A 57,229-nucleotide genomic window follows, 5' to 3' on the forward strand; every position below is an offset into this window, starting at 1 on the left:
CTCTGGATTTTGACTTATGGATCTGGGAGCCTGGGCGTAACTTTTAGATTTGAAATGTGCGTTCTCTCCGCTTTCATATTGCGCATACTCACTCCTTCCACTCGCCTCTATGTAGACCTAACGGGGCTTTTGTCGTATGCATCCAATAGGTCCTGCTAGTGGCCTTCTTACCTGGTGCGCGTGCCCAGTCTAGAGGCGGGTAGGAGAGAAGGAACTTAACCTCACGCATGCTCAGACACTTTCTCAAGCTTGGCAGTTGAAGAGCGGTGTTAGTTGTGGAGAACCAGGCAAGATGCTGATGTTGATACTAGCAGCAGTGACTACCATGGTCAGGGCTCAAGATTTGAATCAAGAATTGTGCCGGTGCGACTGCCTAACTGGGATGGGATGCTGTGGGGAGGTTTGTGGCGGGGAGGAATGGGACTGGTTCTTGTTAGTATCAGCAAAAAACGCTGAAAAGACTAAAGTTATTATAACTGGCATACCCTCCAGCCCAATTGTAGGAATCAAGCTTGACATTATCTCTTCTAAGCATATCACTAAAATTCGTTTCTGGGTGTGGAACCAGGGCCAGGGACACGCGTCAAACCCAAGTTCCTTGTGCAGTCTGCAATCTGACCCACCATCTATCCCTACCTTGGTGTTGGTAGGGATAGAGGCAGCAGCTGTGCCGTGGGCTGTTGAGGCGAGCTGAGTTCATGCTGGGAAGTGTGCTGTGCACAGTGCCGTGGTTAGCAGTGTCTCTGATCGCTAACATGCAAGGATGTCTCTATGTATGTACTCCCGTCCCCACTTTTCTCCCCAGAGGCTGTTGGTCACCAGCCTGAGGGGACAAAAGAAGCGGAGGTGGAGAGCAGGGTTCAGACAGCCATGAGTGTGGACGGTATGATCTCCGGAGACTACTGCAGAGGGATGTCTGCTGTATTCTTTCAGGGATAGGAGAGTATTTAAGGGTTTGTTTCAGGGGCACAGGTGGAAAGGGCTAATGGGTCCCGCGGGTGGGAACCCAGCACAGGATGTGTATGCTGAGTTATGCAGCTGGTCACCTTTCAGAGGCCAGCCACCTGTGTTTAAAGACACTCTCCAAACAAAGACAGGAAGAGACAGGGAAGCCCTGCTGAGAAAGGAAGTCTCCCATTTTTGGTGCCCAGTTCAGAAAGCCATCCTGTCATGGAGGCTGCTAACTGTCCCCTGGGGACTTCAGTCATAAACCCTGAATTCTGGGTTGTCATCACTAGAGTTCAGCAAGGCTTTCCTTGCTGAGAGGTTTGCAGCCAGCCTATACAACAGAGCTGGATCCATGTCTGAATACAGCAATACTGTGCCTCAGCCTCCCAAGTACTGTGATGACAGGTGACATGCCACTATCTGTGTGTCCCAGGTCAACTGTAGATTTCAGTAAATGTTACATGCAAAGATACCTTGTGCAAAGAGCCATGGGACCTGGTAGGTGACTTGTCCCACCCAAAAGGAAGTTGTTTGCTGCAAAACAGAAAAAAAAAAAAAACACCAACAATAAAGTAGGGAAACTTAAATACTTGCCAAAAGTAACTGCTGCTGTGGCCTGAGTTGAAACTCGCTGGGCAGAGGGCTGACCACCTGGTGACACCAGGGCCAACTCCAGCTCCACAGAAACCTGGCAGGTGCCCATGCCTGCCATCACAGCAGGGAGGGGGTGGAGGCAAGAGGAGTGGGAATTTCAGGCCAACATGGACTATGTATTCAGCCTGTCTCTGAATAAACAATAAAAAGAGCCTGGGGAGACCCCTCAAAGAAGAGAGCCCCTCAACAGGAAGATTCTGGGTTCTATCCCCAGCACTGTGCATGGGATGGGATAGGTAAGGGTGGGTAAAAGGCAGAGAGCCCAGAATAGGAAATGGGGGTCTCCTCCACCTGGGTTTCTGAGTGATCCCAGAGCAGACAGGGAAAGCCGCCTGGCCTAGGTTTGTAAATGAGCTTCTGGTAGTGTTAGAGCCCTTTGAAGGTGTCCTTGAGTCCTTTTGTCTCTTTACGGGAACACCAATCTTTTATATATTTTTAAAACAAGATTTACTTTTATTTTATCTATGTGAGTGTTTATCTACATGCATATGCATTGCACACAGAGATCAGAAGAGGATGTCAGGTCCCTGGAACTGGAATTAGAGGTGTTTTAAACTACCATGTGGATGCTGGGAATCAAACCTGGGTCCTCTAGAAAAGCAACAAGTGCCCTTAACCACAGATCCATCTCTCCAGCTCCTGAATTTTTGTTGTTATTTATTATTTTGAGAGAGGGTCTCACAATGTAGACCAGGCTGGCCTCGGTCTCACAGAGATGCACCTGCCTCTGCCTCACAAGTGCTGGGAATAAAGGCATGCTACCACACCTGGCTAATATTTTATATTCTCTCTCTCTCTCTCTTTTTCGCTCTCTCTGTCTCTTTCGCATGTGCATGCATTTGTTTGTGTGTGCATGCATGTAACAAGTCAGAAGACAACTCTCAGGAGTCATTTCTCTTCACTAGGGCCAAACTCAGGATGCCGGGCTTTGCAGCAGGGCCCTTTATGTAGTGAGCCATCTCACTGGCCCAGAATTTTGTATATGTTAGTCTGAGCCCACATGTTATATGTTTGTCTATGTCCGAGAACAACCTTGGGCACTAAACCTTTCCTATGACCTTGCTTAAATCAGGGTACTGCTAAATGCTCTGCTTCTGCTAAATACACCAGTCCAGTGCCCTTAAGCCTCTGTGGATTCTCCTGTTTGTGCCTCCTGCCTCTGTGGTAGGTGTGCTGGCTTGACATACCCAGAGCATCCTGCCTGTCCCTTACACATGTTCTGGGAATTGGAGCAACAGCCATCTCCCACCACTACCCAATGCTTTAGGACCCCAGAGCCCTCAAGGTATCAAGACTTCATTCTGTGCACTATGTCTAAAGGCAGCACGGCAGGAGAGACCATGATGAATATTGTATAAAAGTTAAGGAGCTGAGAGATGGCTCAGCAGTTAAATCACTAGCTGCTCTTGTAGAGAACCGTGTTCAGGTCCCAGCACCCACAGAAGGCTCACAGCCAGATGTAACTGCAGCTCAAAGAGGCCTAACGCCCTCTGATGGTCACCTCAGGCACAGCATGCATGTGTTGTGCAGCCAAATCACCCATAGACAGGAAAGTTCTTGAAAATAGAATAAATTAGAAGACAAAGCCTGACTTTTAGTTGTGTGTGTGTGTTTAAATTATTTATTGACTGTATGTTCCAATCACTCTAGGCCGTACACAGTGAGGACCGGGAAAGTGTTTGAATCCAGTATACAACTTGAAGGGGTAGGTGGTCCCTTGCATGCCCCCTGCATTTCAGTGTGACTACACAGCAGAGCATTTTCTTTTTCTTTTTGACTTTTGATTCTTTGTGATTTAACATCATGCACTCCGATCCCATTCAACTGTCCCTCCATACCCACCCACCGCCCTTGCAACTCCCCCCCACCCCACCCCACCCCCGCTGCCGCCGCCCTGCCAAGAAAACTAAAACTCAAAAAAAAAAAAAATCTCATTGTGGAAGCTGCAGTGTGTCACAGTGTAACCTTTTGCTCAGGCACCTCTGTTTGCAAATGTTCACTGCAGTGAGACACTGGTTCCAGGCCTCCTCTCGGACACCCTGTCATTGCCCAGGGTAATGGAGACCCTGCAGCTTTGGATCTGCAGGACTGGCCCCTTCAAGTGTTCCAGGCTGAAGATGGCGTAGATGTGGGCGGGGTGGGCCAAGTTGAAGCTCTGGCTCTGGGCCAGCTCTTCCACACCCATGACACCTGTCAAGCTCTCCCACACTGGCCAGGCGATGGGCGGAAGCAGATCGGTTTCTAGTATTTTCTTTATTGTTCTCCTGAGGCACAGTCTCCCGTAGCCCAGGTTGTCCTCTGTTCTTTCTGTTCTGAGGATGCCCTGAGCCCTGACCCTCTGGAGTACTGAAAGGCAGGCCGGCGCATCCTATCTGCATCTGTGCTATCTGCAGGTTCCACTGTTCTATGCCTTCCCCAATACGTTTGTGCTCAAGAACATTTGCATGGATAAAACGGCCGTGTATCTAGGGTGAGCTGACCTCCCCACCCCTCTCCTTTCCTGACCCTCTTCCCCTTCTCCTCCCCCTGCCCCTTTCTCCCCTGCCCCTTTCTCCCCCCACTTTGTTTCACCCCTTTCCTTCCCTCTCTCCCTGCTCCTCCTTTTTTAAAAAGAAACCCGAGCAGCTCTGGCCCACAAGGAATCATAGCTGGGCTGGGTAGGACACAGAGAGAAAGACACAGGCACAAGCATTGCCATTCTGGGGACAGGAGCCAAGCCTGTGGCTTCTGCCAATCAGAGATTGACAAAAAAGAAAACAAACAGGAAACCTGTGGGGGGAAAAGCGGGAGTGGTGGCAGGGCCACATAGGGGAACACTGGCCAGGCCTGCGCACCCCGCACACCGCACCTCAAGTACCTGCAGAGCAGATGCCTGGCTAGCGGGCAGGTCTTTGCCTAGAAGGCCAGGCCGTTTGCACGGCCCCACGTACATGTAGAAGCTTGACTGAGGAGAAGCTGGATCCTTTCTTAGTGGCTGGAAACGCTGAGGCCTGCTCCATGTTCTTACACGGCGGGTTTTGATAAGAAGAGACAGTTCATAGTTTCAATGCTTTATTATAGACAAGTAGGAAGAGAGGAGATGGAGAAGGAAAGAGAGAAAGAGAGGATAGAGGGATGAGAGCTGGCCATGACCACGTGGAAAGGGGGAAACAAGGGCAAAAAGGAAGGGGGAGGTGAGGGGAGGGGAGAGAAAACTGGGCAGAGGGAGGGAGGAGAGTCAAGAAGCCTTTTATAGGAGACTGGGTTACTTGGCAACAGCCAGGTAACCATGGGGCAGGGAAAGCCTGGCTGTAGCCAGGTGACTTTAGGGGTGGAGTCCAGTCAGAACGCTAGGGACCTGGGGCCTGGCCATATGTGACTGATGGCCACAGGATTACGGAGTTGAGGAGTCAGCAGTCTGGGAGCATGGCTCATGGGTTCTGTCCCTTGTAAAATATTCTACTGACCACAGACTGCCTGACATGATCCCACAGAAACCTTTCTTGGCTTAATTTTTTTTTTTTTTTTTTTTTTTTTTTTTTGGTTTTTTTGGATTTGGTTTTTGTCGAGACAGGGTTTCTCTGTGTAGTTCTGGCTGTCCTGGAACTCACTCTGTAGACCACGCTGACCTCGAACTCAGAAATCTGCCTGCCTCTGCCTCCCAGAGTGCTGGGATTACAGGTGTGCGCCACCACCGCCCGGCTGGCTTAAAATTTTTTAAACTACATTTCTTTATTTGTCTGTCTGTCTAAGTGTGCCACAGCACCTCTGTGGAGGTCAGATGCTAATCTGTGGGAGTCACTTCTCTTCTCCCATACTGTTAATTTGGGGGATAAAACTTGGATAGACAGCCAGGCTCAGTGAGAAGCATCTTAACCCACGTAGAAGTCTCAGTTCTTCAGCCTCAGCCCCTGAAGTGCCAGGCAGGCAGGCTTGAGCCACCAACACCTGCCTATTTCATTTGTGGCATTTTTGTCTCTGTGACTAGGTCATTTAAAGAAGTAAAAAACAAACCAAAGCATGCAGGCACATTAGGACATGGCAGTGTTTCTGGGTGGCTCCAGCTGCCAGGGAGCTTCTAAGGGAGACTGTCACAGGCCCGCCAGCAGACACACTTCCTAATTCTTTCTACCTTTTCTCTTGGTCACAGGCAGCACGTTTTCTTGACAACAAACAACTTTGACTTCAGCATCTTGCCGCTCACCATTCCCAATGAGATTGTGGTAGATATTTCCCCATCTGCAGCTCCAAAGGGTTACACTTAAAGGAGACCGTGGGGTTCAGGGGCAGCGGTCTGTCAGCTGTGGGTTCCTTCACTGGATCCTCTTAGAGATGCAGAGTTAAAGGAAGTTGGAGGACTGGACCTAGTTCATTCCTTCTCTGATAGAGTCCTGCCCCTCCCTGGCTCTTCTCCCCTTACTCTCCCTTGCCCTCTCCTTTTCTCCCTCTTTTATTCTTCCACACTTGTAGGTTTTGCCTTTCTCCTCTTCTTTTTCCCTTCCCTTGAATTTTTTGTTGTTTTGTTTTGTACATTTTTTGAGACAGGGTTTCTCTATAGCCCTGACTGTCCTGGAACTCACTCTGTAGACCAGGCTGGCCTCAAACTCAGAAATCTGCCTGCCTCTGCCTCCCAAGTGCTAGGATTGAAGGCATGCACCACCCACTGCCCGGCCCCTTGAAATATTTGAGATTTTGTTTATTTTTATTTTATATGTATGGTGTTTTGTCAACATGTGTGTCTATGTACCACTTGCATGCCTGGTGCCCAAAGAGACCAGAGGATGGTGCCGGCTCCCCTGGAAGTAGTCTGTAAGCTTCTGTGGGGGCTGGCAAACCTGTGTCTTCTGCAAGAGCAGCCAGTGCTCCTAACCACCGAGGTGCCTCTCCAGTCTCTCAGGAGTTTTTGTTGAAAAAGAAGGATGCACACAGGTCAACCAAGAGCTGCGTTGCCTTCCTAACATAGCAGTGTTGCCTTCCTAACGTAGCATCTGGCCAGATAACCACAGCGCCAGTGTCTGGTGAAGAAGCACCTGGCTTAGTAGCCGAGTGATCTAAGTCTGTAGCTATATGAGGACATGACTGCACCCCCCCCCCAAATCCCAAATGTGCAGAGAAGCTCGGTGTGCAGAGGGAAAAGGAGGAGGCCTGGGGCTCACTGGCAGCCAGCCAGCCAAGCAGAGAACTCCAGGTCTCAGAATATGGATCAGAGATGCTCATTCAGTGGTCAGAGCTCTGGTTTGGTCCCCAGCACCCACATGGCTCACAACCACCTGCGTGTGACTCTAACTATATATGACATGACAACCTATTCTGGCCCAAAAGGTCATACCCAAAGCCATGAGCTAGGCGCGCGCACGTGCGCATGCGCGCGCTCGCGTGCGCACACACATGAAAGGAACATATCTTTAAAAAAAAAAAGGCTGTGTTATTTTTGTATAAGAAACTCCATGTCTGTCTGTGCACCACATTTGTGCCTGAGGATGTCAGAAAGGAGTCTGATCCCTTAGAGTTGGCATTACAGATGTTGGCAAGCCACCTTGCGGGTTCTGGGAACTTAACTCTGATCCTCTGGAAGAACAGCCGGTATTCTTAATTGAGCCAAGACACATCAATAGAGTATGCTGAAGAGGCGGGAGGAACCATGAGTTCAAGGCCAGCCTGGACTATACCTTTAAAATTAATAAATTCTAATAAATAATAAGGTGGAGAGTGGTAGAGTATTAATTGCTGGCCTCCACATAAACACATGCAAACACACACCAAGCAGACACCTATTGCAAGGATTGCTGGTTCACACCTTTAATCCAAGCACCTGAGAGCCAGAGAGATAGGCAGAGAGAGAGAGGCAGAGAAGCAGAGGCAGAGGCAGAGGAAGGCAGGTCTCTGAGGAGGTTGAATCTAGCCCAGAACTACACAAAACAGCAACAAAATAAACAGTATTACTGACCCAGATTGTTTTGGGATCTGTGTCTACAATGATTGCTTCCTGAACTAATGTTCTCATTAGCTACAGCTGCTGGTGGTACAGCTTGTAATGACATCATCACTATGGTCAGGACAAGGGCTCTAGCAACACGTTGGAGAACAGCCCTGGGCATGTCTGGGAGAGAATTTCTAGATAGTATTTGTTGAGGTGGGAAGAGCCATCTTAATTAACCACAGGTGCCAACATCCAACGGGCTGACTTCCTTCACTGGATCAAAGGGAAAGCAAGCTGGGTTCTGAGACCAGCTCTCTGCTTCCTGACTGCAGCAGTGACCAAGCATCCTTACCCACCCCCAATCCCCGCTGCCGTGATGGACCATGCCCCGCTGTGAGCCAGGGCAAGCCCTGGGTCCAGCCCTTGAGGTGCGCCTGCCTGCCAGGCCCGTATCCCATGTGTGTCCTGCTCTTAGGTGGGAGAGCCATCAGTCACGAGTGCCCACTTCATCTCCAAATCGGTGATACTGTTTGTGATCAGTGGAGGAATCTACAGTTACAATTTCATTGAGAGCACCTGGCGTAAATCGGAAGGTGTGTGTGCCTTGGTTTTACTGTCGCTGAACTTAGTCTTGCTTTGTTTTTGAGACAGGGCCTCGTGTATCCCAAGCAGGCCTTGAGCTAGTAAACTCATGGACCCTCTGCCCCTACCTCCCCAGGGTTGTGACGGCAGGCATGCATCGCCATACCTGGTTCATGTGTGCTGGTGTGGAACCTGTGACCTGTGCATGCTAAGTGACAACTCTGCCCATTAAGCCACGGATCCATGGCTCAGTTTGGTGGCTATTTGTTTTCCTTTTAGTGTGTGTGTGTGTGTGTGTGTGTGTGTGTGTTTGCCTGCATGTCTGTCTGTGCACCACATGCCTGCAGCTACCATACAGGCCAGAAGAGGTCATCCGTTCCCCTAGACCTGGAGTCACATGTGGCTGAGAGCCACCATGTGCTAGAAACTGAGCCCCTGTCCTCTGGCAGATCAGCCAGTGCTCTACCCCCCTGGGCCATCTCTCCGGCCCCTGTTTTATTTATTTATTTATTTTTTGGTGTTGTTTTGAGAAAGGCATCACTGTAACACAGGCCTCAGATTCAGAATTCTCCTGCCTCAGCCTTAAGTCCTGGACAAACAGGTGTGTGCCTGGCTTAATGTTTAACTTCGGAGAATTCAAAATATTCAGCCAGGTGTGTTAGCACAAGACTTCCAGCCCAACCTTTTGGATGAAGAGGCAGGAAGAGCTTCATGAGCTGGATGCCAGCCAGGGGTGTCTAGCCAATTGTAGGCCAGTGAGATCCTGTCTCAAAACAAAAGCAAGAACATGGGACTGGAGATTCACAGTGGCCTATGGCTCTGTCTCCAAGGGTCCATCATCCTGTCCTGGCCAGTTCAGGTGCCTGCACTGTGTTCATACACACACACACACACACACACACACATACACACACGTGCACGCACGCGCACGCACTCGCACGCGAGCGCAAAAGTGAAGAGTTGATATTTATAATGTATTTGCTTTATAAACCCTATCTTCCTTTCAGGTATGTCAGAACCTGTCTCTCACATTAGTGGTGACACTTGTTGTTTTAAAGGCTCCTTTTGCCTGGTAAGTTGGAAGCTTTCGTTTTCAAAGTGCTCTAAATGCTAACACTTAGGCATGACCTAGGAAAGGAGGCTGTGTAGTGGTGACCTTTGGTGTTGTCCCTTCCCCCAGCCTCACAGGAAGGATGCTCGCAGGAGAGTAAATGGTCAGCAGGATTTGATAATCTGTAGTCTTTTATGATTTTGCGTGTGATAATTTCTTGTTTTTTGAGTCAGGATATCATATAGCCCAGGCCAAATATGACTCTGAACTCCTGATCCTCCCTGTGTTACCTACCCAGAGTCAAGATGACAGTCTCACAAGACTTACACTGGTTTACACTGGTTTCATTGTTGTTGTTTGTTTATTTTTGGAGGGGTTTTGGGGGGGGTTGGATTTGGTTTTTTTCGAGACAGGGTTTCTCTGTATAGCCCTGGCTGTCCTAGAACTCACTCTGTAGACCAGGCTGGCCTCGAACTCAGAAATCCACCTGCCTCTGCCTCCCAGAGTGCTGGGATTACAGACGTGCGCCACCATCACCCGGCCTTTGTTTATTTTTTTAATGTACATGTAAGTTCAGGAGGTGGGGGCAGGCAGATCTTCTTGAGTTCTAGGCCGGTCCCGTCTTCATAGTGAGTTCTAGGCTATTCAGGGCTGTCTAGAACCTGTCTCAAAAAGAGAAAAGAAGAGAAATGGGGGTGAGGGGAGACGGAAAGAGAGAGCAATTGTTGTGATCTTTGTACGGCCCCACAAAGACCACATGAGCCCAAATAGTTCCATGTGAGGTTTTATTGAGAGAAGGGTAAGGTAACAGAGAAAAGAGAAGGGGGAAGAGAAAGAGAGATCAGAGGGCCTTTCATTTCTGTGTGGATAGTGAAGTAGCCACAAGTAAGGTGGGAGGTGGGGCTAGTGCATTCTGGGAACGTGGTGGCTGTTGCCCTGGCAACAGGTGTGTGGGTTGCACTGTCGCCTATATGTGATGTCACAGGTTTCCAAGGCCCTGATACCAACATTCCTCCCTTCTTATTATTATAAAGAGAAGGGAAAAGGGGGAGTGGGAAAATGATGGTGAAAGGGAATGAGGGCGCCGTGTCTCTTAAGCTGCTTCGTGCTGTCTAGGGGCGTCATCAATTTTGGGATGTAGCTGAGTTTCACCATCAGGGTCCACTTGGTAAACATTCACATCAGGTTTCTCTGTAGACAGTGGCTGTTCTGTGGACAGCACCTGGTAATCCTGTAACAGGAACTGATTAATAGTTTGGTTAGAAATTTTTTGTATTTGCCATTGGAGGCATGTAGAAAGAAGAATAGTGAGGCAGGGAGCAAACAATAACACAGGAAGATGACTAGAGAAGGCAGGCGTTACAAAAGGGAGTGTCCGCTTCCATATAGGGTTTTCAGAAATCCCAGAACTGGAGGTCTCATGATCCCTGAAATTCTTTATGTCTGATTGTAGCTCCTGGATTTTATTTCTCACTATCCCGGATTGGTTGACGTAGAAACAGCATTCTTCTTGGAGGAACAGGCAAAGACCAGCTTCTTTAGCTGTCAGGACAACTAGTACTCATCAGTTCTGAAGCCCCATGGCTGCCAAAGAACAATCTGTTTCTGGATAGTAAGCACAGTTTCAGTCATTTCTTGAAGACTGCTTTTAAACTGGGAAGTGAATGTATTACATTGGTTCATGGAAGTAATTATCCCTGCAATTTCTTTACTAACACCTACATCTATTCCCATAGCAACCAAGAGTGGCAGGACCTGAACTGCCCTCTTATGTTGAGCAGCTATCATATCTACAGCTGGGATTGGCAGGGGCTCAATTTCCTGGATTACTCCCAGTTCAGGGAAAGGAGTACCAACATGCAAACTCCTGACCAGCTGGCAGGGAGGCGATGATATACTTGTGTGCCACAAAGAATTGACATGTTCTGGACTGCAGGGCATTGTGGCAGAGATGGTTCTACTGCAGTCTAGGGAGGTTAGTGTTCTAACAGAACGTGTCCCAGAGATCTTTAAGCACTTTGCCAGGCTGAAGAGGGGGACAGAGTAAAGGTACGGAGTCATGGTGACATCAGAGTCAGGGTAGCTGACAAAAGGTGAGGTAAGGTCACCTGGCAGAATCACCAGACAGGCCGTAAGTGGCAATTGTGAGTTAATTTCAGGAGGTACGCAGGACCAGTGATCTTTAAAGGGACCAGGCCTGGTGACATTAAGGAGCTGGTACGCCGAGGTCAAGGTCTGACACAAAAGGCGAAATGACAAGTTAGTGCCATTTATGAGGTGGGATGTCAGGGAGGTAAGGACCTTGAAGGAGTGTTTGATTACTTCTGCTTTTCTAATATCTAGAGGTTGGGCAATTGAGACATATTTTCTCTGGATATGGATAGTACTTACTGGGTACCTGGGTTGATATTTACGGTAGAGCTTACCAACAGCTCCTGTCTCCCACCTGGATTCCCACAGGTCTTCTATGTAGGAAAAGAGTGTCTTGCAGTGTTGATAGAAGACATGATTGGTCCATGGTCCTAGCATATGTATCTGACAAGACCAATATGGGCAGCCCTCATATTTGTCTGACCATTTTCTACAATAATCTTTTGTCTGGTCAAAGAGAAAGCAAGTATAGAGATCATAATATTTAGATGGGATAACAGATACAGGGATGGTAGCAATTTGGATGCGTTCCTGGCATCCGGCTATGGAGCAGTTTCCTGTCCCTATTTGGAAAGACTGTTATCTGTGGGGTTTTCTAGTGAAAGGATAGAAAATAATACAGTCTAACTCTAATGACCCCAAGAAATCAGAAGTTTAAAATGCTATCTTGCTTTGTTAGAAACTAGGTAAAAGGTCACATTCCAGAGCCCGCCCTTTGTTTAGACCTAGCAGAAAGGCCTTGAATAGGTGATCCTGGCCCCATAAGGTAACTGGAAATGGGCTAAGCTTATCTTGCTTCTGTAAACTTACGCCATTACCCCTATGCAGGAGTTCACACAGCTGTAGACATTCAAAAAAATAGGAAACTAATTGGTCCACTGAGCGAGGGCTGCGATAATTTAAACTGATTGGCCTAAAAAGTATGGAGTGGGGGTGTGGGGAAAAAAAACTATGGAGTGGTACAAATCAATTGGTTTGCATTTCGAGGGCTCTCCATGCTAAGAAATGATTGGCTTGTGATTCCCGGGCTTTGTCGTAAACTTATAAAAGCTGTCGCGATTCGGCACTCGTGGTCCTCAGTCCTCTACCCCTGCGTGGTGTACAGCTGTATAGAACCCAGATTTCTGGAATAAAGAAATCCTCATGCTAGTGCATGGAGACCGTTTCTCGAGAGTGATTTGGGTGTCGCCTTCCGGGGTGTGGGGTGCTGGGGCACCCTCGGTTTTGGGGGGTCTTACACTTGAACCTCAAATCTCCAAATGTAAGGGCTACCTGGATGGAAATGAGCAGCAGGAGGAGGACAAGAAACCCATGTCTAATCCAGTGAGGCTGAGCTCAGCTGCTGGAGTGGAGTCTCATTTTCTGGGATTGGGGACAAGGTGGGTGGTCTTGACGTCCTCTGGAGATTAACAGAGCACAGTCCTGTTGGGGTTGACGTGTATGAAGAAGAGTCATTTGTAGGTGGAGGATGAAAGGTTTGAGGTGAGACAGGTGGACCCAATGAGAGAGTCCCTTGAGTTTAGCAGCTGTAGGGGGCATGAGAATCCCCTTAAAAGGGCCCTGCCATTTGGGAGAGAGTGGGGAGTGCCGATGATCTGGAGGGGATAAGAGGACTTGGTCTCCAATGTTGACAGGCAGTGGACAGGAGACTGTGTGGCCACAGTAGATGGTGTCAGCAAAGTTCCATAGGAGAGAGCAGAGGTGCCAAAGTAATGGGCTGAGTAGGTGGTCTGGAAGGGGAAAGCATTTAGCTGACAGACCAGGAGTTAGGACCCGACATCCATACATGAATTCAAAGCATGAGATGAGAAGAGGTCGCTTGGAGAGAGCTCCGAGCCTGAAAAGAGCCAGAGGTGGGAGTTTTACCCAACCAAGGTGAAGCTCTTGTGACAGCTTAACCAGAGAGGTTAGTTCTTTTTACCTTACCTGAAGACTGAGGGTGGTAGTGAATGTGAAAATGCCAGGGGATGTCTAGGGTGTTAGATAGAATTTGAGAAATCTGGGAAGTAAATTCAGGACCATATCTGACTGGAGGGAGGCTGGGACACCAAACCGGGGGATGGTGGCTCAGAGGAGGCAATCAGAGACAGTCTGAGCCCTTTGGTTAGTTGTGGGAAATGCTTCCACCCACCCTGAGAAGGTGTCCACCAAGACCAGGAGGTACTTGGCATGTCTGACAGTGGGCATGTGGAGGTAGTGATGTGGGTTGCAGGGTAAGGACGTCCTGGGGATGGTAAAACAAATGCAGGCCCCTGAGGGCCGCCGCTCTCCCTGCCTCGGTGGCTCAGTTGTTTCCCTTGGAGACAATAGAGTCACCCATCTGGTAGGATCTGCTGTGGACAATCCCAGTAGCTGTGGGGAGATGGGAGGCCCTCAGCATGGCCAAAATGTGGTTTGCTTTAGTTACCGATCCTCCTTTTGTGGTAAGTAACCCACACTCCTTCCAGAAATGGGTGTGGGTATGGAAAGCATATTTGGAATCTGTGTAGATGTTGAGGGATTGTCCCTGTGCCAGCTGAAAGGCGCGGGTGAGAGCTATCAGCTCAGCCTGTTGATTAGTGGTGTGTGCAGGAAGGGCCTGGGCCTCTACCACCTAGGCGTCTGACACTATGGCATAGCCAGCTTTTCTAGTCCTTTCATATAGAAAGGAGCTTCCACCTGTGCGCCAGGTATAGATGGACTGAGGCAGTGTGCCCTCCTGTATGTGTGAAGGATGAGGTAATAGTTGCTCTAAAGTCTCAGTGCAGGAGTGAGACAGGGAGTGGTTAGTATTAGGTCAGGGAAGAAAAGTAGAAATATTAAGAGGAGGACATGATTGGAAGGTGAGCGTGAAATCCTCTATTAGCGCTACCTGGAGAGAAAGAACTCTGGAGGGAGGTAGAGTCTGCAGGCCTTTGTAAGTTAGGAGCTGTGACAGGTTATGAGAAGAGAGCATAGTTATGGGGGACCCCAAGGTTAGTTTTTTTGACTCTCAAATAAGGAGTTCAGTGGCTGCTAAGGTACAAATACAAGGTGCCCATCCCTGGATGGTTAGATCTAGTTTTTTTGACAAGTATGCTACAGGTGCAAAAGAGGGTTCCAGTTGGTGACATAAGACTCCAAGGGCAAATCTCTCCTTTTCAGTTACATAGAGGGGGAAAGCACCGGGCCAGGTCAGGGAGATGTAATGCTAGGACCTTAAGGAGAGCCTGTTGGAGCCTCAGAAAGGGCTTGGTAACAGGTCTGAGAAGCAATTCTTGGGTGGGGCCTAATGCTGGTTCATATAAGAGAAAGGAATGATAGGAATCCTAGGAATGATAGAATCTCTCTACCTTTGTAGAAGGAACTGTTAGAGACTGAATCAGATTCTTTCTATCTAAGGTAATAATAGCCTTGCAGGCTATTATTGGGGTAATTGTAAGTCCCAAATAGGTGACCTGAGGAGTAGACTTTAGAAGGTGAGACCCTATAGCCTCAACTGGAAAGAAAATTTAGAAGAGCAGAAGTGTCAGCTTGGCTAATCTCTAGAGAAGGGCCACAGAGAAGGACATCATCTATGTAAAGTACAATCTTAGATTTAGGAAGAGATAAAGAGAGTAAGTCAGGCTGGAGAGATGGCTCAGTGGTTAAGAGCACTGACTGCTCTTCTGAAGGTCCTGAGTTCAAATTCCAGCCACCACATGGTGGCTCACAACCATTCATAATGAGATCTGACGCCCTCTTCTGGTGTGTCTGAAGACAACTACTTATATATAATAAATAGATCTTTAAAAAAAAAGAGAGAGTAAGTCAGAAGACAGGACCTGGCTAAATAGGTGTGCACTGTCTCGGAATATCTGAGGTAGAACAGTCCAGGTATGTTGGGTAGAAAAGTGGGTGTTAGGATCTGTCCAGGTAAAGGCAAATATGTTCTGTGACCAGGCCTCAAAAGAGACAGAGAAAAATGCCAAGGACTGTCCCAGCCAGGGGATCACGACCGAGGGGGGGCTTTAGTACTCAGGAAAGGCACAGGTTCGGCGATGATAGAAGCAAACACTGAGGCGGTTTGATTCTAAATGTATTTAGGAGCACTCTAGTAAGGGTTCTTATACAGGAAAAGTTGGTATTACCATTTCAAAAGATGTAGCCAATGAGGCTGGCACAATTATCATAACCATTTGGCACAAGGAAATGCAAAATCAATCAGGTACAAAGTTTCTCATAGATTCAGAGGATCAATTACAGATAACATCAATCTTCCTGTTTAGAATACAGAATCACAGTCACTTGTAGTTTTTTTGCGGGGGCGGGGAGATTTTGTTTGTTTGTTTGTTTTGTTTTTTTCAAGACAGGGTTTCTCCGTGTAGCCCTGGCTGTCCTGGAACTCACTCTGTAGACCAGGCTGGCCTCGAACTCAGAAATCCGCCTGCCTCTGCCTCCCAAGTGCTGGGATTAAAGGTGTGCGCCACCACCGCTTTGGCACTTGTAGTTAACAGCAAACCTTCAAAGAGAGTTTAAAGTTTCTTAAAAACATTTGGTCACACCCCCTAGGTTTTAATGAGTTTCCCGTGAGTAATCCCTATCGAACATCTGGCTTTTACCTTGTAAAAAACTTCTTGAAATTTAATTTAAAACTGTATTTAATCAACGCTTTCTGCACCACAGTGTCAGAGCCACCCCTCATCTACACAGGCATAGCCATATACATTTACAGGTTGTTGGGAGTTTGTAATTATGTAAATGACTATGAGGCAACGCGTTGCAGTTCGTAGAGTTTGCAGCCAGTGTCTCTACTTCAAAGAACGGATTACTGGCCCCGGGGTATTAGGATCATCCTGTGAAAAAAGGAAGAGGAAATTGAGAGCAAAAAAAAAAAAAAACAAAAAAAAAAAAACAAAAAAAAACAAACAAAAAAAAAACTGCCTTGAGAACTACAGCTCAGAATTATCCTCTAGCTGGAGAGTTCCTCAGTTTCCAGGAGACCTCCTCCCTTTGGAGTCTAACACCTCAGCCTGTGGAACTTGTCACACAGAATCTACTGGAGTTGGTGTGGCAGAAAAATGCATCCTTGAGATCAAGGACTGAGAAATAAGAAGTCCCAGGGGGGATAGTGCCAAGTGTGTAGGGGTTAAGCTACAACTGGGTGGAGGGGAACCACTGCAGAATCAATGCGCCTGAGGCCTTGAACCAGGTGATAGATAGGTACCATTAGGTTTCTTAACTGCTTGTATAGTGGGAAGAAGTGAGGTGAAGGAGTTTTTTCCTTAAGAGGTCAGAAATGATAGGCTTAAGTCCCCTGAGGCCCTGGAGAGAGAGAGGGTATTGAGTGTTGGTGATGTACCTGGTAGAGTCCAGTAACTGGATGACAACAGGAGAATGGTGTTTAGCAACAGAGGAGTTCCAGACTTCCCAAACTCTGGGGTCCACCTGAAAAGCTGGTAAAGGAAACATGTCAGTGTTCGTAGGTTGACTGGCTAGAAGAAGGAGCAGAGGAACTGCGGGCAAGCTTAGGTTTAGGCGAATGGGGGGACCAAAGGAAATAGAGGCTCCCAATGTAACTAAAGATCCCTTCCCAATAAGGGGGCAGGACATGTCGGCACTACCAAAAGGAATGGGTGAGGGGTACACCCCTAAAAATGCAACTAAGTGGTGGGGTCTGATGAGGAAGATAAGGTTGTCCTTCTATCCCAACTTCTAGGTGAAGTGGGTTCCCAAAACTCCATCTGGACCGAGTAAGTGGCCCTGGTGTCCAAGAGGAAGAAGATGGGCCACCCACATACCATGACGGCTACCCAGGGCTCCCTGCTAGTGATAGGCATGGTCATGTCAGGGAGCTCCGGCCCCTTCAGTCATTTATAGCCAAGCCTAGGAGGTTGGCTGGAGGGTTACCTGGGAGCGATGTCCCTCTGGTCTGTGTGACAGACACAAGGGCAAATCGGCAGCCTAATGTCCCTCCTGATGGTACTTAGGACATGATCTTGGCACCCCCTCTTGGCTTGCTGGGGGTAGTGCAAGCCCTTGCCACATCTCTAGCAGGGGCCTGGTGGTCTCTAAGACTTAGAAGGCCAGGGTCCGGGGTGGGGGTGGAGCTGGTCGGGCAGCCTTTGCCGGCATGCAGTATTTTGTTTTCGGGCTTTCTCGTCTCTCTCATGGTGCATCTTGAAGGCTAGCGCTAGACTTCAGCCTGTGGAGTTAGGGTCCCCCTCTCCAAGCACCTAAGTTTAGCTTTTGTTGTTGGGGTTTTGTCTAAGCCAGGTATGCCCCGCCCAGAGATCTGGCCACTATAAGAGGGGTTACTTGCTCCTCCTCTCCCTCTTTGCTCTCCGCTCTCCCACACTCTCTCACCTCTCTGCCCCTGGGGCTCTTCCCCCTCCACGTGGTCATGGCCTCTACTCTCTCCATTCTCTCTATTTTCTCTCACTCTCTCTCTCTCTCTCTCTACCACTAACTCCCATCCCCTACTCTGAATAAACTCTGTTCTATACCATGTCTGTGTGTGTGTTGTCCCTCAGGGGCAGAGGTGCCCAGGCAAGGACCCGCCTGGACACCTTCCCTCACACCGCCTAGCCACACTCACCTAACCCCCTATACTCCCCCCTTTTAAGCCCTTTCATTCTTGGTGCTGAAAGTCCTTTCATTTGTGTCGGGGTAGCTCTGGGAAAAAAAGTAGGTCCTCAGAAGTTGCTTACCTTCTGGGTTTTCGGAGTCCAGATTACTGTATTGCAATAAAGCCTTTGTGAGGTATTCTGAAAACTGAGATGAGTTCTCCTGTTTGTCCTGGACAACCTCCTGGAGTTTTAAAAAAAATTATTGGCTTTAAGGCTGCCTTTCTTAGGCCAACCAGAAGGCATGTAATAAGCCTGTCCCTGGCGAAGATACCACCTGCAGAATTGTAATCCCATCAGGGATCCTGGTCAGACACTGCCTCAGATCTGATGTTATATGTCCTTTCTGTTCAGTGAATTTCGTCTGTGTGTGGTTTTTGCCATTCCCAAACTCGCCAGTGCTCACCTGGAAGTAAATTGTTAGTAAGAATCACATGACCATCATGGAAAGTCAGGCTATAAGACTGAGTGATGTACTCCTTAGTAAGCTGGAGGAGTTAGAGGTGTAGGAACCCAGCCTGCGTTCTATTCGAGAAAGTTCACTCAGTGAGAAAGGAACATGTACTCTGAGCAGACCATCAACGCCAGCCACTTCCCTTAGAGGAAGGACCAATGTTGGTCAGGTGTCCCTGGAGGAGAAGAAAAAGAAGGACTTGGGGGGAAGGGTCTGGCTGTGGTCTTAGAACCCCTGATAGGAGGGGCTAAGGCTGGGGCCAATGCAGAGCATTTGGACAGACCACAGCTGGCACAGGAGGGGAGGAGTCTGGAAAGGTCAAGGCTCTGGGGTATCCTGGTGAGAAGGAGAAACTGAGGCAGCAGTTTGGGTTTTTGATGGTGTGGAGACAGGTCTGCGGCGGAGGGGAGGCAGCTTGTTGGCTGGATCAAGCATTGTAGCTTGATCTACATCTAGTGGAGGGTGGGTAGGCTGCATGGCTAAGAGAAGTTGGGTTGGGGAACAGGAGGAGCAGAAGGACAGATGAGAGCTTGGATATATGGAACCTCTTTCCATTTACCTGACTGCTGGCAGGATGTAGGGAGAGCTCTCAAAACGATCGGGTCTAGCGTACCATTAGGTGGCCATTTGGAATTATCATCTAAAGGGTATTGAATCCAGACCTTAGTGCAGAGGTGTATCAGTTTTGAGGGCCTCAAATCAGGCATTAATTTCAGAGATTTGCGATTTTCCAGGAGGCATCCCAGTGGGGTGCCTGGAGGTACGATAGAAGACAATTGAGCACACCCTGAGTGATGGGGGCATTACTAAACTGTCCCAAGAACTCTTCAGCAACAGGTCAGTATATGGCCAAGCTAGAAATTCAGGTCATCACGTGAATAACTAGAGGCTTCTGCAGCAATTTCCCAGAAATTGCCAGAAAGCAATTCAACCTGGTACCAGAAATTTTTGAGCCATCTGCAAGAGCTTGAGGGATTTATGAACTGGTTTTGAGAAAGGGAAGTCACCCAAGGGTGTGTCTTAACTCATAGGTCAGCCAGGAGGCCGGTCATAAGGACCAAGGCATTGAAAGCCAACCCCTTAGCCCAGAAGAGGCTGGCCAGGTGCTACCTGGGCATATAGGCTCCCTCCCGCCAACTGGAGAAACCCCTTATCAATCAGTATGCCGGTGTGTGTTAGTGGCCTTCTGCAGTCGGGTAGCAGGAAGTGTGGAACCGCGTGGTCAGTGTGGCCAGAGGTCAGCTCTATGTGGTAGGTCGTGGCAGCAAAGCTCACATGGTAGAAGTCTGTGAGACTTGCAGGGGCAGCAGCAGTGATGGTCTGCAGCAGCAGTGGAAATCCACATGGCGGGTGATGGTGGGTGCAGATGGAGTCCATGTGGTGTAGCAGTGGCTGCAGGCAGTGATGGCAGTGGCATCCATGTGGTGTCACCAGCTGCATGGGTTCCACCGCTCCCCTGTGTAGTGATTCCCTAAGTCTCAGCACCAATGTTGTGACCATGGCGCAGTTCCAGAAATACCACACCAGGCCAAACTGTCCCACATGAGGTTTATTGAGAGAGGAAAGGGCAAGGTGGCGGCAGGAAGAGAAAGGGGGGAGGAGAGAGAGATCAGAGGGGCCATTCTTTATATATGGATGTTGACATAGTCACAGGTAAAGGTGGGAGGTGAGCCATGTAGATTCTGGGAATATGGTGGCTGTTGCCTTGGCAACAGGTATGCTGGTCACACTGTGGCCTGTGTGATGTCACAGGTCCTGATACCAACACGAGAGAGAGATCGGAGGGGCCTTTCTTTTATATATGGATAGTGACATAGCCACAGATAAAAGTGGGATGTGGACTAAGTGGATTCTAGGAATATGGTGGCAACAGGTGTGTGGGTCACACTGTTGCCTATATGTGATGTCATGGATTTCAGAGGTCCTGATACCAATAGAGATTGTCTTTCTCGGGATCTAGCTGATGGTCAACAGCTGGGCAGCAGTAGGTCAGCTCACGCAAGCCCTGCCCCAGCGGACCGTGGAGTGCCCAGAGAGCTCATGATAACGATGCTGAGTCTGGAAGATGGTCTTTTTTAGGCCCTTCATCTTATCTCCTGGCTTTTAGATTCCTCTGCCCTTCTCTGTGTCCCAGAAGGAGTAAGATGCTGTATTGCCCGAGTCTCCACATCCACTGCTGCTCTCTGTTTAGAAGTTTCCCATACCTGGAGCTCAGAGCAGTGTTTGGCTTTGGTGTAGACAGATGTTAGGAGATAGTTTGATGCTTTCAGTTGAGATAAACTATGGCCTTGGGTCCCACAAGCCTGTGACCCCAGAGTTCCAAGCAGGTTTAAAAGCTCAGGTTTTGATTTTTTCTTCCTGTGGAGTGGGCCTCAGATTCAGACAGAACTGTCACTTACCCCAGAACAGCGTGCCCCAAAGAGCATTGTCACTCACGGGTGCCAGGTAAGCACACTGTTGCTTGTACCCGCCCCCGTACCCCTACATCTCACACTTCCTAGCTATGAAAGCCAGGCAGCACGGAGGAAGCATCCAGCTAACTTATTCTATGTTGTGTGACCAAGGTGTGTGGATCTCCAGCAATAGGGACTCGTCAGCCAGGTCTGGTAGATGACCAAGAAGCCTGGATTGTTTGGGGTCTCGGGGCCTTCCTGACTAGAGGCCCACACGCACATCCGGCATGGGGCTTTTGCACAATAACCAATAATTCCTAGGAATGGTAGTGTCCAGGCTGCAGGCCATCTCCCATATAACTCTTCATTTGTTTGTTTGTTGTTTGTTGTTTGACTCAAGGTCTCTCTGTATAGCCTTGGCTGTCCTGGAACTCATTCTGTAGACCAGGCTGGCCAGGAACTCAAGGGGTCCTCCTGTCTCTGCCTCCTGAGTACTGGGATTAAAGTGTGCACCCAGCTCAAAACACCTTTTTTAAAAAATTAACTGAACCTAGGCTTGGTAGCCAACACATGGCATCCCAGAACTCAGAAGGCTGAAACAGGAAGATATCCATGAGTTTGAGACTAACCTTGATGAAATAGTGAGAACCTCAAACAAAATAAACAAGAAGACAAAAACAAGAATGAAACAAACAAACAAAAAGGAGTAAAGACTGGCCAAGGGGATCACTGAGTAAAGGTACCACACACACACACACACACACACACACACACACACAGATACACACACACAGACACACACACAGATACACACACACAGATACACACACACAGATACACAGATACACACACACAGATACACATACACAGATAATCACACACAGAGACACACACAGATATACACACACAGACATACACAGATACATACACAGATACACATACATACACAGATACACACACACAGATACACAAACATATACAAACACACACACAGATATAAACACACACATACATACACACAGATACACATACCTACACACACATACACAAATACACATAGATACAAACACATGCAGATACAAACACACACTGATACACATAGAGATACACATACACAGACACACCCACACACATAGATACACACACACAGATACAAACACACACACATACAAACACACAGAGATACACACACAGATACAAACACATAGACAGATACAAACACACACACAGACAGAAACACTCAGAAACACACACACACAGACATAGACACAGACACAGAGACAGAGGGACAGAGACAGACATACACAAACACACAGAGAGAGACAGAAACAGACACTCACAGACACACAAACACAGACACACACATAAACACACAGAGTATGATAGAAACACAAACAGACATACACAGACACACATACACAGAGAGACATATATTCAAACGCACAAATACAGGCACACAGAGACAGACACATAGAAACAGACAGACAGAGACAAACAGAGAAAGAGAGTGTAGACAGGCAATCACACTTGAACACAGCCCCATGAAACTGTGTGACACTAATAATAGACACCTGAGGATGGCCAATGAGAGGACAGTTTGTCCAGGTGGGAACACTGGGAAGAAATGGGATTCGGGTACAGACTGCTGGGCAGGTCTGTGGGGATTCAGTGGGGAGTGAAGGCTTTTTTATGTGAGAAGTGATGACCCTGGCTTCACGCTCGCGGCACTGGAGACTCAGAGCAGGGCAAGCAAATTGGTTGATTTTTGAACCTTGCAAAAATCTGGCATCGCCTAGAGAAGAGGCAAACATGGCCGTCCAGGTGGTGTGAGACAAGGGTTTGCACAGCTCTCCTCACCACACCAACTCCTCACTAGGTGGGCTTTTCAGAGACAGATCTTGCTTCGTCCCCCATCCCAGTGCGTCAGGGCAGAACCGTCCATCCTGGGACTGCTCAGTCCTGGGATGAACTGAAATGTCCCAGACTGGAAGAAGGTGGCTGTAGCCAGGGAAGCCCGGTGCCTCCAGGTCGCGGTGACTGGCTGAGACGTATAAAGCCTGCGCTATTTCTTACAGCTTACTTATGGATTCGACACATAATATTTCTGAACTGTAGCTTACTCAAGGAAGAGGAGTGTCGATGAACCCACCAAAAGTGAAAGCATGGATAAGGGGCGTGCGTGTCTTAGCTTGAGTTTTACTGCTGTGAAGAGACATGACTGTGGTGACTCTTGTAAAGTACAGCATTTAATTGGGGCCGGCTTACAGTTCCCAGAGGTTCAGTCCATTGTCAACAAGGCAGGAAGCATGGCAGCGTGCAGGCAGACGTGGTGCACTGCAGCGTGCAGGCAGACATGGTGCTGGAGGGGCCAAGAGCTCTACATCTTGATGCGCAGGCAGCCAGGAGGAGGGTCTTTCCCGTGCTGGGTGGAACCTGAGCATAATAAATCTCAAACCCTGTCTGTGCGGTGACACACTCCCTCCAACAAGGTCTCACCTCCTAATAGGGTCACTTGCCGTGGGCCAAGCGTATTTAAACCTCCGCAAGGTGTAGGCGAGTCACAGAGAAACCAGCGAGGTAGAGCACTTCCTGGGTGCAAACTCTCACCAGAGAGCTGAGCAGCAGCTCCGCAGGAACTCACAGTGGAGGGTCTGCGAGCCGGCCTGAGCAGGCTGTTTGAGCTAGTCGGGAGCAAGTTCCCAGGTAAGGGAAGGAATGCTTTCCTGACACGGAAACGTGCACAGAGGGATTTCAGAGGAATGCTGAGCTTAAGTTTCTGTTTATCTTGTAAGAATCTTCTCTAGGTTGGGCCCGGTATCGTCTTGGGCCATTGTCACTTGAGTGGGGAGCTGCTCTCCACCTTGTCCTTTTTCACAGAACTGTCCTTTCTCCAGTCCCTCGGCAGTCACACCCAACCTCCCTGGAGACCAAGTAACTTCACTGCTTCAAAATGATCTCTTAGTTACTGTCCTGCCGCCATCATCACACACCATGCCAAGGCAACTCACTGAAGGAAGAGTTTCTTGGGGTTGACATTTTCAGGGAGCCAGTTTGTGACCATTATGGTGGGGGCACGTGAGCAGGCAGCGGACAGCGCTTGGGTAGCCGATGAGAGCTCACATCCTTATCTGCAAGCATGCGGCAAAGAAAGAGAGAGAAAACGGGGCCTGCTGTCACCCCCAGGGACACATTTCCTCCATAAGGCTACACCTTCTGACCCTCCCCAAACAGCTCCAGCAACTGGGGACCGAGAATGCAGACGCGAGCTCATGGGCTCTGGTCTCACTCAGACCCCACGGCCTCTGAACAGACGCCTTAGAGCTCTCATCAGCAAACTTCACCAGAGACTCGAGTCTCATGTGTGCGCTCATCCCTCAGCCCTTTAGACTGCCCAGGAATTTGTTTGTTTTCCCTTTTTGATTGTCAAAGGCAGAGCCGTGGCCTCCCCTGCTGTCCCATGTGTGGGCCACAGAGGTAGGGTGTTCACTTGAGGGTTTGGAGTTGGTGGACTCTACATCAGTCAGGTACATCAGTCAGGTGCTCCTGTTAGCTATGGTATTGATAACCTAAGTGGTGAGACCATATCTCTGAGGTGGGGAGTAGGGGTGGGCGGGTGTGAGGGGAGAATGTTCCTGTGGGTAGTTATTTGTATACAGTCCCTATACTTGTATATAGGTTTCCATGTAAACACAAAGTTGTTCATGTTTTGGATTAGATGCCCAAGAATAGGTCAGTGGAACTAATCCTCATATATAGCCAAGGTCGACCTGGAATTCCTGACCCTCCACCTCTCAAGCTCCAGGGAAGCAGGCATGTGCCAGCAGCTGGGTTTCTGTGGTGCTGGGGATAAAATCCAGGGCATCCCCATGCTAGGAAAGCCGTCCACCACTGAGTGTCCTTGTGATGTCCTCTGTGTGCTCTTCCCCCAGGAGTTGACCAGTAGCCTGTTTGCATATCTCCGTGGTGGCCAGATGCCTGGGACCAACATATATTTCTCTGAAAATGGAGGATTCACATTCCGTCTCATGGATACTGACAAACTGGTACGTGTCTGGGGAAAGAGCAGAGTGGAGGCAGCTCGAGAAGGCCCCCACCTCCCTGGTCTGTCAGGCAGTTAACGTTGGAGCTCAACAGCTCTGTGAATAAGCTCTGATTCACACTCCTGCAGAGTACCCTGGTAGAACGCATTGGCCCAATTGCTGGATACTTTCACACCAGCTTGATACAATCTACAGCCATTTGTGATGAAACTACAATTGAGAAAATGCCTCTACTAGACTGGCCTGTGGAGCGTTTTCTTGACTGATGATTAATGATCGATGACAGATGTAGGGGGTCAGCCCACTGTGGGTGGTGCCACCGAGGCAGATGGTTGTGGGTATATAAGAAAACAGGCTGAGCAAACTGTGGGGCAGGCAGTAAGCAGTGTCCCCCATGGCCTCTGCTTCGTCTCCTGTCCTAAGCTCATTTAGGAGATCATTTAGGATCTCTGTGAGTTCAAGGCCAGCCTGGTCTACAGAGTGAGTTCCAGGACAGCCAGGGCTACACAGAGAAACCTTGTCTCAAAAAAACAAACTAAAACAATGCAAAACAAAAAACAAAAACTGACAGACATTGGCACGAAGCAAAGGTAGTCTTAGCCACTGAGGCATGTCTAGCAGGAGGGTGGCCTGTCTGCATGGGCCTGTGATCAGGCGAGCAATAGAGCAAGATTCCAAGGGAGAGTTTACAGGCAGGCAGGCACACGTGCATCACACACACACACACACACACACACACACACACACACACGCACACACGCACACACGCACACGCGCACACGCACACACGCACACACTCACACACACACGCACGCACTCGTTGTTCCTCCAGAAGACTCAGGTTTAATTCCCAGTAGCCACCAGTGGCTCGTATCCATTTCTAACTCTAGTCCCAGGTGATCTGTTATCCTCTTTTGATCTCCACCAGGGTCAGACGTTTGGTGCACAGACACACATGCAGACAAAACACCCATATACGTTAGGAAAGAACAAAAAAACAAAAATTATGTCCACCCAGGTCTCCAAAAAGTGCCTGTCTTAGGCTTTCTATGGTTGCTATAACAAATACCCAGGAGTGGGTGATAGGCGAGGATCGGAGACCAGTGAGGGCATAAAGGCACGTGACACGCTGAGATAGCATGTTTAAGTCCAGCCTCGTCTCTAGAGAAAGACCCTGACTCAACAAACAAAACCCCACAAAACAGAAACTCTCATAGTTCCAGAGGCTAGGAAGTCTCAGTTTAAGGTACCTGCTAACTCTACTGCCAAGATGTATGCCTCTAATTCTAAAATGGCTGATTTCAAGATGGATGCCCTCTAATCTGCCATCTAATGTCAACATGACTGATTTCAAGATGGCTGCCTTCTAATGTCAAGACGGCATCTCAAAGCTCTGTCCTGAAAAGAAGCTAATGGGAGGACATGTGGCCGAAGAACAGAAGCATGAGGAAGACCCCAAAACTTTCTGTGAAAGAAAAGCTGTGATTTGAGTCTGACGTGTCTCAGGTGCTGTATGGTGAAAGTATGGTGCTGTAAAGTGCTGTATGGTGAAGGTTTGTTCCTCACTGGACTGCTTGGACATAGGGCTTTGATTTCATCCTTGGATTTCTCCACCGATGGGCTTATAATTCAGTGGTACTCCTGGGAGGCAGTGGAAGCTAAGAGATGGGAAGAAGTGGCTGACTTGAAAGGGCCAAAAGGTGTAGTTCCCTGCCAAACTCTCTGGTGTTCTCCCCCTCGCCCGCTTTCTGTCTCAGTATTGCTTTCACTGTTATAAACACCATGACCAAAAGGTAACCTGAGCAGGAAGGAGTTTATCTCTCCTCATACCTATCAGGTCACACTTGATCACCAAGGGACATCAGGGCAGAAACCCAGGCAGGAGCCAATACAGAGGCTAGAGAGGAATACTGTTCACTAGTTTGCTCCCTGTGTCTCCTGTCTTACAGCACCTGAGGGGTGTCTGTTCAGGAGTTGCCCACAGTGGCCTTGGCCCTCCCACATCAACTATAGTGAAGAAATAAGCCATTTGCTGTGGTACAAACCAGTAGAATATGCTAAGAGGAAAACACAAGAAGATCCTGATTTGGGGGCAAGCTTGAGTTATTCATTTGGTCTGCTGTGGTGGCACTCAGCAGTCAGGAGCTATGAGATGGAGGCTGGCTTGGTCCAAAAAAGCCCCAGAGACTACTACTTTTGAGACAGGGTCACTCTATGCAGCTCTGGCTATCCCAGAATTGATCTGTAGACCAGGCTGGCCTTACCTCATAGATTTATGTTTCTCCTGAGAGCTGGGATTAAAGGTGTGTGCCCACTGCTCTGCCCACAAGAAAATTTTATGGAGGCATCTTAATTGAGATTTCCTCTTGCCTATCCGGATATCTGGATTTGTGTCGAGTTGAGAAAAACCAATTAGCACAGCGTAGTAACTAACAGGACATAAGTGTATCTCTCCACATCCCCTCCCTCCCTACATGCTAATGCCCCACCACAGACTGATACCTAGCACAGCTGGCAATCTATGAACTATAACTTCTCAGCTGATAACCAACAAGAAATCTTACGTATTATAGCTCCCTTTCTCAGATTCATTGTCATAGTGACAAGAGTATGACAAGCGTATGTGGGAATCTTGCCTAAGAGTGGCACTCAGATAGATAAGGCACATTACAGAGACACTGTATTAATTAGCTTCTGACTGCAGTCCCATGTACCACAGGACAGCTGCAGCCATGCCATGTGTCTGCCTCTGGGTGAGCCAACCCATGGAAGGTAACCTCAAAGGCACCAAAGTTCACGGTGTCCCACGGAGGAAGGAAAACACTAAAGTCCTCTTGGATTCATTTGAACAACTGCAAGCACAGATTTGAATTTTCCACTTCTCTCCCTGTATCTTTGTCAGTCTAGCCTGTGATTATTGGGCTATGTCTGTCATCCGTTGTATATGTCTGTGCTTGCTTGACTGACTGTCCCCATGTCTGTCATTTAAAAAGGGCTTTGCCCTGCATTTATTGAACACTACAGAAAGCAGAATGGGAAAGGTATGAGAGTTTCTTTTTATTTTATTTTATTTTATATTTTATTTTATTTTTTATTTTATTTGGTTTTTTGGATTTGATTTTTTTCAAGGCAGGGTTTCTCTGTGTAGCCCTGGCTGTCCTGGAACTCACTCTGTAGACCAGGCTGGCCTCGAACTCAGAAATCCGTCAGCCCTGCCTCCCAAAGTGCTGGGATTACAGGCTGTGCCACCACCGCTAACGCCACCCTGTCTCCCATTCCCACTCCCACCCTACCCCCATTGCCTCCGCAGCCACCACCACCCGACTTTATTTTATTTTTTATTTAAAGACAGGATCTCATTGTGTATCCCAGGCTGGCCTTGAACTCACAGAGTTCTGCCTGCCTCAACCTCCTAAGTGCTGGGATTAAAGGCAACCAGCCCCATGGCTAATGGAGAAGGGACTCTACAGAAATCTCTAACATGGTTTACAAGGAAGAAATCACTTTTCTGACCCCAAATGACTCTTTAGCAAATGAACATTATCAAGTGCTATGCTGTTGGGGACAAGCAAAAGAAGCCTCTTCTAGGTACTGCCATTTTGTTTTCAGACTCCATTTTAATCATGGGGAAAACTAAATCCAAGGTTCCAGTCCCTAGCGGAGCTGGGGGCTTCCCAATATCTGAATAGCTTCTGTTACTCATCTTCTGTTCCTAGCCACAACAGAACAAATGGATTTCATTGGTTAGACTGTAAAGCCTACATTCAGTATCAGCTGAACTAATTCAACCACATGATTTATGATTTAGCTCCTATCCCTAAATCCCATATGATGAAAAAAATATAACAATAACTTGGCACAGATGTTTGTGGTTTTGATATTCTGGCTTGAGGTAGCAGTTCAGCTCCTGAGTCTGTTTTGTGTCCCTGGTCAATCAGTAGCAGGCTGATTACAATAAATTTTTTAATCTGCATTAACCTGCTGTTTGAAATGTGTTGGATCCCCATAACCATGCAAAGGCTACTTGTGATATCTGTGGGCTGTTTGTTGTTAAGGTTTCTTCCAGCACCTTGACTGCTTGGAGCAAACAATCACCATAACACACACACACACACACACACACACACACACACACACACACACATACACACATACTCTCTCTCTCTCTCTCTCTCTCTCTCTCTCTCTCTCTCTCTCTCTCTCTCTCTCTCTCTACTCTGCATCCAGGGCATGGAAGAGTACATCACTTAAGATTGGTTCTAGCTGGGCGGTGGTGGGGCATGCCTGTAATCCCAGCACTCTAGGAGGCAGGGGCAGGCGGATTTCTGAGTTCGAGGCCAGCCTGGTCTACAGAGTGAGTTCCAGAACAACCAGAGCTACACAGAGAAACCCTGTCTTGAAAAAAACAAATTTAAAAAAATTGGTCTATAGCTGGATGTGGCGGTGCACTCCTTTAATACAGGCACCCTGTCAAGAAAAAGTACAGCTGTGTATTACCTTAGATTGAAAAAAAATGGTTACGTGGGAAACTGAGGGCATAGCAGTGTTGGTTATTATATCATTGTTCTCTAAAAGGTAGGCTGAACAGACAGACTGACCAAATAGTTGGATAACAGACTTAAGTCTTTTTGTTGCTCTAGATGTTTTGAGATAGGCTCTCTCTACATAGCCTGGCTGTCCTGAAACTGTGTTAGCCTTAGCTGACCTTGAACTCAAAGACCCACCTCATTTGCCTTGAGAGTGCTGGGATTAAATGTATGTGCCCACACCCATAGAGCAGGCTTAAGTTTTGCTTGTTTGTTTTGTTTTTCAAGACAGGGTTTCTCTTTGGAGTCCTGGCTGTCCTGGAACTCACTCTGCAGAATAGGCTGGCTTCAAACTCAGAGATCTGCCTGTCTCTGCCTCGTCAGTGCTGGGATTAAAGGTGTTAATCACCACCACCTGACTAAGCAGCCTTAAGTCTTAGGTGACCTCAATGTATATTTTGAATTTGCCTGTAAGGTTCAGCATAAGTTCAGGGTTTGTTTTGGGGGGGGGCAGGTCAAGAGATATTTTTATAAATTTAAATTACTACAGACTGAGAACTTTTTAAAATGTGTCTTTTTATTTTGTGTGCATTGCTGCTTTGCCTGTATGTGTATCTGTTAAAGGTGTCAAAACACCTAGAGATGGTGTTTCAGACAGGCGTGAGCTGCCATGTGGTTGCTGGGAATTGAACTCAGAACCTCTGGAATAACGGCCAGTGCCCTTAATCACTGAGCCATCTCTCCAGCCCCTAGACTACAAACTCCTGCTCCTCTTGTTCCCTGTCCCAAGTCCTGGGATGAAAGACCAGCACCACCTCCTCTCTCTGGCTTATAGGATGCGGGGCGCGGACCCCAGTGCTCTGTGCATATAAGGTTACTGTTTCACCAACTGAACCCGAGCCTCAGATGAAACCTCACTCCTAAAACCTGGGCAGAAGGGCTAGAAAGATGACTCACTGGTTAAGAGCACTGGCTTTTCTTTCAGAGGAATGAATTCAGATCCTACCACCTCCATCAGGTACCTCACAACTACCTGTAACTCCAGCCCCAAGGGATCTGATGCCCTCTTCTGGTCTCTGATGTCATCTGCACTCACCTACATGTAGACACACATGCATAAATAAAGACTAAAAAGTAAATCTTTTTTTTTTTTTAAAAAAATCTATGTCATAGCTGGGCAGTGGCAGTGCACACCTTTACTCCTAGCAATCCAGAGGCAGAGGCAGACAGATCTTGAGTTCAAGACCAGCTCGGTTACAGAGCAAGTTCTAGGACAGCCAGGGCTACATAGAAAAACCCCCTTTTGAAAAATTGTGTGTGTAGGGTGGGGGTGGGGGTGGGGTGGGGGGGTGCTGAGGAGATGCCTCAGTGGTTAAGAGCACTGGCTGCTCTTGCAGAAGTTCAATTTCCTGCAGTCACATGGTGGCTCACAACCATCTAGAATGGGATCTGATGTGCATGTCTGGTGTGCACACACATAGACACTCAAAACCTTAAGACTCATAAATAAGTAAATCTTTAAAAATATATCATATCCATATCTTAGAAAAATGTAGGGCTAATGAAGCAGGGACTACAGAGACAGAATTGGCTCATCTGTGTGACCCAAGTTGTTGGTGTCACACCCTGTGCTCCCAGAAGACCCCCTTCTGCTGTGGCTGCTGTATTCCTAAGGCAGGAAAATTGCCTTTCTGAGTCTGATGAACGGTGTAGATTATATTCAGGGCTAGATACAAGACACTGTGTTGTGTCTCATGGTAAGTTATGTTTCTGTATTTAATTTGCACGCACCGTTTCCTTTTTGTTTTGTTGTTTTCATAGAGTCACCTGAAAGGGACACTAGGAGGCATCTTCCACTTACATTCCATGTCTCAGGTGGGGATACTCATGGTTGAAAATGATGTGGTGAGTACTGCACAGCGTGTAGAGTTACATCAGAGACTTGGACTAGGTCTCGTGCTTACAGGGTCTCCATCTGTGACAGACAGCTCCTTTGGTTTTTGTTTGTTTGTTTGTTTGTTTATTACTCTCTCAGTTTGTGATAGGATGTCACATAGCCAAGATTGCCCTTAAATTCCCATCCTGCTTCCTATACTTACAAAATGATGGGATGACACAGATGTTAGGCATGTAGGCTGCTGTCTGTATCTGAGATGGTTATTTTCAATTTATCTTCGATCCATGTACCACATAACCATCAAGCCATTCAGCCAGGTAGTCAAACAACCATCCATCCACCCACCCTCCCACACACCTACCTATCCATCCACTCATCCCACCTATCCACCCACCCATCCATCAACCCAACCATCCATCTATCCACCTCTCTCTTCTCCCACCCACTCACTGGCCCACCATTGATCCATCCATCCACCCACCCACCAACCAATCCATCCATCCATGCATCCATTCATTAATCCATCCATTTACCCATCCATCCATCCATCCATCCATTTATCCATCCATCCATCCATCCATCCATCCATCCATTAATCCATCCATCCATTCACCCACCCAAAAATCCATCTACCCAACAATCTATCCACCAACACAACAATCCATCTATCCATCCTACCATCCATTCACACACCCAAAAATTTATCCACCCAACAATTTATCCAACAATCAAACAATCCATCCATCCATCCATCCATTCCTCCATTCATTCATACATACATGCATCTATCCATCTGCCCATCTGTCTATCCATTCTCCTACCCAACGGTCTACCTACCTATCCATTCATCCACTTACCATCCATTCATCTGTCCATTCATCCATCCATTTATGTGTCCATCAGCCCATTCATCCATCCATCCATCCATACATACATATACACACATTCACCCTTCCATTCACTCACCCCTTTACCCACCTACCTTTCTTTGGGGTGTCCTATGCAGGACTCAGTTGCTGATCCCCAGCCAAAGCAAAACTTTGAAGGTGATTTTCTGCCCCCTAACTCTATACCAAGTCCTTTTGTTTTCCTCACCCATGGCCAACCCTTGTTGGGTTGTTGGATAGATTGTTGGGTGGATGGATTGTTGGGTGGATGAATGGATGGATAAGTAGATGGATTCATGGATGGATGGATGGATTGGTGGGTAGGTGAGTGGATCACTAGGTAGGTTGGTGAGTGGGTGGGAGAATAGAGAGGTAAAGCTACAGGTGGGCTTTCCTTTTGGCTCCCTCCACACAGGGTGACCATTCCGGTCAACACTATTGGCCCTTTATAAGCCAAGAGCTGAGGCAGCCAAATTGGATGTGAGCATGTTTATATATTTCATGTGTGGGGTGTTTTGCCTGAGTGTATGTCAATACCCCATCAGCACTGCCTGGTGCATGTGGAGGTGGAAAGGAGCAATGGATCCCTGGGGCTGGAGTTACAGTCTTGAGCCATCACCACATGGAGCTGGGAATTGAACCCTGGTTCTCAGCAAGAACTTCTTTTTATTTAGTTTTTTAAAGCAGGGCTTCACACTGTAGTCTATACTGGCCTGAACTCACAGAGACCCTCTGTTTCCTGGTGTGTGCCAGCACTGCACTGGCCTCCAGCCTATGCAGCAGGCAGAAACTCACATGAGGTCCAGGCTGGTCTGTACGTGATCTTCCTGACCTGCTTCCCATCCCAAGCATGCTGTGTTGCCTTGCATGGCGTCACTGTCCTAGGAGAAGGACATAAGAACAGGGAGCCAATCTTCTTCTTGTGAGGAAGGTCATGCCAGCCTCCTTGTGCAGAACAGGAATCTGGGCAGCGTGAATGGCAAATGTCTCTTGAAAAAAGCTATCATGGACCCTGAGAGACTCTGTGCCACACCTGATCCCAGTCACTTGTCCTATTGCTGCCCTAGGATAGTGCCTACATTGAAAGTCGAGGCTATAGGGAGTGAGGAGGTTGGTTCCTTTCCACTTCCCTTCTATAGACGTGACAAACACTTCCACCAAAAGCTACTCTGGAGATTAAAGGCTTTATCTAGGTTTTACAAGTCATAGCCTGTCAGGAAAAAATCAAGTCAGGGACTCGGGCTGAAGCTTGAAGCAGAAGCCGTGCAGGAATGCCGCTGTTGCTGCCGCTGCGGCTGCCCCTGCCGCTGCTGCTGCCAGCTCCATCTTGCTTTCTTACAAGTCTGGAGGCTCCTGCCTAAGCAGTGGTGCCACCCCACCCGCAGTGGCTGCATCTTCCCACCTCAGTTAACAGAAGCAACACACTCCCCATCATGCATACCCAGAGACCAGAGACTCCCTGCCAGGGCTGCCTGGAGGGTTGTCTCCCGGGTAACTCTAGATTTAGTCACTGACAATTAACACTGACCATCAAGGGCTGGAGAGGTGACTCAGCAGTTAATATTGAAGAGGACCTGAATTCAGTTCCTAGTATCCATATTGGGTGGCTCACAGCCACCCACAGCTTCAGCTGCAAGGGATCCGGGGCCTCTGTGGGAACCCGCACTTATATGTACATACCCCACATAAACCTTATATGTACATACCCCACATAAACCAGGAATTTGTAAAAGTCTTTTTAAAAAAAAAAAAACACACTCTTCATTCTGTCCCACTTAGTCAGACATTAGGGAAGATCTCCCTGTAGGACATGCGCCCTGTGGTACCCTAGGAAGACCTGGAGCTAGGCAGAGCCCTGGGCCTCTCCCTGCACCGTCTCTGAAGCCCCTCAGTCTCAATGCCACTTCAGGATGCTGGAAGGATGTTGGCTGGGCCATACAGGACTGTCGCAGTGACTTCAGGCCACGGTGACTCTGTTCTCTTCTCTTATCCAGGGCATGTTTCATTACATGGAATACCCCCTGAACCATAGCATGGGCATACCCTTTTCATATAAGAATCCCCTTGAAGTCATCCTGAAACCACATCAGAGGGGGTTTCTGATCCTCTGGAATCAGACAAGTATATTGGTATCCTCCAATTCAGGTAGGCCCCACCCTGTCCAGGCCTCCTCTGGTGGGGCTGGACATAGACTGGGGACCCCAGGCTTTTCTCTATGGTCATGTGCACGTGGAGGCCAGAGGAGGCCAACAATTGCTCAATTAAAACAAAACACAATTTCACTGAACTTGGGACTTGCTGATTGGTCAGGAAGTCCCAGAGATCGTCCTGTCTGTGCCTCCTGTGCTGGAATTACAAACCAGCCTAGACTTTTACAGAGGCGCTAAAAGGCTGGAGTCAGGGCTGCACTGGGGATCCTAGGAGGAAGGCTCCACTCCCAAGCCTCCCTGGGGGATTCTAGGTGTGTGTGTGTGGGTGCTCTACCCCTAAACCACACTCTAAGCCTCTTTTAGGTAATTTGATACAGAATTACTAAGTTGACCAGGGTGTCTTTGAGGGGGTAAAAGGGTAGAGGGGTAGCACTGGGGAGGGGTCAGGGAAGAGGGCCACACAAACACATATGGAGTGCTGGACACCACCCAGCCCTGAGGCAGGCCTCTGAGGCACCCCTCCAAACACGGAGCAGTTGTTTTTTATAGGGTCCCAAGTCGTCACTTTTCAGAGCTCATTCACCAAAGAGACCCAGAGGGGTCACATTTCCTCAGAGCATGCTAGGCTCCTGTGTTCCTGAAAGCAGGTGTCTGCTGAGGTTCTCTTCTTGTTCTTTTGAATAGCAAGCCATAAAACCAAATTGGGGGTGGGGTGGGAGCAGGGCAGGGGAGTCTCTCCCAGGGCTGTGGGATACATTTATGGGCCATCACAGTCTACCCGTCCTCTCCTAGGCCAGATTGTTGAATCCGTGCGGTTGAAACAAGGCAAGAGCTTTACAAACTTAGATGTCGAAAGTGCCAACAAGACCATCTATAGCGTCGCCTCAAGTATGTGGCCAGTCTGCTCTGGGCTGCTGGCTTTTATCCGCCTCCCCTAACCCCGCCTCTCCTACTCATCCTTGTCTGTGATTGACTGAGGCTTTGCCTATTGAGGCCCAGTAATACGTATGACTGGTTGAAATGCTGCCCTGCCCGCCACATGCTTTGGAGTGTGACTGGTTAAAATTCAGCTAAAGTTGTAGTGGTGCACACCTTTAATCCCAGCACTTGTGAGGCAGAGGCAGGCGGATTTCTGAGTTCAAGGCCAGCCTGATCTACAGAGTGAGTTCTAGGACAGCCAGGGCTACACAGAGAAACCCTGTCTCGAAAGACCAAAAAAAAAAAAAAGAAAAAGATTCAGCTAAAGTTAAGACTGGCTAAAGTGTGTGTATGCTTGACTGGGGTTCCACTGCTTCTCAGCTAGGCTGGAGCTGACCTCTGACCTCCTGAGCTTCTGTCGGACCTTTGGCGTATTTGCTGATGAGAGGTGACTGATGCTTACATTTTGTTGTTTGTTTCTTACATCTGTTTATTTCTTGCAGGGGTAAGTGTGAGGATGTTTGCATGTGTGCCTGGGTTGTGTGTGCAGGTCAAAGGACAGCTTATAGAACTCCGTTATCACCTTCTACCAAATGGGTCCCAGTAAGGAAACTTAGGCCTTTTGGCCTGCCAACAATAAGCCCCACTGCCTCCCTCCCCCCTCCCCCGCCCCTGCTTACCCCCCCCCCCACCATTTGCATTGTATCTCACCTCTCCTTTTTTTTTCTTTTTTCCCAGATTCTTTTGAGATGGCTTTTTTGGTAGTAGAAAACGATCTCTACTATGGAAGTCAGAATTACATGGGAAGCTACATAATCCATGTGTGTCTGAGTGTGTGGCTAAGTGTGATGCGAACCTTCCTTCGTAAGCTTGGGCACCACGCTAGTGAAGTGTCTTTTTGTTCTGAGGCAAGGCCTCTTGTAGCTAAGGCTAGACCTATATATAGTCAAGGATGACCATGAAGTTCTAATCCCCCTGCCTCCACCCTTGAGTGCTCTGTTGGCAGGCAGGTACCACCATGCCCAGTTTTGGGGTATTGCCAGTGACAGGCAGGTGCCATCATGCCAAGTTTTGGGGTATTCTACCCACTAATACAAGGCTTTATGTATACTAGGCAAGCATTTTAGCCACTGAGACCCACCCTACACCACACAAGCCATTTAATCAGGGCCAGGCCCCAGGTTAAAACCTTAGATTCCTAAAGCAGACAGTGAAGAAAAACAGCAAAGTGTGCACGTGAAGCAGCGACGGTGTTGCTGCTCCTGAGAGGGCGTGCTGGGTGTGGCAGCACCATACTCATGCACACACCAAGCAGATCTGACCTGCGAGCTAAGGAGCTCCAGAGATCACAGCTCGTGACACCACTGAACCCATGACCTCGGTTCTCTCCCCAAGAAGCACATCCTGGAGGGAGGGCACTGGCTCTCACCAAACTGTCCTCTGGCCTCCGCCATGTGTGCACCACACGATAATGAATGCGAGCACTCAGCTAGGCATACTGTGTTGATAGTCTCAACTTCCCTCACAGTTCTCTCAGGGTTGACACAAGAGGGTTGCTGTGCTCTGTGAGGCCAGCCAGGTGGGCTACAAAGTAAGACCCTGTCCTTTTGACACGAGACAAAGAAGAAGAAAAGGAGCAAGATGATCTGACCTCAGAATTTGCTTTTCCTACAGCTGTCTGAAGAAGCTTTTTGGTCGAAAGATGTGAGCATCTATTTTGAGAACACTGGCATGCTGCAGATCCTCACCCCTATTGCTGACCCAAATTTTGCAGCATTTGACTTCAAAAAGTGTTTGGTGAATGTTCAGGATGCACTCATGAAGGAAAGCCTGCAGCTTAAACCATGTAATGTAGGTGATTCCTGCGAGCAATGTAGGTCATCCCTGTGAGCAATGTAGGTCATCCCTGTGAGCAATGTAGGTCATCCCTGTGAGCAATGTAGGTCATCCCTGTGAGCAATGTAGGTCATCCCTGTGAGCAATGTAGGTCATCCCTGTGAGCAATGTAGGTCATCCCTGTGAGCAATGTAGGTCATCCCTGCGAGCAATGTAGGTCATCCCTGTGAGCAATGTAGGTCATCCCTGCGAGCAATGTAGGTCATCCCTGTGAGCAATGTAGGTCATCCCTGCGAGCAATGTAGGTCATCCCTGCGAGCAATGTAGGTCATCCCTGTGAGCAATGTAGGTCATCCCTGCGAGCAATGTAGGTCATCCCTGTGAGCAATGTAGGTCATCCCTGTGAGCAATGTAGGTCATCCCTGCGAGCAATGTAGGTCATCCCTGTGAGCAATGTAGGTCATCCCTGTGAGCAATGTAGGTCATCCCTGCGAGCAATGTAGGTCATCCCTGTGAGCAATGTAGGTCATCCCTGTGAGCAATGTAGGTCATCCCTGTGAGCAATGTAGGTGATTCCTGCGATCCGAATCTGTGCTCTGTGAGCTTTGTGGTCCTTCGTTTCCAGGTAGCCGGGGTCACAAGGAACCTCAGGTCTCGTACAGTGGAGGAGAGTCACCTTGCAGTAAGGTGCTCCCTGGGTGCGTCTCTGCTGTTAGAATGGGGAAAGGGAAGGAGAAAATTTGAGAGATCCTAGTTCTTTGGGAGGCTGTGGTAAAAGGATTGCAAATTCTTTTCAAGCCTGGACAACTCAACAAGATTTTGTTTTAAAGAAAAAAATAACCAGGGGGCTAGGTGTGTGGCTCAAGGGTGGATCCCCTGCCAAGAAAGCCCTGGTGAGTAGCTGGAGGCGTGGCCGTGGGTGGAGAATATGTGCAGCACATGCCACTGTGCAGGCTCACTACTCAGTATAGCAGGACACACACACACACACACACACACACACACACCACTCTGCTAAGATCACAGTTTCTGGAAGAGTGTAGTGGGATGCTTGTTGCCATAAGGCACTCTGGGAACACTGGGTCTGGCTGTGGCTTCCAGCATGAGGGTAAGTAGCACACAGCAGCGCCCCTCCCCTGTCCTTAGCTTCCGGAGACTGGGCTGGGGATAGTCTTTCCTGCATCCTGCCGTCTCCCCCAGGTGGAACTTCTGGAAAGCACCATGGTAAATAATATGTTCACGATAGACATGAATAGCAAGCTAAGACTGTCTGCCCTCATGATACCCCGGATGGGCGAGAGCCCCATTCCACTGGTGAGTATGGAGCCAGCCTCCTCCTCCTCCTCCACCTCCTCCCCATCTCCATCTCCGCCTCCTCCTCCTCCATCTCCTCCTCCTCCATCTCCTCCTCCTCCATCTCCTCCTCCTCAATCTCCTCCTCCTCCATCTCTTCCTCCTCCTCCTCCTCCTCCATCTCTTCCTCCTCCATCTCCATCTCCTCCTCCTCCATCTCTTCCTCCTCCATCTCCATCTCCTCCTCCATCTCCTCCTCCTCCATCTCCTCCTCCTCTATCTCCTCCTCCTCCTCCATCTCTTCCTCCTCCATCTCCATCTCCTCCTCCTCCATCTCCTTCTCCTCCATCTCCATCTCTTCCTCCATCTCCTCCTCTCCTCCATCTCTTCCTCCTCCATCTCCACCTCCTCCTCCATCTCCTCCTCCTCCATCTCCATCTCCTCCTCCTCCATCTCTTCCTCCTCCATCTCCATCTCCTCCTCCTCCATCTCCTCCTCCTCCATCTCCATCTCTTCCTCCATCTCCTCCTCTCCTCCATCTCTTCCTCCTCCATCTCTTCCTCCTCCATCTCCACCTCCTTCTCCATCTCCATCTCCTCCTCTATATCCTCCTCCATCTCTTCCTCCATCTCCTCCTCCTCCATCTCCATCTCCTCCTCTATATCCTCCTCCATCTCTTCCTCCATCTCCTCCTCCTCCATCTCCTCCTCCTCCATCTCCACCTCCTCCTCCATTTCCTCTTCCATCTCCTCCTCCTCCTCCATCTCCTCCTCCTCCATCTCTTCCTCCTCCATCTCTACCTCCTCCTCCATCTCCATCTCCTCCTCCATCTCCTCCTCCATCTCCTCCTCCTCCATCTCTTCCTCTTCCTCCATCTCCTCCTCCATCTCCTCCTCCATCTCCTCCTCCTCCATCTCCTCCCCATCTCCCCCTCCTCCATCTACTCCATCTCCTCCTCCTCCATCTCCTCCTCCCCATCTCCTCCTCCATCTCCTCCTCCTCCTCCATCTCCTCCCCATCTCCCTCTCCTCCATCTACTCCATCTCCTCCTCCATCTCCTCTCAAATCTCCCCCTCCATCTCCATCTCCTCCTCCATCTCTTCCTCCTCCATCTTCTCCATCTCCTCCCCATCTTCTCCTCCATCCCTTCCTCTTCCATCTTCTCCTTTATCTCCTCCTTCTCTCTCTCCTCCATCATTTCCTCACCTCATCTTTTGGTCTCGTTCCTGCTGCCAGTCAGGGTTCTTCCAGCTTGCTTGCACTCCCCGTCTCTTGCCGCTGCCATTCTGCTGTGCCTCACAGCTCAGTGTCCTTGGGTTCTAAGGCTGTAACTGACAGGCAGATTCCAGGTGACGATGCTGCACCTAGGAGCTTGTGCTCAGAATCAACTTCTGTTTGCTGAGGGTATGCAGGGGTCCCCCAATGTCTGTCACCTGGGGGACAACTGTCTGTGCATTCTGTTTCAGGTCATGGTCAGCAACCCCCACGCCCTGGGGTTTAAGGCGAGACTCAATAATTATGGCAACACGTTTGATGGCAACTTTAAGTACAAACTGGTATGTGTCTGCGTCGGGTGCCTTGACAAAAACCCAAGCACACATTTTTGTTTGTTTTGTGTTAGTGAGACATGGTGTTGCTTTTTAGGCCAGGACAGCCTTGGCATTTACCATCCTGCCCTGACCTCTCAAGGACTGGATTGTAAAAATGGGCCAACATGCTCAACCCTCCGTGCCAACATTGCTGTGCACTTGGAAAAGATCAATCTCCCTTCTCCCTCTTCCTTGACTTCTCTTCCTCGAACAAGACAGGCAGCCAGCACCCAGACACGCCCTGTCACGAGGGGAAGCAGGGAGGCACCACCACAGGGAAGCTGAGAGTCATGCTGTCTGAGGAACACTCAGGGAGAACGCTGGGCATCGGCACCCATCCTGACAGGAGCGTGGACTTGCCTGTGCCACCTAGGGACACATGGCACGTCTACACGGCATCACCCTGGCAGGCAGACTCACCCAAGCCTATACTTGAAGCAACACTTTGGGATATTAAATGTCAGTGAGCAGGAAGACAGCCACAGCTCACGGGGGACATGGTGGAGCTGGACAGCTGACAGAGAAGCTCCCATGGGGCACACCAGTTACCCTTCTCTCACCAGCTCACCCCATTGGGTTGACATCTGTGTGGAACCTGCTGCAACTGGCTGTCTCTCTGTGTGTCTTGTCTATCTCCTTCCCTCCGACTGTCCCCATGTCTGCCCCTGCTCCCATTCCACAGGATATTGAACTCCAACAGCAGCACCACTGGGGCAACTCAGAGTTCAACTTCACTGCCAAGTATGTATCCCAGTCTCAGGGCCCGGGGCTGCTCCACACTGGTAACTACAGGGGTCCCCAGAGCACAGTTGGAGAAGCAGGGCTGAGGTGTAACCTCTGCTTTGGGACATTATGATGCAATTGACCTGGAGTTCTGGGCAGGGTTAGGCCTGAGGGGTCCCTTGTGGAATGCTTACCCAGGATGTATGGTCTGCAGTAGCTCTAGTTTCCAGCCTGGCACCTCAAGTCCTGAGTGTGGTAGCTCACGACGGGGACCTTAGCGCTCTAGAAGTGGGAGCAGGAAGATCAGGAGTTTGGGGTCAGCCTTGGCTATCTTACAGGGAGTTTGAAGCCAGCCTGGGTAGAAAAGTGTGTGTGTATGTGTGTGTGTGTGTGTGTGTGTGTGTGTGTGTGAGAGAGAGAGAGAGAGAGAGAGAGAGAGAGAGAGAGAGAGTCTATTGTGTTTGAGCATCTGTACGTTTGTGCCTGTGGGTGTGTCTATCTGTGAGTATGTGTGTGAGTGAGTGTGAGGGGTGTTAAAATAGTTAACAAATCCTTGCACATGGTTTCTTCCCACCTTAAACCACTTATGTTCTCAGATGAAAGACACACACAGCCTTCTATTTTCACATGCATGCCTTAGGCAGCACACTAGCTGGGCACCCGCCCATCCTCCATGCTGTTAGAATTTTCCTCCTATTGACAACACCATGATTACCTACTATGTTTCATGTGGGCTGCTCCTTAGCTCATTGAGGCAGCCCTCTGGGCCACACTCTCTTGTTCCTTAGCCCATGATGGTGCTCTTGTGGGTCTCTCTCTCTCTCTCTCTCTCTCTCTCTCTCTCTCTCTCTCTCTCTCTCTCTCTCTCTCTCTCTCTCCCCCCTGTACTTTCTTCCAAGCTATTGGCTATGGTATCTATATATGGCATCTATATTCACCAGTCAGAATTAACTTGGGAGCAGAGTTTCAGGGCTTACTTGTAGACTCTTTAGAGCAAAAAGTCTTGAGAGCCCCAAATTAGCCTTAGAATACAAACAGCACTAAGTCAACCCACTCCACGTGCGTGTGAGTATGTGCCTGTGTGTGTCTGTGTGAGTATAATGTGAATGCCTGATTGTATATGACTATGTGTCTGCGTGTGAGTGTGTGTTGTGTGTAAGTGTTTTTGGTGTGTCTGTGAGTATGTGTCTGTGTGTATGAGTATATGTCTATGTGTGATATGTGTGAATGTGTGTGTGTGTGTGTGTATGTGTGTGTCTGTGGGGGGTTGTATCCTAGTCTGTTTTCTGATGCTTTAATAAACAATGTGACCCAAAGGAACTTGGACAGGAAATGGTTTATTTGACTTACACATGCCAATCACAGTCCAGCTTTGAGGGAAGCTGAATCAGAAAATGAAGTTGAAGTGATGTAGAGGCCATGGAGGGCAGCTGCTTATTGGCTGCTCCTTATGGCTTGCTCAGATTGCTTTTTCCCTCCTCCTCCTCCTCCTCCTCCTCCTCCTCCTCCTCCTCCTCCTCCTCCTCCTCCTCCTCCTCCTCCTCCTCCCCTTCCTCTTCCTTCTCTTCCTCCTCCTCCTTCTCCTTCCTCCTCCTTTTTCTTTTCCTCCTCCTCTTCCTCCTCTTCCTCTTCCTCTTCTTCTTCCTCCTCCTCCCCCTCCTCTTCCTCTTCCTCCTCTCCTTGTCCTTTTCTTCTTTTTGGTTTTTCCAAGACTTCTTTGTGTAGTCCAGGCTGTCCCAGACCTCAGTCTGTAGACCAGGCTGACCTCAAACTCAAGAGATCTGCCTGCCTCTGCCTCCCGAGTGTTGGGATTAAAAATGTGTACCACCACTGCCAGGCACTCAGCCTGCTTTCTTATACAACCCATGACCACTCACCCAGGGATGGCTCCACCCACTGTATGCAGAGCCCTCCCATATCAGCCATTAATCAAGAGAAACACAGGCCAATCTGATAGAGATAGATTCTCAGTTGAGGTTTCCTCTCTTCATGCCTGTGTCAAGTTGACCAGCAAAAGTAGCCATGACAGATATGACGGCAGGCAGATGGATGGAGGGTATATGATTGTGGGGTGGACAGATGGTGGTGTGCGCAGATGGATGGCGTGGCAGAAGAGGTGAAGGGTTTGTCCCTGTCACATTGCAGCATCAAGCGCCAGGCCATCTCCTCCATAACCGTGGACATAGCTGACAAGGCACTTTCGTGTGTGGACCTGAAACCTGTGGTATGTGCAGACCTGCGTTGCCTAACATTGAGCCATGTGCTAAGTCATGGGAGCAGGTCCCACCACATGGGATGGGTCCTGGTTTGGAAACAAAATTACAGTGATACTGTCTGGTTGCTGGGGTCACTATTGCCCTCTGCCATTTCTCAGAATCCTCTGCAGAAATACTGTTTCTTAATGGTTATCTCTAGAATCATCTATGGACAAGTAGAGAAGATAATGCTTCTAGAACAGTGGTTCTCAATCTTCCTAATGCCATGAGCCTTCAATACAATTCCAAATGCTGTGGTGGCCCTCAACCATAAAATTATTTCCTTTGCCAGGCAGTGGTGGTATATGTCTTTGATCCCAGCACCCAGGAGGCAAAGGCGGGTGGATCTCTGAGACTAAGGCTAGCCTGGTCTACAGAGAAAGCTCCAGAACAGCCTTGGCTACACAGAGAAACCTTGTCTCGAAAAACAAAAACAAAAAAGAAAAGCAAAAAATGATTTCTACTTCATAGACTATAATTTTATTACTGTTAAGAATTGTAATGTAAATAGTTGTGGAGACAGAAGTTTGCCAGGGGGTTATGACCCACAGGTTGAGTACCTCTGTTCTAGATGCTTTCAGAGACTTGAAAATAACATGCTGTCATGCAAAGACTTGTCCATAAATCACTGGCAGCTGTATTATTCACAGTGGAAAAAGGTGGGAAAACTCAGACAAACAGAATATGTGCCCAGGCTGGGCAGTGGTGGCACACGCCATTAATCCCAGTACTTTGGAGGCAGAAGCAGGCAGATTTCTGAGTTCCCTGGCGGGCAGCCAGGGATACACAGAGAAACCCTGTCGCAAAAAAAAAAAAAAAAAAAAAAAAAAAAAATCTATCAATCAAATATTACTCATCAAGGAGAAGGAATGCAATTTTTACACAAAACTACAATGTTTATGACTGTGCATTTTTGAGGGGAGGGGAAGAGTTAGGTGTTCCCTGGGGACAGTGCTTCAACTTGGCATGACGAGACACACACTGAGAGCCCACTGTCCGGATCAGGCAAGGGAACTTGTCCCACAAAGTACGCCACCACAGCAGGACTGACAGTGGCTGCTCATGGAGTGAGTGACCACCTTTCTGCCTTGGTTACTTACAGTCCACGCTCATCTCGGTTGGCTGTGACATGACAAAGAAAATTGTTGTGCAAAAGTAAGTACAATAGCCCTGGTGCTGGAGGAGGCAGGGGGGTTGGCACACCACTAGAGTGAGGTGACCTCAGTCCATCTACTTTTGTATATGCTTAATGGTTCTATAATAAATCAGAACCCTGAAGCCCTGCATCCATGGAAATGGCCCGTCCTAGGCCAGGAAGGGATTAGCCAACCACAGTGGGTAGGTGTGTGTGTGTGTGTGTGTGTGTGTGTGTGTGTGTGTGTGTGACTGTGATCACGTGGGTGTGAAAGTGGAAGTTCTCTCAAAGTGCCAAATCATTACACCCCTGGAGTGGCATTACACGTGGCTGTAAGCCCCTCCCCGGTGTAAACCATCTCTGTAGCCTCAAATTTTTAATTGACAAAGAAGGCTTTGGGATCCTTCCTGGCACCATCCCAGGCACCTGCCCTCCAAAGCCAGGGCCAGGTGTCCAGTTCCCCCCCAAGGAGGGCTTGTGACTGCCCCCTCTAGTTCTGAGCCCTGCTCCCTGCCATGTCCCCAAGTGTCCAGTGCTTTGCCAGGTCTGCCCACTTCTCTCCACTACAGCAAAATCTCCGCCTGCACCATGGGAATCCTCAACCCAGTGCAGCTGCAGAAGAACTATACTTACAGGATTGAGAAGTAAGTCACACATTGCACACCTCCCAGTCCTCCACACACTGGAAGAGAGACCCCAGGGAACAAGGGTGACTGATTTAAAACTGTAAGGAACCCAGGGGGAAGCCTGCACGCACAGGAGCTAGCGGGATGGCTGGTGTGTAGGGAGCCCCTCACATGGCTTCTCCTTTGATGTGGCCCTTTGGCTCAAAGCCAAGCCTCAGCTGCTGGCCCTAAGGTATGTCGGTTAGCTTTTTGTTGCTAATGATAGCATGGTCACAAGTAGCACCCTGCAGCAGGAAGTCAAGTCAGGAGTCTGGATGCAGGAGCTGATGCAGAGGCTGCGGAGGCTGCGGAGGCTGCGGAGGCTGCGGAGGCTGCGGAGGCTGCGGAGGCTGCAGAGGCTGCAGAGGCACTCCCATGACCTGCTCAATGTGTTTTCCTAAGACACAGAAGAGCAGCTGCCCAGGAGTGGCAGCATTCACAGTGAGCTGGGCCTCACGCATCGGTCATTAGTCCAGGACATGCACCACAGGCATTTTCTCAACTGAGGTTTCCTCCTCGCAGATGGCCCTGGCTTGTGTCACATTGACAGACACCCAACTATGACAGTTGACACCTTGCCAACTTGACACACAAGTACATCAGTATTAATCCACAACCTTCCCTTTCTTATTTGTCCCCAATATCTTACTTTAATACTAATATCCCATTTAAGAATACTGTTCAACTTCTAAACATCCCAGGCTTTAAAATTTCAAGCACTTAAAAACAAAATTAGTTTCTTGAAATATTATCTAATATCTCTTTAAAAGTCTAAAGCCCCTCTGCTGTGAACTCTTAGAAAATAAAAGATTGCCAGGCGGTGGTGGCGCACGCCTTTGATCCCAGCACTTGGGAGGCAGAGGCAGGCAGATTTCTGAGTTCGAGGCTGGCCTCGTCTACAGAGTGAGTTCCAGGACAGCCAGAGCTACACAGAGAAACCCTGTCTCGGAAAAAAAAAGAAAGAAAGAAAGAAAGAAAGAAAGAAAGAAAGAAAGAAAGAAAGAAAGAAAGAAACAAAGAAACAAAGAAACAAAGAAAGAAAGAAAGAAAGAAAATAAAAGATTGAGTTAAATACTTTCTTACTCCAAGAGGGAAGAACCAGGGCCCAGTTAACAAAGTAAAGCCAACATCCAGCACTGGAGACCAGGTCCTGAGCTCGGTGCCCCACATCTGGGGCTCATCTGTGACCCTCTGGGCTCCAGAGTGCCGTCACAGCTCAGCCTCACCAGCTCTGCCCTGTGCAGCACACACAGCTTGTGTGTTAGACGCAGGCAGGCTCCACCTCACACCTACTGCTGTCCTCAGTGGACACCCCCAATCCTGGAGTCTTCTGTGAAGAGGCTACATTTTGACCACCAGCCTTGCACAGGTTCTCATCCTGAGGCCAGTCCTCACCCTGTGTATGACCCTTGCTTGAGTCAGGCGCCATCAATTGCCACTGAGGCTGAACCTTCACCAACGGCCTCCGCGGCCTCTCAATGCCAAGCCCCAGCTACTCTCCATGACCCTTTCAGGCTGTCAAACCCAGCGCCACCTGGGTGACTCTTACATGTCACCAAGTTTTGCTGCTGGGACGTTAGCTTCTGTGTACTGACTCTCAGGAAATACTTCCCAGAAGATTTTGCCTCAATGATGCAAAGAAGATTTTGCCTCAATGATGCAAAGGCCCAGTGGCTTGCTTATCTTGCTTATAGAACCCAGGGCAGCCAGCCCAGGGATGGCTCCACCCACCACGGGCTGGGCCTGTCCCTCCCCCCCCCCCCCCCCCAGTCTTACCACACAGGCATCTGGGAGAAGGCATGTGGGACAGGCTCAGTTTTAGTCTTTGTGTGGATATCAACTGATTGATTGTGGCCCACTCACACGCGAAGACTCTTTAGTTTGGCTTAAAATGCATTGATTAAAAATGGCACACACACACACACACACACACACACACGCACACGCAGGCAGTATAAAAAGATACACAAAAAAATTTTTTTTTAATGTCAGTCCTGGCCTGGGAGGGTTCAATGGTTGTCTGGGACCAGAGTTCACCTTCTGGAAGCTATGATTTAGAAAACAAGGGTGAGTTGCTGGGGTTGGCATCTGGTCACTGTGTTCCTTGTTCCTTCAAAGGGAAGCATATGAATCAATCAACCACCTTGGCCAAGCCCAGGGTGACCTGATCGTATTTTACGAGTACAAGGACCTGGGCTGTCCCCGCCTCGTCTACTACGACAAGCCGTGGAAACCTGTGGTGGAATTGTAAGGTCCCAGCCATTCCCTCCTAGGACAGTTTCTCCCTCTCTCCCCTCCCCCCCCACCTGCCCCCCCCCCCCCTGTGACCTTTTACCCTAACTCTGGCTATCCTGAGCCTGCCCCACCGCTGACTCAGCTACTGAGCCAGACAGAAGCTAGGGAAGCCCGCCCCGCCCCCAGTCTGCAATGTGAGCAAGGCTTCTGTCCCCACGTCCGCTGGACTTGAAGGTCTGCACAGTGGCCCCATGACTTTTTGTTCATATTATGCCTGCCTCTAACCCACTGTGTGGCTCAGTCTGGCCTCAAACTCTCCAGACTCCTGGCCCAGCCCTCCAAGTGCTGGGAGGTCTTATACTACTATGCCAGGATTACATCTTCTCTCCCAATCCCTTCGGTTTTCCTTCATCCTCTTCTCTCCAAACTCTTTCCCCACCTGGAGCAATGCTTGTGTTTCCATGATTGGTTGTGGGGTTTTGAAGGATGAATAGGAGTTTGTCAGGCAGGTATGATAATGAAGCCATGGCTACATAGAGACTCAAAGACACTCAGGTAGGTCCTGTTGTATATACTTGTGATCCTAGAACTCAGGAAGTTGAGGCAGGATTGGGCTACACAGCAGGACTCTGTCTTAAAAAGAAAACCTTGCTGAAAAGTTGTGTGGAGGCTGAATGTATACAGACTTTTTCCTAAATATACAGGAATTTGGGCAGTGTGTGTGGCTGCACACTAAAGCTTTCTGGAGGTAGAACTTCTGTAGTTGCTGGAAGCTGTCAGTTCACCTCTGATTACCTGGAAGCTTCAATGACCACATTGTTAAGGGCTGTCTTTGGAACATGATTCTGTCATGTGACAGTTTTAAGGCCATATCTCATTTAGCCTAGGCTGGTCACAAACTCTCTCTACAGCCAAGGTTAACTTTGAGCTCCTGCATAGACACCACCAGGAGTGCTATGACCTCAGGCATGGACCGTCAGACACGCTTCCCATTGCCTTGAAGTCTAGGTGACTGCTGGCCCCCTGGGTGTCCTCCTGTAGGGATGACCCCGTCAGTGTCTTCCAAGGGATGACCCCGTCAGTGTCCTGTAGGGATGACCCTGTCAGTGTCCTCCTGTAGGCATGACCCCGTCAGTATCCTCCTGTAGGGATGACCCCGTCAGTGTCCTCCTGTAGGGATGACCCCGTCAGTGTCCTCCTGTAGGGATGACCCCGTCAGTGTCCTCCTGTAGGGATGACCCCGTCAGTGTCCTCCTGTAGGGATGACCCCGTCAGTGTCCTCCTGTAGGGATGACCCCGTCAGTGTCCTCCTGTAGGGATGACCCCGTCAGTGTCCTCCTGTAGGGATGACCCCGTCAGTGTCCTCCTGTAGGGATGACCCTGTCAGTGTCCTGTGGTTGAGCCCTGCAGCCTCACCTTATGTCTCAGGTGGAAGAATGGGATTCTAGAAGAAATCATGGATGCAGAGTATGTCATCTTGGAGGTGAATGGAGTAATCAGCTATTCGTACTCCTTGACGGCCGCCACTGCAAACTGCCGGTCACAGCCTCAGAACTGGAGCACCTTTGAGTCGGACATGGAGAGCCAGCATTCGTCGATCTGGAACAGAGAGGTAGGCTCGCGCTCCCTGCTCGCTCACCCAGAATACACGGCGCCCTGGCACCTGTGAAGCCATGCGCTGGTTCCTACCAGTCATCCTGTCATATCACTGAGGTGTTGGAGACTGAGGGACCTGCTATAGAGCAGGTTCGAGGCTGGCCTAGGCTTCACAAAAGTCTTTCAGATAAGGTAGTTGCCACTGGAAAGACTGTTTTTCTGAATAAGATCACACTCCAAGGTCACGCAGCTCATGCCTGTGTGGTTGGCAAAGCACCTGCCTGTCCTGCCAGGGGTCCTAGAGGGCAGAGGGGGCACCAAGAGGGCTGGGAAGCCCAAGGAATCCTCAACAGCAGCTCTGCCCTTGTCCCCAGAATTACGTCAGCTGCCACGAGGTCAACCAGGACAACCCCCTGCTGTGGCCGAATGTCCAGTACCAGGTCTTAGGCGGCCGGACAGACAACAGGGTTATTTTTGGCCAAAGAAATGGAATCTACACCTTCCATCTGTCTGTGGTGGACCCATTCTACAGGTGCTTGGAGGGTACAGCGTCCCTGGGGGCCTTGAGGAGAGGTGCCCCACAGGTCCTGGTGTGCTGGGGCACCGCACTCATCCCGGCAATGGGGAGCTGGGCAGACACCAGAGGACCTAGAGTTCAAGGCCATCCTTGGCTATATCACTAGTTTGAGGCCAGCCTGGGCTACCTGCGACCTGTGTCAGCACTCGCACACAGAGGCAGCTCGTGAGCTCTAGCTACCGCCCAGCAGAGACTGCTCTTCCTCTGCCAGCTCCCCATCCCCCGACCCTTGGGGCTCCTTGCCCTCACTGAAGACCCCCTCCTCACTGAGACCCCCTCCTCACTGAGACCCCCTCCTCTGCGTGACTAACCACAGCAGCCTCAGCCCTGGGGCTTTGTCCTTCCCCAACCATTCCTCTCCTCTTGGGAAAGCTGACCGCTTGTCACTGCATTTATCTCTGTAACTCTGCTGAGGAGAGATTCAGCTGTGTGATGAGAGGATGAGAGTTGGCACCCAGGTTCACACCCTGACAGGCTGTGCCCACTGTCCCCCGCAGCTACTGTAACCTGAACACCATATTCAGCGTGTATGTATACGGGGCCTTACCGACGACCAAGTTCCAGCCCCTGCTCAGCATCTTCCTGGTTGTGACCACGACGCTGCTGCTGGTGTGGCTGGGCTATGCGATCCCCAAGCAGCTGAGGACGGAGAGAGGCCAGCGGCTTTTGGGCTTCTGCTCCCAGATCTGCCAGTACTGCCTAGGCATCTGCACCTGTGCCTGGCTTCGTGGCAAACTGAGAAGGGGGCTTCGCTCCAGAAGGGTGAAGGACCAGTCACAGAAAGTCCTACCAACACACAAGACGTCAGACAGACGGACACAGTCAAAGACATTGGGGCCTCCCTAGACTCAGAGTGAGCCCCGTGAGGGGCCTCTCGCCTCCATGTGTGTCCTTGTTGGCTTTTGTCCCAATAAATTGTTAACAATGAAGGGATCGGGTTCTAAGGGCCAAGCATGGTGCCACAACCGGCTCCTCACCAGGGCCATCCACCTCCATCCCCTCACTGGGGAATTTTGAGGTGAGAACCAGCCCTGACCACGCCCCTAGCGACACCCTCTTTGTCCTGGCTCCCTTTTCTCTTTCCCTTGCTTTCCTAGTGCTGTAGGCTATAGGAGAGGAGTCAGAAGCATGGGTAGGGGGAGGTGAGTGCTGGGCTGGGTGACTCGGGCTGAGCTGTAGAGTGAAGGTTCTGGAAAGGACAGGTCCATAGTAAATGGCTGGCCCAGCAGGAAGTGCTGCTGTCACAGCTGGGGACTTGGGCTACCTGCCCGAAACGTCCCAAGACCATCCCACACATCACAGGGTGGAGAAGCACCCTGAATGAGGAGTCCAAGAGAAGACTCTTGCCTTGTGCTTGATGAGAGGAAGAGGCTAGGGATTCGTGGGGTGCCCCTGAAAGCAGGACGCCACGTCATCTCACTGGTAGGGAGCTAGTTATTTACTTGCTATTTTCTCCTGAGACAGGGCTTCTCTGTATAGCACTGGCTGTCCTAGACCTCATTCCGTCGACCAGGCTGGCCTCAAACTCACAGAGATCCTCCTGCCTCTGCCTCCCAAGTGCTGGGGTCAAAGGTGTGTATCTTTCCACATCTTTTGGGGGGTTCTGAGATTACAGGGTGTTTCTGCAGGTGCCTGGGATGAGATCAGGCAAGAAATAAGCCAGGGGTCATAAGGCTCCCACATGGGACTTAAGGGGGTCTCAGTCACTGTCCCATCACTGTGAGGATGTAAGGGTCTGAAATCACTGAAGGAAGAGCCCAGACTCAGAGAACACACAAAGACAAAGAACATTCATTCTGCAGAGACAACCAGCAGCACCCCTTCTTCAAAATGGCAACCTCAGACAAAGGCACCATTGTAGGCGACATTAGTACAACTTTTTTTTTTCCAAGATAGGGTTTCTCTGTGTGTGCCTGGCTGTCCTGGAGCTCACTCTGTAGACCAGGTTGGCTACTATGTTAGTTTTATTTTTAGAGAGCAGGTTAGGTAATCTAAAATTTCCTTCATGGGGCCGGCTTCTGGTTGGCTTGTACCAGGCACTCAGTCATCTGCGTTCTTCATTTTTTTATTTTTAAGATTTATTTATTTTATGTGAGTACACTGTAGCTATCAGACACACCAGAAGAGGGCATTGGATCCCATTACAGATGGTTGTGAGCCACCATGTGGTTTCTGGGATTTGAACTCAGGTCCTCTGGAAGAGCAGTCGGTGCTCTTAACTGCTGAGCCATCTCTCCAGCCCAGTGGTCTGCATTCTTAACCACGGGATGAGATTGGGCTGGCCAGCACAGAGGGCCCAAGAGAAGATATTTTCCCATCCCCCTCTCTAGGCTCTTCCTTGGGAGTGGGCTTTCTGACCTAGTTCCTGGAATTTATGCTCTGTTCCTGGAGCTGGTGACTGATGGCCTAGTCCCCGGGGATGGGGGCTTTCTTTTTGAGATCAGGCCTGGAGCTAAAATGAAGACAAATAGGGCTGATGTCATCCTTTGAAGGAGACACCATGACCATGGCAACTCTTAACTGCGAGGTGGCTTACCATTTCAGAGAGTTTGTCCATGGTCATCATAACAGGAGTAGGCAGGCGCAGGAGCCAGAGAGTTCCACTGGGCCAGCTGTGAGTCCTTGAACCTCCTCCAACAAGGCCATGCCCCTAATCCTTCCTGAGCAGTCCATTAACTGTGGGCCGAGCACTGAGATCTGGGCCTGAGGGGCATGCTCGCTCTAACGCCACAGGAGGAGTCTTTCTGTCATGAACTAGGCTTCCAGTAAGAACCAGAGAGGCCACAGGTTTCAGGCCTTCCTTCAGGAGGAAGGCTGTACGCACTTGTACTCTGCTCCGTGCTAAGTCTGCATCTATGCCAGGCCTCTCTCTGTAAACCCACAGCTGGGCCCCGCGAGTAGAATGTCTAGCATGCACCAAGCCCCAGGTTTGATAGCTCAGCCACCCAGGCTGAGTGTCTCGACATGAAGATGCGTGCCATCCTCACAGGAGGCAGGGGCAGGAGGGTCAGTTCAGAGTCATCCTCAGCTATACAGGTTGAGGACAGCCTGGGTCACATGAGCCCCCATCTCAAGTCATAATAATTATCATTCTGTCTATGCTGGTGGCCAGTGCAGCAACCATCAATTGTGTTGAAATTCTTGAGGCTTCAGTCGGATTCTTGGAGCATGCAGCTGAACAGTGTGAAGAAACACAGCTCTCATCACAGGGGATAAGAAAGTTGATTCTGAAGCTGAGTATGACCAGGACTCCAAGAACACGGTTCCCCAAATACCGCAAGAGACAGCCGTCTGGAGAAGTATTAACAGAGGACACAGGAAGTCACTGTCAAGCACTTCACAAGGACACTGGCTTGCACAGAAGATTGCCAGTAACCACAAAGTCGACCCCCTCTGCTGTGGGCCTCTGACGCAGTCTGACCTCGTCCTTAGCCTGTGGGCAGGGAGGAGCCAGTGGTCTGTTTCTGCTATTCAGAAAGACTCACCCAGTTGACACAAGGGCTTCGGTGACACGGAAGTGACCAATAGATGGCTGCTGTCTTAGTGTCCTGTGGTGTGAAGAGACACTGTGACCACAGGACAGCGTTTAAAGTCTCAGAGGCTTGGTGCACTGTAAGGTGCGTGCTGGAAGACAAGCAGACACCACGCTAGAGAAGGGCTACATCCTGATCCACAGGCAGCAGGGAGAGGCAGTGACACACCCACCGGCACACTCAGCCGCTGGGCATGGTGGCGTATGCCTGTAATCCCCGCCTTTTGGGAGGCAGAGGCAGGCGGATTTCTAAGTTCAAGGCCAGCCTGGTCTACAGAGTGAGTTCCAGGACAGCCATGGGTTCACAGAGAAACCCTGTCTCAAAAAGAAAGAAAGAAAGAAAGAAAGAAAGAAAGAAAGAAAGAAAGAAAGAAAGAAAGAAAGAAAGAAAGAAAGAAAGAAAGAAAGAAAGAAAGAAAGAAAAGGAAAAGAGAAGAGAAGAGAAGAGAAGAGAAAAGAAAAGAAAAAGAAACTTCAGAGCCCACCCCCAGTGATGGACTTCTTCGAACGAGGCCACACCTCCTAATAGTGTCCCTTCCTAAAGACCAGGCATTCACACAGGAGTCTATGGGGTGGCCTGGGGGCAGGAAGAGGGGGCAATTCCAATTCCTAGTCAAACCAGCTGCAGTTTGGGACTAAACATACTCCATGATAATTTGGCTCTGGACCTGCAGCATCCCAACCCTCCATTGTCCAATTTTTTTTTAATTATTTATATGAGTACACTGTAGCTGTCTTCAGACACACCAGAAGATGGGTTGTGAGCCACCTTGTGATTGGTGGGAATTGAACTCAGGACCCCTGGAAGAGCAGTCAGTGCTCTTAACCACTGAGCCATCTCTCCAGCCCTGTGTCCAATGTTCTAACCATCAGTCTTACACATTCTTCCCACAGGGGTGGTCACAGGCAGCCAGAGTAGGGACCAGAGTGGCTACTTCAGTGCATACATGAGGCTTGCAAGACTGGATTGGGTGGAGGATATACCCTTCAATCCTCCTTGGATTCCCAGTCCCAAGACTCCGAACTGACCCCTGCCCTGCATAGAGGGAGCCCTTTAAACACCGCACAGCCCTGGTGTTAGTGACCAGAGAGCTAGGAGATGTCACCCAGATGGCCTACAAGTCCTGGACAGGGCCTCTGTATGCAAGCTTGAGGACACGAGTTCGGCTCCCCAGAATCCACAAAAACAAAAACAAAAACAAAACAAAACAAAAAAACCCAAAAACAAACCAGGTGCAGGGTCTGTGACCCCAGAACTGGGGAGCCGGCTCAGTGCAGGAAGAGCTGTGATCCGGTCTGCAGTTCGTTCCCCCAACAGCGAACAGCAGCGCTGCTGGCCCGGGTCGCAGAGCATACTACGACGGCGCGAGGAATTCAGGACAGGACGCAGGGGCACCGTTGGGTAAAGTGAAGACATCTGATACCGACCTTTGACCTTTGGCTCCTCAGTGACGCTCGCGAGCGCGCGCGCACACACGCGCACACACACACACACACACACACACACACACACACACACACACACGCATTCCCTCCCCCCCCCCCCCCACACACACAAGAGCACGCGCTGGCTCGGACATCGCAGTCCTCTGCTGCCCTCAAGTGGTCACTGTGTGCAAACCCTCCCCGGACTCATTGGATTTGGGTTCTGGAGGCCGCACAGGTTCTGTCCACATAGCCAGTACAGGAGAAGGTGAGGTGGGAGGATCTCCCACAAGTTTGTGCTAGCCTGGGCTAGAATGAAACCCTATGCCAGAAACACAACCAACCATCGAGTGGCAGTAAAGACATACGTGCACCTCACAACCCAGTGCTTGGGAACTGGGGTAACATGATCAGAGGGTAAGGGTCATCTCCGACTACATTGGGAGTGCAAGGCCAGCCTGGGTTACATGAGTCCCTGGCTCAAAATAATAATAATAATAAACAATAAGATGACAAACTTACTTGCAAAGAAAGGGAAGTTGTGTCCTGTCACCTGTAGGAGCTGCTATATCCTTCCACTAAAGATGAACTCTGTTGGTTTTGATTGACACATGTCCTCCTGGAGATGAATTTCTGGATGAGAAGTGGGCCAAAGAACTTGAGCTATTTCTTCTCTTTTTTTCTTCTCTTTTTCCCCTTTTCCTTCTTTCCTTATTTTAGATTTGGACTCATGAAGCTCAAACTGGCCTTGAGCTCACCGTGCAGTTGAGGGTGACCTTGAACTCCTGACCCTCCTGCCTCCCCATCCCCAGGGCTGGGATGACAGGCCTGTGCCAGCATGCCTGTCTTCTGTGGTGCTGCAGACGGGCTCTGTGTGACTGGCCTTGTGCACTCTGTGTGACTGTACTGCAGACTCAGCTGCAGACCTGATTTCAAAACCCCCATAGTTCTCAGTCACCAAGAACTGTTTCTGGGAATACTGACTGAGCTGAACTGTAGCCTGAGGGGCAGGAGACCACCAGCCACCCACAGCAGAATCGGCTCGTAGTGTAAACCTAGCTTCCTGGGTCCAGAGCTCCTGACACCCTGCACGACCCTCAGAAAGTCGCTGCTGGATTCTATGCAGTGGTTGCATGATGTGTGGGAGGGCTTCAGATTGCACAGAGATTCATCGACACACAGCCACAGGGGCGACAGCTCTGATTTCCTCCTTGGTACTGTGAGGCTGGGGATCTCCCTGGAGGGAGAAGATGCCATTCCTGGCCACTCCCACCCCTGCGACCAGAGCAAACTAGTAGTATTTAAAGTACATTCTTTTTTAATTTTTAAAATTTAAATTTTAGAAAACAATTTTTAAATAAGGAAATTGTATTATTTTATTCCATATGGATGTCTGTGTCTCTATGTGCATTTGTGCATGGAAACGCAGTTCCTATGGGGGCCACAAGAGGGCATCACATCCCTGGAAGCTGGGCTTAAGGATCTTGTGAGTTGGGTGAGATATGGGTGCTGGGGAGGGAACTCAGGTCCTCTGCAGGAGCAGCCAGTGGGCGGAACCGCTGAGCTGTAGCTCTAACCTCTTTATTTAGAATTTAATAACCCGTTTCCCAGCCGGATGGTGGTGGCGCACGCCTGTAATCCCAGCACTCTGGGAGGCAGAGGGAGGAGGATTTCTGAGTTCGAGGCCAGCCTGGTCTACAGAGTGAGTTCCAAGACAGCCAGGGCTACACAGAGAAACCCTGTCTCGAAAAAACCAAATCCAAAACAAACAAACAAACAAACAAAAAACCTGTTCAGTTTACCAAGATCTTTGTGTTATGGCTTAGACAGTGGCTCTCCAATGGCTCCCCTGTTTGAGGGTCACATAGCAGCTGTGTGCCTTATGATTCAGAATGGTAGAAAAACTCACAGTCATGAAGTAGCAACAACTCTTATGGCTGGGGATCACCACAATACGAGGACCTGTATTAAAAGCTTGCAGCATTAGGAAGCTTGAGAACCACTAGTTTAATTAGTGTAGGGGTTTATTGTTTTATTTTTATTTTTGTTTGAAATGGGGGTCTTACTCTGTAGCTCAGGTTGGACTCGATGCACCTGCGTCTCCCTCCTGGGTGCTGGTATTAAGTTCTGTGACAACACAGCGGCACTGAGTCACTGTACAAGGCTCATACTGCGCACAAGAAAACATCATTGTATGGAAGAATGGGGGGAGGGGAAGAGGGCTTATGGGACTTGCGGGGAGTGGGGACCCAGAAAAAGGGGGAATATTTGCAATGTAAATAAAAAAATAAAATAAAATAAAGAAAAAACAAACAAACAAAGAGAAAACATCATTGTGATGGAAGGTCACAGGGCCAGAGATAGGGCCACAGGGGAAAAGGGAACTGAGAAAACCTGGAGAAATGGCTCATTGGTAAAGCATTCAGACAGGAGTTCCTATCCCCAGCACCTACGAGAGAAGCCAGGGTGGCTGGGAGTGCCCGTGACCCTGGCCTGGTTGGGGCAGAGAGGGCAGTGTGGCTGAAGCTTACTGCCCACCTGCAGCACCAGGTTCAGTGCAGGAGTTCCCGAAGTGAATATGGCACACACACAGAGCAGGACCCCAACACACCGACGTCTGCATGTACACTTGCTGTGCACATGTGTCCACACTCACATGTGTGTGGATGCCACACGTGCACCAGGGAGACAGGAGGCTGTGTTGTATGTATGCATACACCCATGTTCCCAGGAGTTGGAACCTGAGGCAGGAGGATTACTGAAAAGTCCAGATCAGCCTGAGCTATTTAATGACCCTCTCTTTCAAAAAACAAAGCAACGAAGCTGGGTATGATGGTGATGTATGTTAGCCTAACTCTCTGGATGTACTGGCAGGAGGATCAGAAGTCCATCGGCATCCTTAGCTACAAAACCATTTTGAGGGCAGCCTGGGGTACATAAAATCCTACTTCAAAAATTAGAGAGAGAGAGAGAGAGTTTTTTATACCTGTGACTCTACCAGACTGGACTACATGTGACAATGTCTCCCTATCTCACAAATCTGTAGGAGTATACCCAAAGATTTAAAACATATGGTAAAAGCTGCTTTTAGGTGTCTTATCACTATGCAAAGGTGAATTTAGGCCTCATTTTCCACTCTCCCTTCCTCCTTGTAAAAATTTTTACATTTATTTGTGTGTGTGCTTGAGAGTTTATGCACACTTGTGTGCCTGGAAGAACAACTTGCAGGAGTTGGTTCTGTCCCTCCATCATCTG

General features: G+C 49.3%; 1 protein-coding gene and 1 long non-coding RNA gene across 2 annotated transcripts; one reads left to right on the top strand and one right to left on the bottom strand.

The window, feature by feature from the left end:
- Positions 1-292: 292 nt before the first annotated feature.
- On the top strand, positions 293-49,924 carry Catsperd (cation channel sperm associated auxiliary subunit delta). Its single transcript, XM_052193665.1, has 22 exons — positions 293-363; positions 3,253-3,307; positions 3,996-4,072; positions 5,732-5,804; positions 7,977-8,094; positions 9,091-9,155; positions 24,625-24,738; positions 31,083-31,166; positions 34,040-34,190; positions 34,988-35,083; positions 35,852-35,934; positions 36,788-36,964; positions 38,150-38,263; positions 39,709-39,798; positions 40,514-40,572; positions 42,700-42,778; positions 43,912-43,964; positions 44,514-44,588; positions 46,728-46,856; positions 48,273-48,456; positions 48,815-48,972; positions 49,515-49,924. Exons 1-22 carry the CDS (start codon positions 293-295, stop codon positions 49,861-49,863), a joined length of 2,454 nt encoding a protein of 817 aa, XP_052049625.1. The 3' UTR covers positions 49,864-49,924.
- A 1,132-nt stretch (positions 49,925-51,056) lies between these two features.
- Positions 51,057-53,978, bottom strand: LOC127693008 (uncharacterized). The gene is made up of 3 exons (XR_007979567.1): positions 53,780-53,978; positions 52,503-52,641; positions 51,057-52,308 (listed from the first exon to the last, which is right to left on the bottom strand). It is a non-coding gene; the product is annotated as an uncharacterized LOC127693008 (long non-coding RNA).
- Positions 53,979-57,229: the final 3,251 nt, after the last annotated feature.

Source organism: Apodemus sylvaticus, chromosome 9, assembly GCF_947179515.1.
Source record: "Apodemus sylvaticus chromosome 9, mApoSyl1.1, whole genome shotgun sequence".
In the NCBI taxonomy this organism is placed as follows: Eukaryota; Metazoa; Chordata; class Mammalia; order Rodentia; family Muridae; genus Apodemus; species Apodemus sylvaticus.

What these genes read in the sequence shown, in the direction of transcription:
- Catsperd (XM_052193665.1), top strand. Translation starts at nt 293, where the DNA reads ATGCTGATGTTGATACTAGCAGCAGTGACTACCATGGTCAGGGCTCAA. An exon ending in AAGAAAATTGTTGTGCAAAA is followed by an intron (nt 43,965 to 44,513) that starts GTAAGTACAATA and finishes TCTCCACTACAG; the next exon opens with CAAAATCTCCGCCTGCACCA. An exon ending in GTGGTGGACCCATTCTACAG is followed by an intron (nt 48,973 to 49,514) that starts GTGCTTGGAGGG and finishes TGTCCCCCGCAG; the next exon opens with CTACTGTAACCTGAACACCA.